The sequence below is a fragment of the Chlorocebus sabaeus genome, chromosome 14, assembly GCF_047675955.1.
Source record: "Chlorocebus sabaeus isolate Y175 chromosome 14, mChlSab1.0.hap1, whole genome shotgun sequence".
In the NCBI taxonomy this organism is placed as follows: domain Eukaryota; kingdom Metazoa; phylum Chordata; class Mammalia; order Primates; family Cercopithecidae; genus Chlorocebus; species Chlorocebus sabaeus.
Window position 1 is genome coordinate 65,067,121 of NC_132917.1, and position 60,948 is coordinate 65,128,068.

The following is a 60,948-nucleotide window of genomic DNA, read 5'->3' on the forward strand; positions in this document are numbered from 1 at the left end:
TTCCAGGCACACTGCCTTTGGGGGACTTGGCCATGGAATATATTCCTTTTTAATCTTTCATTAGAGATGTAAATTTATCACTGAACACACAAGTCTTCTGTTTGTCCTCTTTCCTTTCTTTTTTTTAATTTTTTTTTTTATTTTGAGAGAGAGTCTCACTGTGTCGCACAGGATGGAGTGCAGTGGTGTGAGCTCAGCTCACTGCAACCTCCACCTCCCAGGCTCAAGCGATTCTCGTGCCTCAGCCACCTAAGAAGCTGAGACCACAGGCCTGCACCACCATGCCTAGCTAATCTTTGTATTTTTAATAGAGACAGTGTTTTGACATGTTGGCCAGGGTGGTCTCGAGCTCCTGGGCTCAAGTGATACGCTCACCTCGACCTCCTAAAGTGCTGGGATTACAGGCATGAGCCGCCATATCTGATGTGTTCTCATTTTTTTTTTTTTTTTTTTCTTAAACGGGGGTCTTGATATATTGCTCAGGCAGGTCTTGAACTCCTGGGCTCAAGCCATCCTCCCGCCTCTGCCTCCCTAAGAGCTGGGATTACAGATATGAACCACCGCATCCAGACTGTTCTCTTTTCAATTGCAAAGTATTATATCAGATTTTAATCACAAAGTTGAGACTATAGCATATCTTATTTAGGTTAAAGATTTATAAATTCTGAATTTAATCACATTTTATACATCTTATCTAGATAGTACAAATGATTCTTAAGTTTAAACATTTGCAATTGCTGTGATCATTTACTTTTCTTTTGGTGATAACAGCTCATGTGGAGGTCAGAAGTTGACATTTTGATGTTAAATACTGTTGTCAAGCTTTTTTTTTCCCTTAAAATCATATGAAAAGATAAACTCAAATTTATTTAATTTTAAAACTAGGGGCACTGGACATTTATTGAAAAGTCAGCTACTAGAAGTCAAATTCTGAGAGCAATAAAAACGATACATCATTGTGTAATAGATCCTATAGGCATAAATTTTATCATCTACGCGTTATATTGCATATATGTTTATGTTTATGAGTAATAGACATTTAATTACACTGTAGACCTGTTATACAACTTACAATAAAACTTAAACAACAGGAGCATCATTGTTCACTTGTTGGACAGCACACTGGGTCAGCAGGCCTCAAGGACAAAAAAATTAAACTTGAAAACAAAAGCCTACAAGAATCAACAGTAAGTGGCTGAGTTTTGGTAAGAACATGTATTAAAATGTTGCAAAAGTTTGTAAACGTGCTGTTGATGAATTTAGAGTAGAGTGTCTTCCATATTTTATCCAGAAGCCCAAGGGAGCTCTAGGTTTAACATTTAACTGAACAGGATACACTATCATCTTGCAATTGATAGTGTGTAAGGTAATGGAGCCTTGACAAAAGGAGAGACCGAAAGCAAAAAGTCTGCCATTGTTTATTTAGTACGGAGTATTCCATCCACAACCTACCTACTTACCTACAAATACGTATGCATACACGCGTGCACGCACATACACACGCACGCGCACGCGTTAGAAAGTTAAATGGTTTAACAAGATTTATGAAGATGAGCATCAGACCCCTCCCTTATTCTTTTTACTCCTAATTTCTTATTCTCTCTACTCCTAATTTCTGCTCACATAAGGCAACAACTTTAACTCTTTTAGTTGTTTCTTCTGATATTTAACCCTCTATTTCTAAACATGCTTATTTGACTATTTCTTGATCTTTTTCAGTATAGACATCACCTATTAACCATCTACTGTGGAAGATCATTTAATTCTCTTAAGACACCTCCCTAACACACATTTCTTTTCCCCTTATCATCCTAACACCAATATATCATATTTGATTAGACCAGTATTCAATATTTACATTCATTCTGAGTCATACAGTCCATAAGATGACATTTCCTTGATATTACAATTTTATTTATTTATTTATTTATTTATGACATGGCATCTCACTCTGTCACCCAGACTGGAGTGCAGTGGTGGGATCCTGGCTCACTGCAACCTCTGCTTCCCAGGTTCAAGCGATTCTCCTGCCTCAGCCTCCTGAGTAGCTGGGATTACAGGTGTGCACCACCACGCCTGGCTAATTTTTGCATTTTTAGTAGAGACAGGGTTTCACCATCTTGGCTGGTCTGGAACTTCTGACCTCCACTGATCTGCCTGCTTCGGCCTCCCAATGTGTTAGAATTATAGGTGTGAGCCACTACACGCAGCCTACAGTTTTTAAATTTTTTCCTAGACTTAATTATTACCTCATTTTTTCTTTAGTTTTTATTTTTTTCTTTTCTTTTCTTTTTCTTTTTTTTTGAGATGGAGTTTCACTCTTGTTGCCTGAGCTTGAGTGCAGTGGTGCGATCTCCACTCACTGCAACCTCTGCCTCCTGGGTTCAAAAGATTCTCCTGCCTCGGCCTCCTGAGTAGCTGGGATTATAGGCACGTACCACCATGCTCAGGTAATTTTTTGTATTTTCTTTTTTAGTAGAAATAGGGTTTTACCATGTTTGCCAGGCTGGTCTTGAACTCCTGACGTCAGGTGATCCACCGGCCTCAGCCTCCCAAAGTGCTGAGATTATAGGCGTGAGCCACCATGCCCGGCCCTTAGTTTTTCTTTGTTCTTGCTACCACTAATTCATCACCAAACTACAAGTATGTATTTCTCAAAGTTTTAAAATACATCAGAAAATCTATTGTTTGTGTGTGTCAGAGTGAATGAGAGAGAGAGAGAGGTTGATTTCCTTCCTTGGGATTTTTGTTCCATCAGCATTCATGGAATTCTTGTCTCCCTCCTGTATTGGATCCCTGGCCTCCTAGTTCCTCTGATTTCATATTTCTTGAGTAACTCCCCCACTTCCCTTCAGTAACTACCTGAGGAAGAGAGCATATCTAGAAAATTGTTTCTAGGATCTTGAAAATAATGTTTTATTTTTCTCAAATAATTTTTTATCTCTGCTTTCTGCTCTTCCTTTCTAGAAATAATATTCTGATATTGGTCTGATGAGTCTAGGCTGTCATGCCTGTAATCCCAGCACATTGGGAGACCGAGGTGGAAGGATTACTTGAGGCCAGGAATTCAAAACTGCAGTGAGCTCTGATTGAGCCACTGCACTCCAGCCTGGCTGACAAATCAAGACTGTCTCTAAAGAAGGACAGAAAGAAAGAAAATAAATAAATAAATAAATAAATAAATAAAACAAAACCCAAAAAGCCCCACTGATTGGAAGCTGTGTGTTGAATGCTGAGTCTTGCTGACTAAGTGGGTTTCACTGTCAGCAGGGGTTTGACCGCTTTTATTAGGGGACCACCAGCTGTAAATATCTGTTAATGTTGCCTCTGAATAGCTTTTTTTTTTTTTTTTTCCTTTTTCTTTTTCACCAAAAGAGAAAGATGAACGAGGTAGGGTGGAAGTGGCAAATTGACTGCTGGCTTGTTGGGAAGGAGACTGGGTTTCTCACTCTTTGGATATAGACTTCTCATTACCTCCCTGTTTTTAATAAGGCTCTCATCCTCAGATATGCTTGTCCCTGAGAATAGACTGCCTTTTTCTTCAACTAATCTGAGAGTAAAACTGCTCTACTCCATTACAAAGGAGTGGGTCATTGGCTGCAAGGGCTGAAGGAGGTTATTTAAGCGTGCAACTGAGTTGGACATATTTTCAACCAGGTCCTTTTCGGAATTCTGCCTCACGAGCAGGCTTGCTTTTTTCCCTCCATTTCCACCTCAGGCATTAAGTTTTCAGGTTTCTAAAGTTTTCTTAGTTAATTATCATTCCTTCATCTGCTCTCTGGTTTATATTTGCTGATCTTCTTTTCTCTCTTTTCCATGTCTTTTTGTCTTCTTGTGGGCTTTGTTTTTTTCAAAAAACCCAAAACCTTAGCTATCATTTTGTTGGAATCAAGGAAAGAGTGGAGAAAATGTGTCATGCTTGACCAGATTTCATTATTTCTCAAAGTCTAGTTTTAAAACAAAACTTGCAAAGGTATGCCACTCTTACTGAACTAGAAGCTAATCTCACTGTGGTTTACAAAGTCCTCCATCTATCACTCTTCCCTTTACTTAGTATACTCTAGCCTCACGAGCCTTCTATTCCTTGAATGAACACACTAATTTTTTTTTCTTTCTCTCTTTCTTTTCTTCAAAGCAAAGATCACTAGTTGTGCCCCAATATCTATCCTCCCCTTTCTTGGAAATAAAACTCATAATTATTAGCTTGGCACATGGCTATCCAGAACAAAGACTACATTTTCCAGCCTCTCTGACAGGTAGATAGGACTAGCAAAGTTCTAGCCAGCGAGATGGAACTAGAAACACTGTAAGATATGGAGCTTACAGAAAGAGTCCTTAAAAGGAAGAAGCTTGCACTTCATCATCTCCACGTCCCAACCCCCATCCCTTCCTCTTTCTTACTGGCTGAGATGTAAAAATGATAACCGTAGCACAAACGACCATTACATATTATGAAGCAGAAGCTGTATGATGAAGATGGCAAAGCCACAAGGACAGAAGGCCAGATCCCTGTTACTGTGGAGTGTCATTCAGCCCTAGAATATTTACCTACCAACTTCATTCAGGTGGCAGAGAAATAAACATCCATGTTCTAAGCCACTGTTACCAGGGTCTTCTGTCGCTCACAGCTGAATCTAGCAATGATAAAAGGTTCAGGTTGTGTGCTACCTCCTAAGAGCGGTGTTCCCCACTCTAAGTCACTTTTAATTATTTTTCCTTATAGCACTTCTCATTATCTGAATTTATCACATTTTTTAAGTTTACTTGTTCAATATGTCTCTCCCAACAAGAATGTAAGCTTCATAAAGGCAAAACCCATGCCAAAGTCCTAGAATGGAGCCTGGCATACCGTGGGTGTTCTGTACATATTTGTTGACTAGTAACACCTGGTTAGATCAGAATCCTACTGGTGTTAGGAAGAAAGGGAGATTCTCTAAGCTCTCTCTGCATGGAATAGTTCCAGCCTCTCTGTGCAGATACCACACTTGCCTATCGCTTTTCTGATTACAAATTCAACCCTTCAAGTGTTTTAAAACCAGAAAATAAGGCTTCTGAAGAGATGGCTCACATCTGTTGGTTAATAAAAGGTATGGGCCAGGCGTGGTGGCTCACATCTGTAATCCCAGCACTTTGGGAGGCCAAGGACAGAGGATTGCTTGAGCTTAGGAGTTCAAGACCAGCCTGGCCAACATGGTGAAACCCCGTATCTACCAAAAAACAAAAAAAACCAAAAACACAACCAAAAATTAGCTGGACCTGGTGGTGCCTGCCTGTAGTCCCAGCTACTGGGGAGGCTGAAGTGGAAGGATTGTCTGAGCCTAGGAGGCAGAGGTTGCAGTGAGCCACGATTGCACCACTGCACTCCAGCCTGGGTGACAGAGCCAGACCCTGTCTGAAATAAACAAATGAATAAATAAATAAATAAATGGAATATCTTCCATTCTAAATTGATAAACCGGGATGATTATGGTTTATAATTGATTAGGATGCATAGTTTTGGAGGTAGGCAGACAAAACTATGAAGAGCAGTTTTACTGTTTATGGAAGTATGAACTTGACCAGTTACTTAAATTTGCTGAGCTTTAGTTTTCTCATTTGTTTAAAAAAAATTAAAAAACCAAAAACAAACAAACAAAAAAAACAGAGGGGAATAGTAACATCTGCATTTTAGGACCAATGGGAGTATCAAATGAGACAATCCATATAAGAGATTAAACAATTTTCTCAAGGAGATAGCTAAGAAGTAGGGGGTCCAGGTTTTAAATTCAAGTTTACGATATGATACTGGATTCTTAGCTCTTAGCCTCTATACTGTGCCAACACTAAAAAGGCCTCTGTGACTGTCCTTGTCAGTCTTTCAGCCTTACTGTGTTGAGTTAGATCATCACTTCAACTGGCTTAAACAGAATTTTTTTTCTCTCTAAAAATCTCAGCTTTATTTGGTGAAGCAAGACTCAGCATTTAGGACTTGGAGTTCGTTCAGCCACAGAATCAGAGTATTTGGTAGGAAAGATAACTTTTGGATTGGAAAAGTACTGACAAAATCAATGAACCGAATTCTAGTCCTAACAGTAGAGCAGCGTATCCCTGAGTGAACTGCTTTAATTTTCATCCCCAAACTTCTTTTCCTAAAATAATATTAACAGTTTTATTGAGATAGAATTAACATACCATATAATTCACTCATTTGAAGTGTATAATTCAATGGTAAAGTTGTGCAACCATCACTACAATCAATTTTAGAACATTTTCATTATTGTAAAATGAAATTTCATACCCGTTAGCAGTCACTCCTTATTTCTCTGCCACCTGCTCCCCCACCTCCCACCCAGTTCAAGCAACCACTAGTCTACTTTCTGTCTCTATAGATTTGCCTATTCTGGAAACTTAATATAAATGGAATCATACAATATGTGGCCTCTTGTGACCAGCTTCTTTCCCTCAGCACATGTTTTTGAGGTTCATCCATGTCGTGGCACGTATCGGTGCTTCATTCTCTTTTATGGCTAAAGATAGTCTATTATATGGCTATATGAGTCCCACACTTTATCCCCTCACCAGGTAATGGACATTTGGGTTGTTTCCACTTTTTGGTTATTATGATGAATGTTGCTATGAACCTTTGTGTACAAGTTTTCGTATGGACACATGTTTTCATTTCCCTTGGGTATATACCTAGTAGTAAAATTATTGAGTCGTATGGTAAATCTATGCTAAACCTTTTGGGGAACTGCCAGACTGCTTTCCAAAGTGGCTGCATCATTTTGCATTCCCACCAGCCACGCATGAGGGTTCCAGTTTCTCCACACCCTCATTAACATTTACTGTTCTTTTGATGATAGCCAACCTAGTGGGTATGAAATGTAATCTTGCTATTTTGATTTGCATTTATCTGATGGCTAATGATTCATGTACTTATCGGCCATTTTTATATCTTCTTTGGCCAAATGTCTGCTCAAATTGTTTGGCCCATTTTAAAATTTTGGTTGTTTCTTTGTTTTTTTTATTTTTAGAGTTGGGATCTCACTCTGTCACCCAGGCTGGAGTACAGCAGTGGTGTGATCATGGCTCACTGCACCCTCAAACTCCTGGGAACAAGTGATGCTCCCAACTTAGCCTCCCGAGTAGCTGGGATTACAGATGCCAGCCACTGTGCCTGGCTATTTTGTTTTGTTTTTTGGCTGTTTTTTTCACTGAGTTGTAAAAGTTCTTTGTATATTCTACATGCACGTCCCTTATAGGATATGACTTGCTAATATTTTCTACTTTTCTGTGAGTTGTCTTTTCACTGTCTTGATGGAGTCTTTTGTAGTGCACACATTTTAAATTTTGATGACGTCCAATTTATCTATTTTTTATTTTGCTGTTGTACCTTTGGTGTTATATCTAAAAATCTATTGCCTAATCTGAAGTCATAAACATTTATACCTATCCCTCCTAAGTTTATGATTTTACCTCTTATATTTTGGTCTTTGATCCATTTTGAGTTAGTGTCTGTAGATGATGTGAGGTGAGGGAGAGATAAAAGAATGAGGGGCCAGGTGCAGTGGCTGACACCTATAATCCTAGCACTTTGGGAAGCTGAGGCAGGAGGATCCCTTGAGGCCAAGAGTTTGAGACCAGCCTGACCAACATGGTGAAACCCCATTTCTACTAAAAATACAAAAATTAGCTGTATGTGGTGGCACACATCTGTAGTCCCAGCTACTTGGGAGGCTGAGGCAGGAAAACCACTGGAGCCCGGAGGTGGAGGTTGCAGTCAGCTGAGATCATGCTGCTGCACTCCAGTGTGGCCAAGACAGCGAGACTCAATCTCACATGCCTGTAATCCCAGCACTTTGGGAGGCCGAAGAGGGTGGATCACGAGGTCAGGAGATGGAGACCAGCCTGGCTAACACAGTGAAACCTGTCTCTACTAAAAACACAAAAAATTAGCTGGGCATGGTAGTGCATGCCTGTAATCCCAGCTACTCAGGAGCTGAGGCAGGAGAATCGCTTGAACCCAGGAAGTGGAGACTGCAGTGAGCCGAGATCATGCCACTGCACTCCAGCCTAGGTGACAGGACGAGACTCCATCTCAAAAAAAGAAAACGAATAAGGAATATCACAACTAAAATGTCTACTAAAATTATAGTTTATATTGTACATATGAAGTGCCTAGGAGTTCTTTTTTATTTTAAAAAATTATTAACTAAACAAGCTTCAAAACTATAATTCTTCTATTTGAAAGCAACTGGAATGGCTAATAAGGTCAAAACCTATAAGTTTTTGGAAATAAAAAGTTATGAGTTAGGCAAACTGCACTTAATCATGTTACCTGGTCCAATAAGGCAACAATTATTAATGGCTGCTAAAACTATTAAGTGACAGGTTCAGTGGGAATTCTGTGATAGATCATGTGATAACACCAGAACCCACTGAATAATTTTAACATCACTAAATGTGGGACATCCAGACATTACAGTCCTCCAAATGTGATGCAATGAGAAGTACATGCTGCTGCCTATGAATAATCTTGCCAAAATAATTGAACCTAAACCTAATCGAGCTTCTAGATCTAACTACTAGTTTATAAAAATATGGAGGCTAGAGGAACAAGAGCAATACAGTATGGATATAGTCAGTCAAATCCAGAATGTGAGAAATCCTACAGGCCAAATGACCTAGCCTTCAGCCAAAAAAAAAATGGCATACAAAAAGAGAGAGGCTAGGTGTGGTGGCTCATGCTTGTAATCCCAACATTTTGGGAGGCTGAGTGGGGAGATCACTTGAAGCCAGGAGTTAAGACCAGCCTGGGCAACACAGCAAGACCCCATCTCTCCAAAATAATTTTAAAAAATTAGCTGGGTATGGTGGTATATGCCTGTAGTCCCAGCTCTTTAGGAGGCTGAGGTGGGAGGATTGCTTGAGTCTAGTTTAAGGTTACGTGAGTTATGATCACGCCACTGCACTCCAGCCCAAGCAACAGAGAGAGACCCTGTCTTAAGAAGAGACAGACAGAGAGAGAAGAAAGTGTTATAAACTAAAATAGAAATATCAAGCAAATGCAATTTGTGAACCTTTTTAGAATATGATTGAAAAAAAAAAACTTTTTTCATTTCTCTTGGGTGTATACCTAGGAGTAAAATTACTGAGTCATATGGTAACTCTATGTTAAACCTTCTGGGGTACTGCCAGACTGCTTTCCAAAGTGGTTGCACCATTTTGTAAACTAAAATAGACATATCAGCCGGGAGCAGTGGCTCATGCCTATAATCCCAGCACTTTGGGAGGCCAAGGCTGGTGGATCACCTGAGGTCAAGAGTTCAAGACCAGCCTGGCCAACATGGTGAAAACCCATTTCTACTAAAAATACAGAAATTAGCTGAGTGTGGTGGCATGAGCCTGTACTCTCAGCTACTGGGGAGGCTGACACGGCAGAATCGCTTGAACCTGTGAGGTGGAGATTGCAGTGAGCCGAGATAGTACCACTGCACTCCAGCCTGGGTGACAGAGCAAGACACTATCTCAAAAATAAAATAAAATAAGGCCGGGCGCGGTGGCTCAAGCCTGTAATCCCAGGACTTTGGGAGGCCGAGACAGGCGGATCGCGAGGTCAGGAGATCGAGACCATCCTTAGTAACCCGTCTCTACTAAAAAATACAAAAAACTAGCCGGGCGAGGTGGTGGGCGCCTGTAGTCCCAGCTACTTGGGAGGCTGAGGCAGCAGAATGGCATAAACCCAGGAGGCGGAGCTTGCAGTGAGCTGAGATCCGGCCACTGCACTCCAGCCTGGGCGACAGAGCCAGACTCCGTCTCAAAAAAATAAAAATAAAAATAAAAAATAAAATAAAATAAGATCAAATAAAATAGACATATCAAACAAATGTAATTTGTGGACCTTGTTTAGAACATTTTTGAGACAATTAGGAAAAACTGGATATGGGTTGAATATTAGCCAATAAGAAATTACTGTTAATTTTGTCAGTCATAATAAAGGTACTGTAATTACTATCTTTTTTTTTTTTTGAGACAGAGTCTCACTCTGTCACCCAGACTGGAGTGCAGTGGCACGATCTCAGCTCACTGCGTCTGCCTCCTGGTTCAAGCGTTTCTCCTGCCTCAGCCTCCGGAGTAGCTGGGATTACAGGCACATGCCACCACACCCAGCTAATTTTTGTATTTTTAACAGAGATGGAGTTTCGCCATGTTGGCCAGGCTGGTCTCGTAACCCTGACCTTAGGTGACTTACCTGCCTTGGCCTCCCAAAGTGCTGGGATTACAGGGGTGAGCCATCGCACCTGGCAGGTACTGAAATTGTTTTAAAAGTATCTTTATCTGTAGAACTACCATATGATCCAGCAATCTCCACTGCTAGGTATACATCCCTAGAAAGGAATCAGTATATTGGTGAGATATCTGCACTCCCATGTTTACTGCAGCACTATTCACAATAGCCAAGAAACGGAATCAACTTAAGTGTCCATCAATGGATGAATGGATAAAGAAAATGCAGTACACATACACAATCAAGTACTATTTAGCCATAAAAGAATGAGATCCTGTCATGTGCAACAGCATAGATGGAACTGGAGGACATTATGCTAAGTGAAATGATCCAGGGATAGAAAGACAAATATTACATATTCTCACTCATATGTGGGAGGTAAAATAGTAGATCTCATGGAGATAGAGAATAGAATGGTCATTAGAAGAGGCCAGGAAGGGAAACCGGGGAGGGCAAAGACAAAGATAAACTGGTTAATTGTTAAAATACAGCTAGATAGAAGTTCTAGTTGAAAATACAATAGGGAAGTTATAATTGACAATATTTTATTGTATATTTCAAAATAGCTAGGAAAGAATAATTGTATTGTTCTTAGGCTAGGCACAGTGGCTCACACCTGTAATCCCAAGTCCAAGCGAGATGACAGAATCCCTCCAAAAAAGTCCTTCCTGGCCAGGCGCAGTGGCTTACACCTGTAATCCTAACACTTTGGGATTGGGAGGGAGGATCCCAGTGAGATGGGAGGATCACTTGAGACCAGAGTTGGAGACCAGCCTGGTTAACATAACGAGACTCCATCTCTCTCTCTTTCTCTCTCTCCCTCCCTCCCTCTTTCTCTTTTCTCTTCTCTTCTCCTTTTCCTTTCTTTTCCTTCCCTTTCCCTTTCCCTCCCTCCCTCCCTCCCTTCTTTCTCTTTTTTTTGAGACAGGGTTTCACTCTGTCACCCAGGCTGGAGTGCTGTGGCGTGATTTCGGCTCAATACAACCTCTGCCTCCCAGGCAAATCAGCTAATTTTTATATTTTTAATAGAGATGGGGTTTCACCCTGTGGCTAGACTGGTATTGAACTTCTGGCCTCAACTGATCCACCTGCCTTGGCCTCCCCAAGTGCTGGCATTACAGGCATGAGCCACTGTGCCCAGCCACCATCTCTATTTCTTTTAAATACAATAAAATAAAAAATAATAAAATTATAATAAAAAAGTCATTCCTGAGTAGGATGACTCAGGTTAGGAATGACTTAGGTTTTCATGATAGATCTGGAGTTTCCAAAACTCTGGCTAAACAGAGCTCAGGCTTTGAGGTCAGGCACATCTGTGTCTAATCCTGCTTCTGCTACATGATAGGTAAATTTGGGCAGGTAACTTAAAACCTTATTGGAGTTACAACATGAAATTTACACATCTCAAAATTTACCTATTACAAGTGTGCAGTTTGATGATTTTTAGCAAATTTTTATGGTTGTGTAATCATTACCAAAATCTAATTTAAGTATTCCATCAATCCATAAAGTTGTCCCATGACCATTTGCAGCCAAACCTGGCTTCGTTTCAGCCCCAGCAATCACTAATCTGCTTTCTGTATCTATAACTTTGCTTTTTCTGTATTTGTGATTTTCTTATGAAATCACACAGTATATGGTCTTTTTATCTGCTATAGTATTTTTAAATTTTTTTCTTTGAGATAGAGTCTTGTTCTGTCACCCAGGCTGGAGTACAGTGGCATGATCTCGGTTCACTGCAAGCTCTGCCTCCCGGGTTCACGCCATTCTCCTGCCTCAGCCTCCTGAGTAGCTGGGACTACAGGTGCCCACCACCACACCCGGCTAATTTTTTGTATTTTTAATAGAGATGCGGTTTCACCGTGTTAGCCAGGATGGTCTCGATCTCCTGACCTCATGATCTGCCCTCCTTGGCCTCCCAAAGTGCTGGGATTACAGGCATGAGCCACCGCGCCTGGCCTTTTTTTTTTTTTACTTTCATCCATGTTACAGCATGTATTGGTTTATTTTTATCACCGATATTCTATTGTGTGGCTATACTACATATTGTTTACTCATTCACAAACTGATAGACATTTGAATAGTTTCCACTTTTGCCTCTTATGAGTAATCCTGTAATGGACATTTAGGTACGAGTCCATGGACATGTTTTCATGTCTTTTAGGTATATACCTAGGAGTGAAATCGCTGGGTTATATGGTAATTTATGCTTAATTTTTTAAAACACTGTCAAACTGCTTTCCAAAGTGCCTGTACCATTTTACATTCTCACCAGGGATATAGGAGTGTTTTTTTCTCCATGTTCTTGCCAAACTTGTTTTCTACTTTTTTGTTTTTTTGTTTTGTTTGTTTTTGAGATGGAGTCTCACTCTGTCGCCCATGCTGGAGGGCAGTGGCACGATCTCGGCTCACTGCAATCTCTGCCTCCCAGGTTTAAGTGATTCTCCTGCCGGAGTCTCCCGAGTAGCAGGGATTACAGGCACCTGCCACCACGCCCAGCTAATTTTTGTATTTTTAGTAGAGACAGGGTTTCACCATGTTGGTCAGGCTGGTCTCGAACTCTTGACCTCAGGTGATCCATTCTCCTTGGCTTACCAAAGTGTTGGGATTACAAGCATGAGCCACCTAGCCCCGCCGAAACTTGTTTTCTATTTTTCTGATTATAGCCATTCTAGTGAGTATTAAGTGGTATCTTATTATGCTTTCAATTTGCATTTCTCTAATGATTAATGATGTTGAATATCTTTTTATGTGCTTACTTGCCATTCATAAATCTTCTTTGGTAAAATATCTATTCAAATGTTTTGCCCACTATTAGGTAATTTGTCTTCTGTGTTCTTTGCTCTGGATACAAATCTTTTGTTGAACATATGATTTGCAAATATTTTCTCCTAGTTCATGGTGGGTTTTTTTTTTTTTTTTTTTTTTTTTTTTTTTTTTTTTGAGATTGAGTTATGCTCTGTTGCCCAGGCTGGAGTACAGTGGCACGATTTCGGCTCACTGCAACCTTTGCCTCCTGGATTTAAGCAATTCTCCTGCCTCAGTCTCCTGAGTTGTTGGTATTACAGGTGCCCGCCACCACACCCAGCTAATTTTTGTATTTTTAGTAGAGATGGGGTTTCACCATGTTGGCCAGGCTGGTCTCAAACTCCTGACCTCAGGTGATCCACTTGCCTCAGTCTCCCAAAGTGCTGGGATTACAGGCGTGAGCCACTGTGCCTGTCCCTTTTGCTTTATTTTCTACTTTTTTTGTTGTTGCTTTTTGCCTAAGACAGACCAAGATTTTTTGTTTTTTTCTTTTTTTGAGATAGCATCTGGCTCTGTCATCCAGGCTGTTGTGTAGTGGCGGAATCTCAGCTCACTGCAAACTCCGCCTCCTGGGCCCAAACCATCTTCCCACCTCTGCCTCCCAAGTAGCTGGGACTACTACAGATAATTTTTGTATTTTTTGTAGAGATGGGGTTTCACCATCTGGCCCAGGCTGGTCTTGAACTCCTGAGCTCAAGCGATCCACCCACCTTGGCCTCCCAAACTGCTGGGATTACAGATGTGAGCCATTGTTCTGGTCTAGATTTTTTGTTTCAATACATGAACTAAAAGCTTTAAATTTCTATTATGTCAATTACCAATTTTTTCTTTTGTAGATCATGATTTTAGTGTCATATCTAAGCAAACTTTGCTTAATATCAAGATTTTCCTTTTTTTTCTGAAATTTATGGTTTTAGCTTTAATAGGCCCACGATCCACTTAAATCAACTTTTATGTGTGATGTGAGCTAAGAATCAAAGTTCTTTTTTTTCCCTCCCACATCATTCGTTAAAAAGATTACCCTTTCCCCATGGATTGTTTTAGCACCATTGTTGAAAATCAGTTCACCATAATGTAAAGGTTTATTTGTGGACTATCTGTTCAATTCCATTGATCGATATATGTGCCTCCATGCCAGTATTAGAATCTTCATTACTGTAGTTTTATAATAGGTTTTGAATTCAGTTGGTGGAAGTTCTCCATCTTTTTGTGTTTCAAAATCCCTTTATTCTGGTTCCTTTTCATTTCATATAAATCTCAGGACCAAACTTGACAATTTTTTTTTTTTTTTTTTTTTTTTGAGACGGAGTCTCGCTCTGTTGCTAGGCTGGAGTGCAGTGGGTTTCGCCATGTTGGCCAGGCTTGTCTCGAACTCTTGATCTCAAGTGATCTGTCCTCCTTGGCCTCCCTAAGTGCTGGGATTACAGGTGTGAGCCACCGCGCCTGGCCTCTTGTTCTTTCTTTAAAAATACAAATTAGCAATCCATTTAATTCCACAAAGGGGAAAAGTAAAAGAATACAGAAATGCTTGAGTTCAATTTGCTGAGACCAATAAAATGTACTTTCAAGAAAATTGCACAGCACTAGCATTGGAGGCCAAAAAAATAAGATACGGACTCTATATTCAAGGAATTTATAAACAGATAAATTTTTCTGCTGGCTGAGGTACTTCTCTGACTGTTAAAGCAGGCAAAGGGAAGAAATGTTCCTCTGAGACCTCGTCTAACCTCTCAAACTTCCAACTGCAACAATGGCAGCTTTATTTTTATTTTAATATTTATGTGTTGAGGGTTCCACATAAGATTAAATTTGAATAAAGCACTCTATGCCTTTAAAAAAGTTTGAAAATCACTGGTCTAATAAAAGAACAGTGAAAACTGGCAGGCAGCTATATTATAAAAAGAATACTGGATTGAGGGTTCATGATCCCTGTTTCATTCTAGTTGTTGAACATGTACAGCCATGTCGAAGGAAAAGTTCTAGTTCTCACCTCTCATTAAGGGTGGCATTTTAAAGGTGAATTTTAATGTCATTCATCTAATAAATATTTGTTGCATGTAATAAACACGTTATTCATATATTCATAGTAAAGTAATAGCGAGAAAGGAAGTAAGGAACATCCTGAGGATATCAGCCGTCATCAGAGATGTGACAAGGTGGGTCTCAGAGCACAAGTCTGCCAATTGATTAAAAAGGAAAAAAAATGAGGCATCGTAGATAGAATCATACGTTCAGAAGAACAGAATTAGAAATAGCTACCACTGAATGAACATTTCCTCTATGCATAGAATTTTATCCTCACCACACCTATGGAGATAGAACTTATTATCCCCATGCAGACAGGGGTATGCCAAAATCACAAAACTCGTGATTGGCAGCGCCACGTTTGAAACTGGGGTTGTCTGATTTCAAAGCCAAGGCTCTGGGTTCACAGAAGTACATGCACTGAAGAGGTGTGAAGCAACATGGGACTACTGGAAGAAGGAGGCGGTGGGCCACGAGGCTGGAAATGCAGGCACCTGCTCTCGTTCACTTGACCACAGAGCAACTTGGGCAAAGAAGGGGTGGGCTGACATTGGAGTATGGAACAAACGCATGATTTCAAATAAGCATGTGTGTATCCATCCCAGTTCTGTCCGCGGAAAAGGCCCAGAAGCAATGACACACCAAGCCCTGTGGAATGGTGGGGTCCACTAGGACCTCCAGGCTTGCTCCCCGCCCTACCCGCCGGTTTCTCCGCCACATTCCACTGCCGCAGTAGAATCAGTGTCCTTCACCTGCCTGCGTCTTCTGCACTTCGTTAAGCGGCGCCCTTAGCTCCTGTGACACTTTAGGGAGAAAGCCGCAGCACCCGCGATGTTGGCCGCCATTAACGCCCGGCAAAGCGCCGGGAACTAGCAGCAGCAAAGAACCCGGCTGGGTAGCTACCAGGACAGGCAAGCCGGAAGCGGAGCTGCGGGAGGGACCTCGACGCTCCTCCATCTTTAATTGGAGTTCACCGCTGCCAGTCGCGCTGCCCGCCCGTCCCACCCTTTTCGTGCAGACATTCAGCTAAATGACGGGCGGAGCCGGGCGGCGACTTCCGGTCGGGGGAGAAAAGTTGGGCCGAAGGAGGGGCCGGGAAGACGAAGGAGGAAGAAGAGAAAACGGCCGGGCGGCGGCGGCTGTAGGTTGTGCGGCGGCAGCGGCTCTCCCCTGGGCGGACGATGGACAGCCAGGGCAGGAAGGTGGTGGTGTGCGACAACGGCACCGGGGTAAGCGCCGGGCGAGGAGGCCTTGGCGGCCACAGACGCGGTCGGGGACGAGCAGCGGGCGCGTGGGCCCTCGGCCTCCTGGGCTGCACCTCCCGGCCCTCTGGGCGAAGAGGCGCGGGGCGGTGCCTCTTACCTCCGCGGGCGTGGGAGCGAGCCGGTCTTACCCTGGTCTCCCCTGAGCCTGCCGCCCATTTAGCCTGCCACCCCCGCAGCCTTCCGGGTTGGGGCGGCTGGCGAGACCGGCACTGGACGCAGAGCCTACTGGCCGCCCGGCAGCGACCGGCTTCGCGCTCAGTTGGGGGCAATTGGGCTATAGCGGACGGAGGGGTAAAAGGCTCGGTTTGTGTGTTCCGAGAAGGGCTCTTTTCCCCAGGGCCGCCGGTGTGTAAAACGGAGAAAGACCTAGAGGCCTTCCTCTTCCTGTATAGTTGAGGATATACCGAACGAGAAGCAGGAAGCGGGTTTACTTTAAAGAAAAAAAAAAAAAGGGAAGTGCTGTCATGGAGTGTGGACCTCAGTCCTTTCGCTGTGTTTGTTGGGCTTTTAGTTTTTTTCGAGGGAAGGGGTCCATATTGGCAGCGCATCGTTCACTTTTTGTTCTGCATACTGGTGATTTGGCCCAGGTGCAGGCCCACCGAGACCAGCATGTTCCATTGGGTGGTTTTGGGTGACCTAGGACCCCACAAGACTGTTAATTCCACTGGCCTTAGGGGAAGTTAATTAGTGTTGGTTATCCTACCCCCAGGCCCTTTTTCACCTTTCGTTTCAGAATCCAGGTAATGTTAATCTTTAAGATTCAAAAATTGTAAAATCTGACTAAGGCACTGATTTATAAACTATTTGAAAATTGTTTCTGTAATCCCAGCACTTTGGGAGGCCCAGGCGGGCGGATCACCTGATGTTAGGAGTTCGAGACCAGCCTGGTCAACGTGGTGAAACCCAGGTCTACTAAAAATACAAGAACTAGCCGGGCGTGGTGGCGCATGCCTGTAATCCCAGCTACTTGGGAGGCTGAGGCAGGAGAATCGCTTGAAGCCAGTAAGCGGCGGTGAGCCGAGATTGCGCCACTGCACTCCAGCCTGGGCGATAAGAGTGAAACTCCGTCTCAATTAAAAAAAAAAAAAAAAGTTGTTTCATTCAAATCTCTGTCTTGCTAGATTTTAAAAAAATGTATTTCGGGTAGCAAAGTCAGCAAATTAGAAGATGGAAATACTACTTATTCTGGATGACGACTTTAGTGATTTCTAACCATTTTGATGTTGCAACATTTTGTGACTTTTCTCTCCTCCCTCCCATACATATGATATATGAATTAAAGTACGTTTTACTTGAACAAAACACTTTGGAATCTGAATTGTTGAGGGGGAAAAAGCTGGTATTTACTGCCATAATACTGCCTATGATTAGATTTGTTACAGAATTTTACAAGCAATAATTATGTTAGCTTCATCTGAACTGTGTTAAAAATGGACTAGAGTAAAAAGAGTGTTAACATACAATGAGGCCAGATGCAGTGGCTCATGCCTTTAATCCCAGCACTTTGGGAGGTCGAGGCGGGCGGATCACCTGAGGTCAGGAGTTCGAGACCAGCCTGGCCAACGTGGTGAAACCCCGTGTCTACTAAAAATGCAAAAATTAGCCAGGCATGTTGGTGGGTGCCTGTAATCCCAGTAATCCCAGTAATCCCAGCTACTCGGGAGGCTGAGGCAGGAGAATCACTTGAACCCGTTAGGCAGAGGTTGCAATGAGCCAAGATGGTGCCACTTCAGCCTGGGCGACAGAGCAAGACTCCTCTCAAAAACAAACAAAACATATTAATGGGGCGGTTTTTAAGAATGTAATACTTTTAAAAAGGCAGATCCATTGCTATGGAAACATGTCTAAGATTTATTAAGTTGAAAAAGGTTTCAAAATGATTCAGTTTAAGTATATGTTCCTTATTAAAGATGTATGTCCACAAACCTGTATCTGCATATAAAGTTTTTGGAGGGATACATAAGAAATGTTCATAATGGTTACCTGTGAGACAAAGGATAAGGGAGTGAGGGAAGATGGGGAGGACTTCATGACCTTTCTGAATTATTGGAAAAATGTTCTTTATTTGAACAAAGCATGTATTATTAAACTATATTTAAATTAACCATAAACACATGTTACATGTGCAGTTAAAATTCAGTTAAAGGTGCTTTTTAAAAAATTATTAGCCTGGTTTCCACTGTAGTCTCAAATTGGCCCCTAAATAAATTCAAAACTTTAAAAATTGAATTTAAAATTTTTTGTTTTGTAATTGTGTCAGATACTCTTTTTAGAAAGTCAAGCCAGTTATATTTTAATGAATTCTTCCTCTTTTAGGGGTTTGAGGCAATGAGCCCTGTATTTGTAGTATATATGAGTTTTTAAATATTAAATTAGAATGGGAATGTTAACTGTAAGCTGAGTTTTGTTGGTTTTTTTTTTGACACAGGATCTTGCTCTATTGCCCAGGCTGGAGAGCAGTGGCGTGATCTCGGCTCTCTGCAACCTCTGCCTCCTGGGCTCCAGTGATTCTGCTTCAGCCTCCCGAGTAGCTGGGACTACAGGCTTGTGCCACCACACCCAGCTAATTTTTTATTTTGTAGAGACTGGTTCTCCCTATGTTACCCAGGCTAGTCTTAAACTCCTGGGCTTAAGAGATCTGCCTACCTCGGCCTCCTAAAGTGCCAGGATTACAGGCTTGAGCCACTGCACCCTGCTGTCAGAAGCTAATGTTATGTTACTATTCCATTAGTTAGCTAACATTGGAAAGCTGATTTTAGGCTGGGCATGGTGGCTCATTCCTGTAATCCCAGCACTTTGGGAGGCCAAGGCAGGAGGATCACTTGAGGTCAGGAGTTTGAGACCAGCCTGGCTATCATGGTGAAACCCTGTGTCTACTAAAAATACAAAAATTAGCTGGGCATGGTGGCTGTTGCCTGTAATCCCAGCTACTTGGGAGGCTGAGGCAGAATTGCTTGAACCTGGGAGGCGGAGGTTGCAGTGAGCCAAGATTGCGCCACTGCACTCCAGCCTGGGCAACAGAGTGAGACTCTCACACACAAAAAAAGAAAGCTGATTGTAATATGTTATTGGTTAGTCTGGTGTCTAATCCATATTTTTAAGATCCTTTTCCTTAAGACAAATGATCGGTTCCTGTCATATAAATGAAAAAAGTGAGAACAAAATTTATTTGTTCTTATGCTTCTAGTTATTTTAAAATTTTATTCAGATTTTCTGTGGACCTGATTGGTTTCAAATGAAGAAACAGTGCTGATAAAATACATGAATCATGTAACAGGAATGCTGTAATAGTTCTGAGTATGTAGAGGACTAGGAACCACTTAAATTGTGTATTCTGTTTCTTACCATTTGTAGACGTGAATAGTCATCTTGATTTTATTCAGATACCTGAAGTTATAATGATTGCTTTATAATTAAATATTAAAGAGGATATTCAGATGTAATTTTGAAAAATTTATGGAAATAGTTGTTACCCTAAGGGGTTTTCATTTGCTCCTTACATGCCTTAGGTTTTAAATCGTAGGTTTTAAAATTGTAGGCTGGGCCAGGTGCGGTGGCTCAAGCGTGTAATCCCAGCACCTTGGGAGGCCGAGATGGGCGGATCACGAGGTCAGGAGATCGAGACCATCCTGGCTAACACGGTGAAACCCCGTCTCTACTAAAAGATACAAAAAACTAGCCTGGCGAGACTCGGGAGGCTGAGGCAGGAGAATGGCGTAAACCCGGGAGGTGGAGCTTGCAGTGAGCTGAGATCCGGCCACTGCACTCCAGCCTGGGCGACAGAGCGAGACTCCGTCTCAGAAAATAAATAAATAAATGAATAAATAAATAAATAAATAAATAAATAAATAAAATTGTAGGCTGGCTGGTGTGGTTCCTCATGCCTGTATTTCCAGCATTTTGGGAGGCCGAGGTGAGAGGATTTCTTGAGGCCAAGAGTTTGAGACCAGCCTGGGTTAATACAACAAGACCCCATAGCTAGTAAAAAATAAAAATAAACTTACAGGCTTTTTGAAAAGTTGGTGATTTTTTTAACCCCTCCGGCAGACCCAAATTAAGTATTCTAGGACAGGAGTGTCCAGTCTTTTGGCTTCCCTGGGCCACACTGAAAGAAGAATTGTCTTGGGCCACACGTAAAATACACTAACAATAGCTGATGAACTGAAAAAATTGCCAAAAAAATGTTTTAAGAAAGTTTATGAAATTGTGTTGGGTCTCATGCAGCCCTTGGGCCATGGGTTGGACAAGCTTGCCTGGAAACAAGTGTGTCCTTACGATCATGAGCCCGATGTTGGTCCTGCTCGATTTTCTATCTCCCAGCTTGACCAGTGTCTCAGCAGGATTGCCCAGAGGAGGAAAACTCATTTGATCCAATAATTTATGTGGTTTTTAACCATTCAAACCTCCTTCTGAAATCAAGCCACTTGGGCGATAGGTGAAAATCTGGAGGTCTGTGAAACTCTAGGTTTAGGTCCTCTTCATGAGCTAGGCCCAGGCCCCTGGTGTTGTGTGTCTTGTTACCGGACTAGGGTGATTTCATCAGCAGTGAGTTAGATCACCAACAAAATGAAGGTTTTCCTAGTGCTTGCTATGTTGCTCGCATAGTGCTTAATAAGGTCCAGTCGTACAGAGAAGCTTATAGTGCTAGAATAACCGCATTCGCATATATGTAATTGACATTTGTAGCTGATTGTGGCCTGCTTTATCAGGCTTATGCTACTTTATATGTTGAATTTAGGAGTGTTTGAAACAGAAACAAACCAAAATCAAATTTGATTTCATCTTGCAAAATGCTTTGGAATAAGTAGAATAAATCTTTTGGTGGCCTAAGATCAGAACTGTCACTGTGCAGTTAACGTACTAAGTAACATCAGTACCATGAGATAAAATTAGTAAGGGGAAAATAAATATTAAATAAGCCCAAATGGGGCTTTATAAATCCCAGGTTGTTATTTTTTTTTTTTGAAGAGAAAAAATGTACTTTTAGAGCAGATGCAGATAGAATTTTTCATTTTTGCTTGAAAGAATATTATACTGTTCATATTCTTAACCATTTGATGACTCAGTGGGAAGTAAGGGAACTAGTTTAAACCACACTGATATGAAGAGGAAACTATATATGGTAAAATCTATTTCTTAAACACAGCCTTACTGCACACAATGAAAGAACAAAGTCACCAAGTCTTAAAATGATTGACATGGGGGAGGAATTTCAAGGATTAAGACGATACCAATGATACCAAATGATAGTTTAGAAAATAATGTTTTCTTTGTATTGTATCACATCATGGTTTAGTGTTTTTTTTTTTTTTTTTTTTTTTAAGACAGAGTGTCGCCGTGTTGCCCAGGCTGGAGTGCAGTGGCGTGATCTTGTCTTACTGCAGCCTCCATCTCCCAGGTTCAAGCAGTTCTTCTGCCTCAGCCTCCCCAGTAGCTGGGATCACAAGATGCTGGGATTATAGATGTGAGCGCTGCGCCCGGCCTTGATTTTTTAAAAATACTAATTATTATTATTTGCAGAAGTAATCAGATTGTCAGTTTTATATTATTGAAAAGTTGGGGTCAGGCACTGTGGCTGATGCCTATAATCCCAGCACTTTTGGAGGTAAAGGTGGGAGGATTGGTTGAGGCTGGGAGTTCAAGACCAGCCTGAGCAACAGTGAGACCCCTGTCTCTACAAAAAATAATATAACTTTAAAATTATAATTTTTATTTTTTCTTTACTGCTTCTTGCAGAGCAGGGCTACCCTATAGGCAGTGTGCCCAGAGTAGCCAGTATAATTTTTTTTTAAAATTATTTTATTTTATTATTGTTTTTGAGGCAGAGTCTCACTGTGCCGCCTAGGCTGGAGTGCATTCATATAATCTCGGCTCACTGCAACCTCCACCTCCCGGGTTCAAGCAATTCTTCTGCCTCAGCCTCCTGAGTAGCTGGGATTATAGGTATGCACCACCACGCACGGCCAATTTTATAGTTTTAGTAGAGATGGGGTTTCACCATATTGGCCAAGCTGGTTTCGAATTCTTGACCTCAAGGGATCCACCTGCCTCGGCCTCCCAAACTCCCAAAGTGCTGGGATTACAGGCGTGAGCACCCACACTCAGCCATTTTTTTTTTCCCCAGACAGGATCTCACTCTTGCCTACGCTGGAGTGCAGTGGTACAATCATGGATCAACATAGCCTCGACCTCCCCGGGCTCAGGTGATCCTTCCACCTCAGCCTCCCGAGTTTCTGGGGCTACAGGTGTGTGTCACTATGCCTGGCTAATTTTTGTATTTTTTGTAGAAATGGGGTTTTGCTGTGTAGTTTCAGGCTGGTCTCAAACTCCTGGGCCCAAGTTATCCACCCACTTTGGCTTCCTAAAGTGCTGGGATTACAGGTGTGAGCCACCACTCCCAGCCAATTATTTTAGTTCTTGTTATTATAAGTGTTAATGCTTTCACACTTGAAGTAATGTGAAATAGTGCAATTTTTGCTATCTTGATGGATTAAGGTAAAAAAAAAAAAAAATGACCTGGGCATGGTGGGATACACCTGTAGTCCCAGCTATTCAGAATCACTTGAACCTGGGGGGTGAAGGTTGCAACGAACTGAGATGGAGCCACTGCACTCCAGCCTGAGCGACAGAGTGAGACTCTTGTCTCAAAAAAATAATAATAAAAATAAAAACTTATTTGGGCCTGGTGGCATATACCTGTACTCCCAGCTACTTGGGAGGCTAAGGCGGGAGCATCACTTGAGCCCAGGAGTTAGAGGCCACAGTGAGCTGCACTTGTGCCACTGCGCTCCAGCCTAGGCAACATACAAGACCCAAACTCTAAATTTTAAATATTTTTTAAATTAAAAAAATATTAAAAGCTTGATTCTCTCTTAGGTTTTACTGTAGTTAAATCCCCTAGAATATCAGTTTCTTATGTATAAAATGGAAGTTTTATCACTATCAATGATATGTTCTCCTTGGAGCAGTACACTGAAAATGAAATTATGTTACCTGGTATTACTAAATACATTTATCTAAATATAAAAATGTGAATAGCTAGCCAGGCATGGTGACTCAACTCCTGCAATCTCAGCACTTTGTGAGGCCAAGGTGGGCAGATAACCTGAGGTCAGGAGTTAGAGACCAACCTGGCCAATATGGTGAAACCCTGTCTCTACTAAAAACGCAAAAATTAGCTGGCGTGGTGGTGGGTGCCTGTAATCCCAGCTACTTGGGAGGCTAAGGCAGAAGAATTGCTTGGACCCGGGAGTCTGAGGTTGCAGTGAGCTGAGATCACGCCCCTGCACTCCAGCCTGGACAACAAGAGTGAAACTCCGTCTAAAAATAAACAAATAGCCAAAAATGCCTAATAAATGTTTATTTTCATAGTATCATGATACTAGTTTAAATGATACTTAGTTTTCCCATTTTGGAAAATGACATTGTCTAAGCGATTTGCCCAAAATTAATGAAAGTCTGCTTCAGAATTGAAGCTTTAGCACATTTCTCTTTTTAAAAATACTTAGCATTTGACTGGGCATGGTGGCTCAACGCCTGTAATCCCAGCACTTTGGGACGCCTAGGCGGGCGGATCACCCAAGGTTGGGAGTTTGAGACCAGCCTGACCAACATGGAGAAACCCCGTCTCTACTGAAAATACAAAATTAGCTGGGTTTGGTGGCGCATGCCTGTAATCCCAGCTACTTGGGAGGCTGAGGCAGGAGAATCACTTGAACTCAGGAGGCGGAGGTTGCAGTGAACCCAGATCATGCCATTGCACTTCAGCCTGGGCAGCAAGAGTGAAACTCCACCTCAAAACAAAAACAAAAACAACTTAGCATTTGTTCAGCGAATTTGTCCATCCCACAGATACTTCTGGAGTGAGTACTGTGCCAGGATCTCTGTTAGGTATCGGATTCCAGCACGAACTGCTCAGCTTAGCTCCCTGCTCTTATGAGGCTTTTGCTCTAGTGAGGGGACTTAGGCACTAATTTAGCAGTAAATAAACATGAACCCTGGAAGTAGTCAATGCCATGAAAGAAGTAAAGTGGAGAGGTTGCAATAGATTGAGTGGCTACTTTGGGTGGACTGAAAGCACCAAAAGTTTAAAATGTTATATAAATGCAAAGTGATATTTTTCAAATGCTGTCTTAAAATATAGTAAATACCCTGATGCTAACCCACTTTTATTTTACTGTTTCATTCCAGTTTGTGAAGTGTGGATATGCAGGCTCTAACTTTCCAGAACACATCTTCCCAGCTTTGGTTGGAAGACCTATTATCAGATCAACCACCAAAGTGGGAAACATTGAAATCAAGGTAATGTTTTATTTATTGATAAATGATAATCAAGACATGTGAGGTGTTCTTATAAAAGTAGTTTAACAGTTCTTTTAAGTAGTTTTAAAATATGTTGCCATAAAAAGCAAAGGGGAGGGCAGAAGGTCTCATATTTTAAATTTATATCAACACCTGAACAGGTGCACAAAAATTGAAGTTAATTTCATCTGATTTTGTTTATGTATGGCTTGATGCCATTACTCGTTGGAGTAAAATACTTAAGTGTATTACATTAATGTGAAACACTGTGTTAGTGACTTAAGTCCTATTATGTAATATGATTTTTAAAAGAAATCGGCCTGGTATTTTTATGTCTTTCAATTCCATATATTTGTCGTTGTATGTGAGTGTCTCTTTGGCACCTTAGACTTTTTCTTTTCATGTTTTTATGGCCTGATCCCTCTACTTTTTTATGTAGCCATTTAGGAAAACACAGGGTGTAACTCTCATTGATTCCTCTTTTCATTAATACAACTTATTTCCATAATGTGCAGAAGGAAGTCATGCAAGCCTTTATTTGGCCTTGCATTATATATTTTACCATGTAGAGGAAGGAAAGTTTTCACTGCCTACTCGCTGTATTTAACATGAAAGACTACATGAAAAGATGGTAGATTTTTCTCCCATATTAAAGGGATCAGAAATCAAGTAGGAGTTAGAATATTTGAGAAGAAAGAACAGTCAGAGGACAGTGGTCACCAATTGGCTTTAAGTTCTTCAGTTGACTGAGGGATCAAGTTACACAGAATGCAGTAGAATTTAGGGTTTTTTTTAGTGAATTATTTGTGAACACGCTAGCATTGTTGGTCCTATCTGGATAGTCTTTAGCAAGCCTTCAGTGTAAGGTTATGAGTCATTTGAAATATGCATTAGAGTATATCTCTTTGGGACATTTGTTTGATGTAGGAAGTTGGTTATAGATGGTAGAGATTTGCATGTAGCTTTCTGCTTTTGGGATAGAGAGTTGAGTTACACAATGAATAAAAATACAAGCTGAAACTTGGGTTCTGTGTTAGTTTTTTTTTAAAAGAGTTAAAGTAGTGAGTTATTCTGGCCTCTCCTGTTAACAAAAAAAATAAAATGGGACACTCAAGTTTTTCCTTTTTAAGGAGCTTTTGGAATATTTGTGGGATTCCTTATTTGCTTATTGTGAACTCCTTTCATTCTGAATGAATTCTATCTTAAATGAACTTTGACTTGAAATTAGCTAATAATAGTGATAAGGATAAATGTTTAATGAAGTTGAAGGCTATACTTTTTATTCAGTGTCAGGTTTTTAAAGAATGTCTATATACTGAGGGGCAATGAAATTTTTGAGGTGTGAAGAAATACCTTGTATAGCCATTTTTATTTTCCAACATAGGCACAAATAACTACACATCTCTTCATGCCCACGTTCTTCGTTTTTAAGGCCAAGTGATAAAAATCAAATTTGTTAATATGCTAATAAAACATTTTTGCCAAGGAATTCCCTAGCAGTATTTGCTTGTATGGTTTGTCATTCTGTATTCTATTGGCTCAATTCTGTTCACTCTGTGCAATCTTGTAAGCCTATCAAGTTAAATTGTTCTTCCAGTAGAAAACAGCAAAAGATAGCTATGTCAAATAAATTTAACTTGAACATTAGAGCTTGGAAAAACAGCCCTGAGCTATCTGACTCTATGCCTACTCAGCTAGACCTTTGCTGTTATCATTTATTTTTCTTAATTAAAGTTCTTAAATTCAGTAATGAATTAAAGAAGCTTACTTTTTGGAATTCCTGTGCTTAGTATTTTGACTTATACTTTTTGTGTCTTGTTAGTTAAAATGTGGTAGACTAAAAAATGGAAATTTAAATCGTTTAATGAGTTAATTTGCATTCAGGAATAACTGTCCTTGTTAATTTGGCCCTAATTATTAACTCCATTAAATATAGTAGTACTGCATCTGACCTCAACCTAATTGTCTCTATTGCTTGTATGTTTAAACATTTCAGTGAGGATTTTATTTAGGCCTTTTCTGACTCTTACTTCTACCTTCTCTCTCTTCACCTTTCTTGACCCGTTGAAGTAGAATAACAAAAAGATGGTAAGTGAGGTTACACACATGCTCTGTTTGTTTTCCACTTTTGCTTGATGGGACAGTAGTTGTTGTTTTGTGTCCCTTTAGTAGTGGGGAGGGGGGGTTATTCCATATTTTTATTTTAAATACTTTGATTTTTAACCTTTTTCATTGCTTCAATTTGATAGCAACTAATTAAGTCCTATACTTTCCTGATTGCGTACAATGGACCAAACAAGAACTAATTACTAACATAGTTTTGAATTGTTTTCCTTGTTTTTCTTGTAGATGAATGTTATAGTTAAAATGGAATGTGTTGTGCATATTAGAAACAAAATGACTTTATTTGGATATGTGTGATCCAGAAAATTCAAGTGAAGTTGTTGCATTTGAATAAATTCACTTTATTGACCAGTGTTAAATTGAACATTGACTGTTATAGCCTGTATATATATTTGCATCTAGTATGGTATCAGATGTGTACTTAATAAACGGAGTAAAATTTTAATATGTAAAGGAACCATAGATAGAAAAAAGAGAATTCTTTCCATATCATCCTTACTGATGAGCAGATTTCATAAGGTTATCTGAGGATAAATAAGAAAAAGGTAAAGCTTTTCTATAAACCACAGATTTCCCCCCCCCCCAAATAAATAACATTGTGCAGTGCCTTTTTCTTTTCAACTAAAAGCTTGCTGGGCTTATCTCAGACATTTAACTCTTTCATTGTATTTTTCTGTGATAGTGTAAGTGCTTCTGTAGTAGACACTTTTCAGGTTTGTTTTTAATATTGTTTGTAAGAATCTCTGACAAAAATCAGGCACTTCTAATACGATATATTTTAACTAGTAATAGTAACTTTGTGAAGTTTTCTTTTCAATAAACAAAACCATTTAAAAGAGGAAATTTATCCTAAATAAAAGATCATATATTTGTGTTAATATTCTAATGAGATTAAGAAAATGGTGTGCTTGCTGGGCACAGTGGCTCGCACCTGTAATCCCAGCACTTTGGGAGGCCCAGGCGGGTGGATCACAAGGTCAGGAGTTCAAAACGGGGTTTCACCATCTCTACTAAAAATACAAAAATTAGCCAGGTGTGGTGGCGCGTGCCTGTAATTCCAGCTACTCAGGAGGCTGAGGCAGGAGAATCGCTTGAACCCAGGAGGCAGAGGTTGCGGTGAGCTGAGATCGCACCGCTGCACTCCAGCCTGGGCAACAGAGTGAGATTCCATCTCAAAAAAAGAAAAGGAAAGGGTGTGCTTGTAGAGAACAGTGTAGTCTTATTTTAACAGAAGTTTTTGACCTAGTGAGATGGTTCATGCCTCTAATCCCAGCACTTTGGCAGGACTAGGAGGAAGGATACCTTGAGCCCAGAAGTTCAAGACCAGCCTAGGCAACATGGCAAGACCCTGTCTCTACAGAAAGTTTTTAAAAAAGTAACCAGGCATAGTAATATGTGCCTCCCTAGCTACTTGGGAGGTTAAGGCAGGAGTATCGCTTGAGCCCAGAAGTTTGAGGCTGCAGTGGGTGATGACAGGGCCACTGCACTCCAGCCTGGGCGACAGAGCAAGACCCTGCCTCTATTAGTTAATTGAACAATCAAACAAACAAATGTTTTCAGTGGAGTTTTCTTCTAGGGATTTAATTGTGCTTTTGAACTTGAGTTTACTTGTGTTCTAATATGAGGTGACATTGTTCAAAATGATTCTTGGCAAATATAATCCCTACTACCCACTTTTCATGAAGTATAAATACCTTTGAAACAGCATCTCAGTTACTGTGATTTTTTTCATTCTTTCAGATAGGTGATGTTCAGTGGTGGGGCAGGTGGTTAATACCTAAGGTCTGATCTCATCACTTATAACTTGGTTCTGAGTGATGAAGGCAAGTTATATAACACTTAGTAGGATTTTTTGTTTAAAATTTTAGATATGAAAATTTTTTAATTGGATAGCTTGAATAGTCAAACTTTGTACTTCTTAAATAAGTTAATACTCCGTTTTAAATGTCCTGTTTGTTCTAAGGAAGGCAAGGATATTCATTTCTAAACATTTCTTTCAGTTAATCCTTTATAGTATGTGTGGTCCTAGAAGTCGATACATGAGGCATTTATTTAGAGTTGGCATTGGGTCATGTAAATGTAAGCCCCTATTCGTACGTTAAATGAAAAGTAAATTTCTGTTGAAATCAGATCAGACTTATTTCACATTGGTTGAAATAATACTGATTATATTACCTAACTGTCTAATCTGTTATATTGTACAACACAAAAAAGGACATAGAGGAAAGTTAGTAACAAAAATAGTATATATAATTACAGGTATAGATTTCACTCCTAACATTTTATTAAGCAGTATTAAGAAAACATAGCAATACTGAAATGATTTTACAATGAAACTTGTATATCCATCACCTAGATTCTGACATTAATATATATCATATTGATTTATTACATATCTGTTCGTCTATTCATTCATCAGTGCATCTTGTTTTTTAATGGATTTCAAAGTAAGTTGCAGATACCAGTATACTTCAACATGTGCATGTTATTAACTAGAATTCACAAATACAGATTTTCTGTTTTGCATATTCCTCATAGAAGAATCTAAACAGTTGGTTGGGCGTGGTTAGTCATGCCTGTAATCCTAGCACTTTGGGAGGCTGAGGTGGGCTGATCTCCTGAGCCCAGGAGTTCAAGACCAGCCTGGGAAACATGGTGAAACCCCTAAAAATACAAGAATTAGCTGGGCATGTAACCTGTAGTCCCAGCTACGTGGGAGGCTGAGGTGGGAGGATCACCTGAGCCTGCGGAAGTTGAGTCTGTGGTGAGCCATAATGGCACCACTGCACTTCAGCTTGGGTGACAGAGTAAGACCCAATCTAAAAAAAAAAAAAAAAAGAGTCTAAACATTTAATATTTCAGAACTTTGAGTAATAAGTTAGTAAGTTATGTTAAATTAACTTCATCAGAAATTGCAACAGACATTTTTACTGAACATTTCTAGCATCTGTTTTTAACTTTGTTGTAGTTTTTGATGTTGCTTTTAGTGGATTTTCCAGAGATCTGTTTGTTTTTTTGTTAGAGTCCTCACCTTGGTTTCATTTCTGATCTTTTTTTTTTTTAAAAAACATGTATTTTTAAGCCTTCATTTTAAAACATCTCATGTTGGCCAGGCGCGGTGACTCATGCCTGTAATCCCAACACTTTGGGAGGCCGAGATGGGTGAATCACTTGAGGTCAGGAGTTTGAGACCAGCCTGGCCAACATGGTGAAACCCCATCTCTACTAAAAATACAAAAATTAGCCAGGCATGGTGGCAGGTGCCTGTAATCCCAGCTACTTGAGAGGCTGAGGCAGGAGAATCGCTTGGACCTGGGAGGAGGAGGTTGTAGTGAGCTGAGATCATGCCACTGCACTCTAGCCTAGGCAATAGAGCGAGACTCAGTCTCAGAAAAATAATCTTCTGTTAATTTTGCTGCTGCTTTTTTTTTGTCTCTCCATAATTAAAACTTAATGTATCGTAGCAAGTATATCTGCTTCTGATACTAGTTGTGTTTTATTGAATTTATCAACATGTGTAGAAATTAATATTATTTAACATGTTGACTAGATGTTTTCTAAAAATAAATCTAAATGCTAGGACGTCCTTAGCCTTATTATGTATACAAAATGTGACTTTCAAATGTGGATCATCTTAAGTATGCTCTCATTGGAGACAAGACTTGTGAGTATTATGCTTCATGTGTGATGGTGTAGTTTTCCAATATTGTACTTTAAACTTGAAAATGTTGCTCAGGAGATGATTTTAAAGGATAGGTTGTTTGCCTATATCTTAATTTTTTATAACTCTACAGATTTTCATTCACCTTGGTGAGGCATATGTAAAAACAGTTTAAATTCTAATTCAGGCATATGTAGATAGAAGTTTGTGCCATTTATAAGTTAGTTGGTGTATGTATGCATTATTATAGAGTAATAAAGAATCATTTTATTTTTTGCTTCTTTCACTATGCTTTATAGTACTTACATTTATCATTTTGATATTTAGTGCAAAGAATTGTGCTGCATGCATTGAGCATTTTTCTACAAGTTTTTTCCCCCTGATGTACTATTTCACATATCACAGGCCTTATTTTTTGAACAATTGAGCAAAAGAAACAGATGAAACCTCATACAAAACCCTCCAAAATATGAAAATGTGGGGTTTATTTGTGCTAATGCTCTTCTTTTGGAAACATTTGTGTTAAAGGTAAGGTCCATTTATTGATTTAAACCACATTGTACATAAAAATATATTATCCATGATTAAACTTTCTAAGACATTGTTCTTGATAGAAAAGATTTTCTAACTTGTGGAATAAAAAGCTTTATTTTGCAAGTGCCAGAAAGATTAAAATTAATTATTCCCCAGTTTTCTTAAAATATGCAAAACTTTGATGTACAGCTTTGACATAATTTTCTAGGATCTTATGGTTGGAGATGAGGCAAGTGAATTACGATCAATGTTAGAAGTTAACTACCCTATGGAAAATGGCATAGTACGAAATTGGGATGACATGAAACACCTGTGGGACTACACATTTGGACCAGAGAAACTTAATATAGATACCAGAAATTGTAAAATCTTACTCACAGAACCTCCTATGAACCCAACCAAAAACAGAGAGAAGATTGTAGAGGTGAGTTTTTATGCAGGATATGCATATGTGTATTTCTGTGATATTATGTTAAATCAAAAAAAAATTTTTTTTTTACTGTTGCTGTGGATAAAGAGAATAAAAATAATTGTTTTCCTTCAGATCTTACTAAGTATCTACTATATGCTAGTTGTTATTCTAAATAGGAAAGAAGGATAGATCAGTAAACAAAAAATCCTACGCCATGGAGTGTCTATATTCTAACAGAAAAACAGGCCAAAAAAATTTAAGTTTTTAGTGAGTTAAGTTAATTAAGTTTTTATGGAGGAGCCAGCAGAAGGAGATTGAAAAGGCTAATACAATAAGCAGTTACAGAGTTAATTAAATGGTTTGTTAGAAGGTAAGCGATCCAGTTGACCCTTGAGCAATGCAGGGGTTAGGGGCACCAACCCTCCCTACTCTTGTGCAAACTTAACTGCCCCAAAAAATACTTCTAATAGCCTACTGTTGACCAGAAGCCTTACTGATAACATACTATGTATTATATACTATATTCTTATAATAAAGTAAGTTAGAGGAAATGCTATTAAGAAGATCATAAGGAAGAGAAAACACATTTGCTATACCTTAAATGGATGTCGATCATCATAAAGATCTTCATCCTCATTGTCTTCACGCTGACAAAGAGGAGGGGTTGGTCTTGCTGTCTTGGGTGGCAGAGACAGAAGAGGTGGAGGAGGTGGAAGGGGAGGCAGGAAGGATTTATTGACAAAAATTGTATATAAGTGGACCTGTGTGGTTCAATCTTCTTGTTATTCAAGGGTCAACTGTAGATGCTAAAGGCAAAATAAATCAGGTTAAGGGGGAGTGGGAGGTTGTAATTGTACGTAGGTTGTGAGAAGGTGATGTTTAAACAGACAGGGGAAGTGAGTTAGCCAGGATATATAGGAAAAGGGTGTTCCAGATAAAAGGAGTAGCCAGTGTAAAGGTCTTAAGTTAGGAACAAGCCTGGCATATTAAAGAATAAGCAAGGAAGCCAGTGTGGTTGAGGCGAGAGCCACAGAAGATGAGGTCGGATAAGTAATATTGGTGCTTTGTGGGCTCTAATTAGGAATTGGGCTTTTACTCTGGGTGAAATATGAGGCTGTTACAGGAAAGGGAGATGCTCAGATTTAGATTTCTCTGTTGTGTTGTGAGTATCCCACAGGGAGGCAAAGATAGAAGTTAGAACAGTTGGAGACTTTGTCAGTCATTTAAGCAAAAGATAATGATTGTTAGGATTGGAGTAGTAGTAGTAGTAGAAATAGAAATTACCAGATTATAGGTCTATTTTGAAGGTAGGGCCAAAGAATTTTCTAATGCATTTGATATGGGTAATAGAGAATAAGGAGTCAGAGATGACTCCAAAGGTTTTGGCTTGACTGGAGGATGGAGTTACCATCAACTGAATTTTACCATCAATTTTTCTGGAGAAAAACTGAGAAAAGTAGAGCAGGGTTTGGAGGGGAATGAGCAAGAATTCAACTGTGGACATGTTGAGTTTGTAGGTCCTTATTAGACATCCAAGCAGAAATGTCAAAACAGGTAGTTATATATATGAGATCAAGTTCAAGAGAAAAGACTGGGCTGGAGATACAAACTTGAGAGTCATCCGGATATAAATGATACGGTTCAACAAAGAAGAGAGGGTAGACAGTGTTGAAAAGGCCAAGGACCAGAGAGATAGGAGGAGCCAGCAGAAGGAGATTGAAAACGCTAATGAGGCTGGGCGAGTTGGCTCCCAGCACTTTGGAAGGCCAAGGCGGGTGGATCTCTTGAGACCGGGAATTTGAGACCAGCCTGGCCAACATGGTAAAACCCCATCCTACTAAAAATACAAAATTAGCTGGGCATGGTGGCGCACACCTGTAATCCCAGCTACTCAGGAGGCGGAGGCAGGAGAATTGCTTGAACCCAGGAGGGTGGAGGTTGCAGTGAGCTGAGATCACCCCACTGCACTCTGGCCTGAGCAACAGAGTGAGACTCTGTCTCAAAAAAAAAAGAAACAGAAAAAAAAAATGCTAATGAAATAATGAAATAAGCAGTTACAGAGGAAAGAGAGAGCAAGAGAGCTATGGTCCTCACAGTTTAAATAAGTAAGTTTTCAAGGTTCTTTTGTTTTTGTATATATGAGGTAGAAATGTAATAACTTCTGTAGCTTTCCAGTTACTATTTAATGTAAATGTTTTGTTTATGAATGTTTAAATGTTGATGGATATTTTGAAAGGGTTTAGAAGAAAATGTTGTTAGACAGTATTTTTAAAGCCTGTATTAAAACTCAATTTTTGTATTAAGTGTTTTGAAAATCTAAGATCATTTTTAAAGAATCCGTATGATTTCTTATGGCTTACATTTTAATATTCTTATTTGTTTGAGTACAAATATGTCTGTGACTGATAGTGTCCTACCTTAATCTCATTAACATGCTTTCAAGTTGGTATGTGCATATATATGATCATTCTTCCATTTTCATCCCTGTGGAGGTGGAATAAAGGATGATGGAATAAAATGCTATTCAGACTATCTAATTGTTTAATTGATGAGTATGTGTTTCAGAGTTGTAGAATTTAAATTCTATGTAATTTTCATTGTAAAATTTCTAAATATTTAGATATTCAGAGTGATAGGCAACCCTACCAGTCAAGGAGTGCTCAGTCTAGATCACCAAAAAAAATCATGCAGGATATTCCCAGACAACCTGGGCTACAGAGAATGAACATGTGTGTGACCAGTGAGGGCACCAAGGAAACAACTCCTCCTTCCAGGATAGTTCATTAGGAGGATGTAATTACAGTCTTGATTCAAGTAGGAACTGGGCTTAGCAGCTAAGCCATTTCTGTATTTTCCAGCAATCAGGAAATAACCCTTTGCCATGCCATTTTACTGTTGTTCTTTCTTTCTTTCTTTCTCTCTCCCTCTCTCTCTCTCTCTCTCTCTTCTTTCTTTCTTTCTCTCTCTCTTTCTTTTCTTTCTTTTCTTTCTTTCTTTCTTTCTTTCTTTCTTTCTTTCTTTCTTTCTTTCTTTCTTTCTTTCTTTCTTTCTTTCCTTCCTTCCTTCCTTCCTTCCTTCCTTCCTTCCTTCCTTCCTTCCTTCCTTCCTTCCTTCCTTCCTTCCTTCCTTCCTTCCTTCTTTCCTTCTTCTTTCCTTCTTCTTTCCTTCTTTCCTTCTTTCCTTCTTTCTTTCTTCTTTCGCTGCTCAGAGTAGATAGAGCTACACTCTTGGCCTAGATTGAGGGAGGGGGTGTGAAGCTCTGTAAAGCAATTTCTGTATTTTGTCTTTGAATTAAAAGATATTTCCCTGGCTAGACGTGGTGGCTGACACCTGTAATCCCAACACTTTGGGAGGCCGAGGCAGGTGGATCATGAGGTCAGGAGTTCGAGACCAGCCTGGCCAACATACTGAAACCCTGTCTCTACTAAAAATACAAAAATTAGCCAGGCATGGTGGTGCGTGCCTGTATTCCCAGCTGCTCGGGAGGCTGAGGCAGGAGAATTGCTTGAACCCAGGAGGTGGAGGTTGCAGTGAGCCGAGGTTGCACCACTGTACTCCAGCTTGGGCAACAGAGTGAGGTTTCATCTCAGAAAAAAAAAAGATATTTCCCTTAAGGGACATCAATTAAGAAAGTCTTGTTCAATACAGAGAGCTTTCTTTCACACTAATTAGTCATTAACTAATACACTAAGAAATCTTTGCTTTGTCGCACTTATGAAATACTTGGAGACTTGGTATGTATCCAGAAGTCTGTCTTCAGACTTGGAGCTCTGTAGCAGCAGGACTTTAATAAGAAACAAGAGGAGCTGATGAAAATGGAAGACTATTTCAGGTCCATTTTGATTCTATTTTGGGCAATTAATTCCACTTTGTGACCATGAAGAAAACATATATTTATTATGTAAATTTCTAAATACCAGTTTTTTTTCTTTCTGTCCACATTTACAGGTAATGTTTGAAACTTACCAGTTTTCTGGTGTATATGTAGCCATCCAGGCAGTTCTGACTTTGTACGCTCAAGGTAGGTGAAGCTTAACTGTTAGAAAAAATCACTTCATCACACATTTATTACGTACATTTTATGTCAGAGAATATGGTTTCTCAATAAGTTATAAGCCCCAGAAAAGTACATTATTTATATACCACACTTTGGAATATTTTCAGTTTCTAAAATTTGTCAAATAAGATTTTATGTACATTTTTATTTGCTTTGCTAAATATGGATTTAAGGTTAAAAAAAGGCTTAAAACTTTTTTTTTTTTAAATAGGATGTTCCCTCTTTTAAGCTATTTTAATTTTTTTTTTTTTTTTTTTTTTGGTGACAGATTTTTGCTCTTGTTACCCAGGCTGGAGTGCAATAGTGCAATCTCAGCTCACTGCAACCTCCACCTCCTGGGTTCAAGCGATTTTCCTGCTTCAGCCTCCTCCTGAGTAGTTGGGATTACAGGCATGTGCCACCACACCCGGCTAATTTTGTATTTTTAGTAGAGACGGGGTTTCTCCATATTGGGCAGGCTGGTCTCAAACTCCCGATCTCACGTGATCCGCCTGCCTCAGCCTCCTGAAGTGTAGGAATTACATGCATGAGTCACCGTGCCCGGCATAGCTATTTTTTTATGCATGGAATTTGTCCTCAAAATTGACTCGAGTTAAATAAAAAGCACAGAGATTCAAAAAAGTAGCATAAAATCATGCCTGTCAAATATATAGTAGATTAAAAAGGAGAAGGTAAACATTTGGGAGTGCATGTCTATCTTTTGAGGTGGGTTTAATGGAGGGGACTACTTATATTCTGTTGATATTTCCATTAGCAGCTGCCTCCCTCGTTATTGGAAATAAAATATTGGCCATGTCGGGAGAGCTCTTTTTTTTGTTTTATGGTCTTATAAATTCAACAGGAACTTATTGAGAATGTCTGGGCCTGTCAGATATGTGCCAAGGAGTCTTTTAGGCACTTAATGGGATAATCCAGTGGGAAAAAGGTGTGGCACTGGAAATGGGTCAAGTGTGTTTGGAGAAAGGCCAGTGTGTGACCTGATGGAAGTGGTAGAAAATAAGGTGAGGTGGGTAGGAAGGGCTCTTTGGGAAATAAAATGTAAATTCTTGCTTTAGTCAGTGTTACTGGGAGTGTTTTTGAATTGATGATGGTGTGGATTCCTCTTTTTTTTTTTTTTTTTTTCTTTTTTGCAATGGAAAGCCTCTTCTTTAGAAGAGTATAATATTCAAGGTCAGTATATGAGTTTTATTTATGAGGCTTATTGCATCAACAATTATATCAACTTAAAATGTTATCAACTTAAAAAGGAGGTAGTTTTAGGCTGGGCGCGGTGGCTCACACCTGTAATCCCAGCACTTTGGGAGGCCAAGGTGGGCGGATCACAAAGTCAGGAGATTGAGACTAAAATGGTGAAACCCTGTCTCTACTAAAAATACAAAAAATTAGCCAGGCATGGTGGTGGCGGGTGCCTGTAGTCCCAGCTACTCAGGAGACTGAGGCAGGAGAATGACATGAATCCGGAAGGTGGAGCTTGCAGTGAGCCAAGATCGTGCCTCTGCACTCCAGTCTGGACGACAGAGTGAGACTCCGTCTCACCAAAAAAAAAAAAAGGTAGTTTTAATAAATGTTTCCCAAGACAAATTATTGTAATTAAATACTATAATACATGCAAAATTTTATAAGAAAAAGGGAGACAGTCTATTAGGGATGAGAACCAAATAACATAATACTGACATGTTATAGACAATTGCATATTTTGGTTTAAAATAACTTTTTAAATTAAAAAATGTAAGTTTTTAGGCCGGGCGCGGTGGCTCGCGCCTGTAATCCCAGCACTTTGGGAGGCCGAGGTAGGCAGATCACAAGGTCAGGAGATCGAGATCATCCTGACTAATACGGTGAAACCCTGTCTCTACTAAAAAAAATACAAAAAATTAGCCGGGCGTGGTGGCAGGTGCCTGTAATCCCAGCTACTAGGGAGGCTGAGGCAGGAGAATTGCTTGAACCCAGGAGGTGGAAGTTTCAGTGAGCCAAGATCGCGCCATTGCACTCCGGCCTGGGTGACAGAGTGAGAAAATAAAATAAATAAATAAATAAATAAAATTTAAAAAAAGTTTCTTTGACTAGGTATGGTGTCTCATGCCTGTAATCCCAGCACTTTGAGAAGCCAAGGCGGGCAAATTGCTGGATCTCTGGAGTTTGGGACCAGCCTGGGCAACATAGTGAGATCCCTGTCTCTACAAAAAATAAAATTATCTGGGTGTGGTGGCACATCCCTATAGTCGCAGCCACTTGAGAGGCTGAGGTGAGAGGATCACTTGAGCCCAGGAGGTTGAGGAAACATGGGAAACAAAGCAGCTTCTTTGCTGTTCTTTTATTATGAGGTTTAACTGACATTGCCTTTTATTATAAGGTTTCCAGTGAATAATCAAAGTGATGCTTTGGGTAGTCACGTTTAATTTTTCTCAGATTTCTAGTTGTCTAGTATCCATAGGCATTTTTCCAGAACACACCGTATATGTTATTTGTAGTATATTCAAAACTATCTAAGTTGAAAAAAATGAAGAATTGTACAGAGCTTTAAGAACATGTTCTGCTGGGTATGGTGGCTCATACCTGCAACCCCAACAGTTTGGGAGGCCAAGGCAGACAGATCACTTGAGGCCAGGAGTTTGAGACCAGGTTGGGCAACATGGTGAAACCCTGTCTCTACAAAAAAATACAAAAATTAGCCAGGCATGATGGAGGCGCATGTTTGTAGTCCCAGCTACTCAGGAGGCTAAGGTGGGAGGTATGACTGGAACCCAGGAAATGAAAGTTGCAGTGAGCCTAGATTGAGCCACTGGTACTCCTCCAGCCTTGGTGACAGAGCCAGATCCTGTCTCAAAAAAAAAAAAAAAAAAAGTCCTGTTTTTCAGTCCTCGGTCTCGGGGTCTGTTTCTTCTCATCTCCTTGGACAGCACATAATAGTAGACCAGAAGTCTGAAAAGAGAACACTCGCTTTAATACTTATGCATTAGAAAAACCTGCAAAGTAAATAATAAATTCTGGCTTCTAGTTGGTTACGTTTCTATTTTGGCTTCCGTACTGTATTTGGAACTTGCTGGCTTTGATTTTTCTGATATGACTTTTTATTTAACCCCTCCTGGCTTTTATGCAGGTTTATTAACTGGTGTAGTGGTAGACTCTGGAGATGGTGTGACTCACATTTGCCCAGTATATGAAGGCTTTTCTCTCCCTCATCTTACCAGGAGACTGGATATTGCTGGCAGGGATATAACTAGATATCTTATCAAGGTAAGTGAAAGGAAAATATCATGGAAATTAAATTTTGTAATGTGTTTACCATCTTAACACAGAATTGAATATATCATTTTAGGATTCCAGTAAATCTGTACCACTAGAGAAATTACCCAATTATCTCCCTTATTTATATAAAAATCCATATAAGTTTTATACACATGAAGAAAAAAAGATACATAAAAACAAGAAAAAAAGATGTACAAACATGATCTCTGTATACTAATGAGAGTACATTATATCATTACCTAATTATATTTGTTATTCCTGAGGAATGAGTAGACAGATATTTCAAGGATGGAAGAGACCCGTATCTTGAAACTTTCTTGGTCAGCTCAGGCAGCCTTTTCTGCCATAAAACCTTTCTTTGAGCAGATATGTTTTAAGCCATATTCTTGATTGGGTTGCCTACACTTGTCCTTTCCCACAAAATACAGTGATAGCAAATTAATGATATTTGAGAAAAACAGCCCAAATACACCAGACTTTAATGTTTAGTAGTTTTCATGGAATATATCCAGTTTTTAATATTTACTATTTTAGTTTACTTGTGAATATAACTAGTTATAATTTTCTTTAAAACATTGCTGGAGAAGGTACATAAGGCATCTACTTGCTAACATATATCATTTTGAATATTAAAATAAAATTTAGAAAATTGTTTATACCAGAATTCTGTAATTAGTCTGTCCTCTCCAGGACAGTGGTTCTCACCAGGGAACAGTGCTGTCCCCTGGGGGATATTAGCAATTTCTGGATGCATTTTTGGTTGTCTGAGCTGGGCAGGAATGCTGCTGAACATTCTATAATGAATAGGGCTGGCTGCACCACAAACAGTGTATAGTCTGTCAGTGGTGCTACTGTTAAGAAACCCTGTCTCTGCATTAAATTGGGTTGCACTGTCTTTACCTTGACATTGGGTTCCTTCAGTGTCATTTAAAGTAATCCTCCTCATGAGGGGAGATTAAATTAATGAGAATTATAATACTCTTATTTTAGGCCAAAATTCAAAGGGTAACCAACAGAATTTCTGGGGTTGTCTTTAGAACACAGACTCAAATATTAGAGGATATATTTTTTTATTTGTAAAGTCTAGTAATGTTTTTTCTCTCAGTGGGTTTTTAAAAAAATAGTAATATTTTCTAGCATTTAAGAAACATAACAATAGAGATTATACCTTTGAGTACCCCAATAATTCCCTTATCATTTGTTAAACAAATGTTATTGGCCTTCTAATATATGCCAGACGCAGTACTAGAAGCTAAAGATAAAACTTTTAAAGACTTGGGGGCATTTCATAAATATGGCATTAATTGTATGAGCAAACTGCAGGCTGCAGGAGTCCAGCACTAAAATAGTATTTATTAATATACTTTTTATTGTTTATCAAAACATTAGTACTCATGTAGAGCTTTTCAAAAACTGACTTTTCTAGTCATTTTACTGACTTATTTATGAATTGTTAATTATTTTACCCTCTCTAAATCCTTTTATGGGGGGTAAACTCCTACTTCTGAAATAGTAGGCGCTGAGAATCCATTGCCCATTCTGTTATTGATGTGACATATTTAATGAGCATTAATAGCTTTTGCCGAGTAGAACTCATTCAGATCTATTATGAACTTATTGCTATTGTTTTGTACCAGCTGCTTCTGTTGCGAGGATACGCCTTCAACCACTCTGCTGATTTTGAAACGGTTCGCATGATTAAAGAAAAACTGTGTTACGTGGGATATAATATTGAGCAAGAGCAGAAACTGGCCTTAGAAACCACAGTACTAGTTGAATCTTATACAGTAAGTGTTTCCAGTGTGTAATATATATATATATGTTTTAAAGTGGGCAGCCATGGTTATTGGTGTCAGCTTAAGGAGGTTTTCTTAAGAGTCAGTATTTTTGTCTTGGGTTGTTGCAATATGTATATGTGTGACTTTTAATATCTCTTTCTACATTAAGATGCTATTTAATTATTTTAGGGCACCATATAATGCAAATTAAGGCAAGAATCATAAATTACTCTCTACACTAGGATATAATTAGATGCGAGATGTTATTTTGAGATTCTAGTATTTGGCATAGCATTTCTCAACATATGTTTCACAGAACTTTATTTCCCTGAGATGTTAATAAGCATTTCACAAAAATTAAAAAGAATTACATTGTCAAATAAGTTTGGGAAATCACTGTAGAACTCAAGAGCCTTTGGTATGCTAATATATACACAATTAATATAGTATGCGTGTTTCTCAGACTTACACTCTAGGACTTTTCAGAATTTCATGGGATTAGTGGTCTAAGAAACGTACTTTGGAAATAGTCATTCTGGGGCATTGCTTTACTAATTCAGTAGGTGGCAGCCTTTCCTGACTTAATATTTTTTAATGAGGTGTTAAATGTTAACTTGAAATTGTAACTAATGAGATTTAGGACCTAGTTATAGTTTATAATACCAGAGGAGTTGACTAGTTATTACTAAAATGAAACAGTAATAGGCAATAAAGGCAAGTATTTTAAAACCATATGATGCATACTAGCTCTACATATTCACAAATATGTGCAAAATAGTCATTTTAAAAATAATTATAAAAAATTTGTTGTTGGCTGGGTGCAGTGGCTCATGCCTGTAAATCCCAGCACTTTGGGAGGCTGAGGAGGGTGGATCACCTGAGGTCAGGAGTTGGAGACCAGCCTGGCCAACATGGCGTAAACCCCATCTACTAAAAATGCAAAAAATTAGCTGAGCAAGGTAGTGGGCACCTGTAATCTCAGCTACTCAGCAGGCTGAGGCAGAATTGCTTCAACCCAGGAGGCGGAGGTTGCAGTGAGCTGAGATCATGCCACTGCACTCCAACCTGGGTGACAGAGCAAGACTCCATGTTGGGAAAAAAAAAAAATGAGTTGTTAAGATAGTGACCCAAATATTCAGTAAACCCATTTTAAATTTTTTTTAAATTTATTTTTTATTACACTTTAAGTTCTGAGATACATGTGCAGAAAATGCAAGTTTGTTACATAGGTATACATGTGCTATGGTGGTTTGCTGCACCCATCAACCCGTCATCTGCATTAGATATTTCTCCTAATGCTATCCCTCCCCTTGCCCCCCAACCCACGACAGGCCCCATGTGTGATGTTCCCCTTCCAGTGCCCATATGTTCTCATTGTTCAACTCCCACTTATGAGTGAGAACATTTGGTGTTTGGTTTTCTGTTCCTGTGTTAATTTGCTGAGAATGATGGTTTCCAGCTTCACCCATGTCCCTGTAAAGGACATGAACTCATTCTTTTTTTATGGCTGCATGGTATTCCACGGTGTATATGTGCCACGTTTTCTTTATCCACTGTAACATTGATGGGCATTTGGGTTGGTTCCAAGTCTTTACTGTTGTGAATGGTGCTGCAATAAACATATGTATGCATGTGTCTTTATAGTAGCATGATTTATAATCCTTTGGGTATATAACCAGTAATGGGATCGCTGGGTCAAATGGTATTTCTAGTTCTGGATTCTTGAGGAATCACCACACTGTCTTCCACAGTGGTTGAACTAATTTACACTCCCACCAACAGTGTAAAAGCGTTCCTATTTCTCTACATCCTCTCTGGCATCTGTTGTTCCCTGACTTTTTAAGGATCACCATTCTAACTGGCATGAGATTTTGTGGTTTTGATTTATATTTCTCTAATGACCGGTGATGACTAGATTTTTTTCATGTTTATTGGCCACATAAATGTCTTCTTTTGAAAAGTATCTGTTCATATCCTTTGCCCACTTTTTGATGGGGTTATTTGTCTTTTTCTTGTAAATTTGTTTAAGTTCCTTGTAAGGGCCGGGCGCCGTGGCTCAAGCCTGTAATCCCAGCACTTTGGGAGGCCGAGACGGGCGGATCACGAGGTCAGGAGATCGAGACCATCCTAGCTAACTCGGTGAAACCCCGTCTCTACCAAAAAATACAAAAAACTAGCCGGGTGAGGTGGCAGGCGCCTGTAGTCCCAGCTACTCGGGAGGCTGAGGCAGGAGAATGGCGTAAACCCGGGAGGCGGAGCTTGCAGTGAGCTGAGATCCGGCCACTGCACTCCAGCCTGGGCGACAAAGCAAGACTCCGTCTCAAAAAAAAAAAAAAAAAAAAAAGTTCCTTGTAGATTCTGGATATTAACCCTTTGTCAGATGGATAGACTGCAAAAAATTTTCCCATTCTGTAGGTTGCCTGTTCACTCTGATGATAGTTTCTTTTGCTGTGCAAGAAGCTCTTTAGTTTAATTAGATCCCATTTGTCTATTTCGGCTTTTGTTGCAATTGCTTTTGGTGTTTTAGTCATGAAGTCTTTGCCCATGCCTGTGTCCTGAATGGTATTGTCTAGGTTTTCTGCTAGGAGTAAACCCATTTTGTAACTTAATCATCTCCAGATTTGCTCTGGAGATTCCTTCCTGAAGTCTTCTTGATAGTTTCTCTAGTTGTCTAATTTTCCATCTACCTGATTAGTTTGGAAGAAAGTGGCTGGCACAGGGCAAAAGATAAGCAAACTAGAAATGTAAAACGTGTTTTATTTCTTCCTTCTCTCTTTTCTCAAAGCATTTGAGGTAGACTACAAAAATATATACAAATAGGCTGGGTGTAGTGGCTCACACCTGTAATCCCAGCATTTTGGGAGGCTGAGATAGGAGGATCACTTGAGGCCAGGAGTTCATGACCAGCCTGGGCAATATAACAAGAAGACCCTGTCTCTACAAAAAATACAAAAATTTGCCAGGCGTAGTGGCACATGCATGTAGTCCTAGCTAGTTGAGAGGCTGAGGTGGGAAGATTGCTTGAGCCCAGGAGTTCAAGGCTGAAGTTTTGAGGCAGAGCTAGGATTGCACCACTGCACTCCGGCCTGGGTGAAGGAGCGAGACCCTGTCTCAAAAAAACAAAGCAAAAACCCATATATATATTTACATATATATATATATTTACATATATACACACACACGTATACACAAGTATAAAGTAATAAGCTGGTGAGTAAGTATAGGGAGGCATGAGTGGACAAATACAGAACAGGGTAAGATTTGGTGCAAAGAAATGGGATGCCTACAGTTTAACAGTTCATTAAGGTGGTTAGAAAACTTGACCCCATGTTGGCCAGCAGCCACAGCATGGAAAGAAGCCACACTATCAGGCTTCGAGTGCTTAAGGAAGGAGGTTTTGCTAGTAAGATCTGCTGTGCGAAGTTTTTCCAAATATTTTGGATGATTTCATGTGAACCCACCTGACGGAGGTGGCTTTTTTAAGGTTATAAGTTTTGGTAACCTTTTTTTTCTTTCTCTTTTGAGATAGGGTTTCCTCACTCTGTTGCCCAGGCTACAGTGCAGTGGCATGATCTCGGCTCACTTCAGTCTCAATCTCCCAGAGTTAGGTGATCCTCCCACCTTAGCCTCCTAGGTAGCTGGGACCAGAATCAGTCAGTTTTGGAATCTAAACAATCATTGTAATTGGCCAGGCGTGGTGGCTCATCCCTGTAATCCCAGTACTTTGGGAGGCCGAGATGGGAGGATCATTCGAGCCCAGGAGTTCAAAAACAGCCTAAGTAACAAAGCAAGACCCCATCTCTACAAAAAATAAACAAAATGAGCCAGACATAGTAGTGTGCACCTGTAGTGCCAGCTACTTGGGAGGCTGAGGTGGGAAGATCACTTGAATCTGGGAGATTGAGGCTGCAGTGAGCCATGATCACACCACTGCCATCTAGCCTGGACAACAGAGCAAGACCCTATCTCAAAAAATATATATATATATATATAGTAGGGCCAGGCATGGTGGCTCATGCCTGTAATCCCAGCACTTTTGGAAGGCCAAACTGGGCAGATCACTTGAGGCCAGGAGCTCGAGATCAGCCTGGCCAACATGCAGAAACTGTCTCTACTAAAAATACAAAAACTAGCCAGGCGTGGTGGCACATGCCTGCAATCTCAGCTACTTGGGTGGCTGAGGTATAAGAATCATTTGAACCCGGTAGGCAGAGGTTGCACTGAGGCAAGATCAAGCCACTGCACTCCAGTCTGGGTGACAGAGCGAGACTCTGTCTCAAAAAAAAAAAAAGTAATTATATTATAAATGTACTGTTAGACTTGTTAATGTAAAATTAATTCTAGTATCTTGTATAGAAATGTGTCACATGCCAGCATACATGGGCATGCTTATTACTTAGGACAATCCAGTGAATTGTGAGGTGTTATGAGAGGAAGTTTCTACTTAACATTTCTCATTTAATTAAATATGAACATGATGTGTGACTGACAAGGTATTTTTGTACAAAGTCATAATATGATACCTGATTTGTTTAAATCTTATTTGCTTAAATTGAAATTATATTTATCAGTTATTTAAAATTTATTAGGACCTAGTAGGATACAACAGAATTGCCTAATAAAAATAGTCCAGATCAGTGTTCTGTAAACTTCTTTGATCATAAAACATATTTTGGATTAAATGATTTGATAGAAGTGGCACACATGTTATAAAGTATTTTGATGGCAAAATAATAGTTTCACAGAGTAATTATTTGGTGAAATAAAATTATTTAAAATGTTTGATGTAGCTGGGTGCAGTGGTTGATGCCTGTAATCCCAACACCTTGGGAGGCCGAGGCGGGCAGATCACCTGAGGCCAGGAGTTCAATACCTGGTCAACATGATGGAACCCCGTCTTTACTAAAAATATAAAAATATGCTGGCGTGGTGGCACATGCCTGTAATCCCAGCAACTCAGGAGGCTGAGGCAGGAGAATTGCTTGAACCTAGGAGACAGAGGTTGGAGTGAGCCGAGATTGTGCCATTGTGCTCCAGCCTGGGTGACAAGAGTGAAACTCCATCACAGTCAGTCAGTCAGTGTTTAACATGTCTATTCTACATAGCAGAAATATCCATAAAATCACAAATATGTTAAAATTACAAAACTGCAGTAACACATAGCAGCAGTAATCAAAATACAGTGGTTGGTCAGTGATGGCTGTTTCAGCTTTGCTGCAAATGTCATGCACTCATGCATCAGTGATTTCTCCAAGAAATTCCTCATATTTGGGGGCATGGCATATCACTTTTAAAAGCAAAACAGAATGTGATGATAAGAACAGTTACCTGAATCTATTTAATTTACCTTTTTTCCCCCAAAATATTTTTTAGGAAAAGTTATTGTTGGTAATGATTTTGGTTACAGAACAGATGTATTTGTAAGTACTAGTGTTCTGGAGAACACTGGGAAATTTTAATCTTTTCTGATTAGTACCTGATTATTCTTGGTTTCTAGCTCCCAGATGGACGTATCATCAAAGTTGGGGGAGAGAGATTTGAAGCACCAGAAGCTTTATTTCAGCCTCACTTGATCAATGTTGAAGGAGTTGGTGTTGCTGAATTGCTTTTTAACACAATTCAGGCGGCTGACATTGATACCAGGTATATTAGAAATGGTGATTTCAAAGTTATTTATCAGAAAAATAATAAAAAAAATTTTAAAGTTATTTATCAGAAATAGGTGGAATTAAATAGAATGACTAAGTTGTTTATAAACTTACTTGAAATAATTTCAGACTTATGGAAAAGTTGCAAGAAAATGCAGAAATCTTATCTATATCCTTTATATTTACCATTTTACTAATTATAATGTTCTGCATGTTTGTTTTTTCATTCTGTTTTTTTTCTGAACCGTTTGAGAGTAGATAAAATGCATCAATTCTTTACCAGTTGGTGTTTCCTAAGGATAAAGATACTCTCTTACATAGTCATACTGATTTCAGATCCTTTGGAGATATACCCAGTAGTGGAATTGCTGTATCATATGGTAGTTCTATTTTTAACTTTTTGAGGAACCTCCATACTGTTTTCTGTAATAGCTGTACTAATTCACACTCCCACCAGCAGTGTACAAGGGTTTCCTTTTCTCCACATCCTCGCCAGTATTTGTTACCTTTTCTCTTTTTTGGTAATAGCCATTCTAACAGCTGTGAAGTGATATATCTCATTGGGGTTTAATTTGCATTTACTTCCCTGACGATTAGGGATGCTTAGCATTTTTTCCATTTGTATGTGTTTTGAGAAATGTTTATTCAGGTCATTTGCCCGTTTATTAATTGGGTTATTTGTTTTCTTGCTATTGTGTCATTTGAGATTTGAGTTTCTTATATATTTGGGATATTAACTCCTTATCAGATGTCTGGTTTGCAAGTATATTCTCACATTCTATAGGTTGTATCTTCACTTTGTTGATTAATTCCTTTGCTGTGCAGAAACTTCTTTTGTTGTTGTTATTGGTTTGTTTTTTGTTTTTTTTTTTGAGATGGAATGTCACTCTCTCACCCAGGCTGGAGTGTAGTGGTGCAATCTTGGCTCACTGCAACCTCTGCCTCCTGTTTTCAAGTGATTCTCGTGCCTCAGCCTCCCAAGTAGCTGGGATTACAGGCATACACCACCATGCCCAGCTTTTTTTTTTTTTTTTGTATTTTCTAGTAGAGATGGGGTTTTGCCATATTGACCAGGCTGGTCTCGAACTCCTGGCCTCAAGTGATCCACCCCCCCGCCCCAGCCTACCAAAGTGCTGAGAGAAACTTCTTAGTTTGATGTAAATGCATGTATTTTTGTTAGATATTGCCAAATTTCCCTCTCTGGCAGTTGTATCATTTATCCTTTCCACCAGTCTGATGAGTGAGACATTATTTCAGTGTAATTTTACTTTTTATTTCTCTTATTAAGAGTGAAGTCAAGCCAGGTGTGGTGGCTTCTGGCTGTAATTGCAGCACTTTGGGAGGCTGAGCAGGAGGTGTGCTTAAGCCCAGGAGTTTAAGACCAGCCTGGGCAACATATGGACATCCTGTCTTTACATAAATTTTTTTCAAAAAGATTAGCCAGGTATGGTGGTGGTGTACTCCTGTAGTCCTAGCTACTCAGAAGGCTGAAGTGGGAGGATCGCTTGAGCCTGAGAGGTAGAGGCTGCAGTGAGCCACGATTGTGCCACTGCACTGCAGCCTGGGTGACAGAGACCCTATCTCTCCCCACCGCCACAAAAAAAAGTTACTATAAAAATTTTATATATATATATATATATATATATATATAAAAACATATTTTTATATATTTAAGGGACCTTTTTTTTTTTATAGAGTCTTGCTCTGTCGCCAGGCTGGAGTGCAGTGGTGCAATCTCAGCTCACTGCAACCTCCACCTCCTGGGTTAAAGCGATTCTCTTGCCTCAGCCTCCCAAGTAGCTGGGACTACAGGTGCGTGCCACCACGCCCAGCTAATTTTTGTATTTTTAGTAGAGATGGGGTTTCACCATGTTGGCCAGGATGGTCTCTGATCTCTTGACCTCGTGATCCGTCCGCCTCGGCCTCCCAAAGTGCTGGGATTACAGGCGTGAGCCACCGCGCCCAGCCTTAAGGGACATTTTTGATTTTTTTTTTTTTTTTTGGCAAATCGTTCGTGGCTTTTTTTGTCTGTAGATTTTGGAGTTTTGGGTTTTTTGTTTTTGTTTTTTTTCCAGTTTTGAAAAGTTTTCTTTTAGCTTTCTGATGTCTTTTACAGATATTTCCTCTGTTTGCCGTTTGTCTATTGCTCTTAGTGTTTTGGCCATGCAAAAGTTTGTTTTTATTTAGTCATATAAGAAGATTTATAGTCATATTTTATTACAGCTAGAGCTGAGTCATCGTTAGAAATCCCTTCTCTACACTCAGGTTATAGAGGAATTCACCCAGAAGCATTTTGTACAGCAAGCATTTATTTGTTTGTGTAACCCTGAAGCCACATAATTAATTTTGATGGGATGGCTTTGGAGCCAGGATAGTAATAGAAATTAATAAAAATAGCAGTTGACTTATAACAAGCTATAAACCTTGTGGAAGATGATCAGAAATCGAATCTAGCCTTCATAATTGTGGTAAATTCTCATGATAGGGATTAGATTATTTTGTCCTTTGATTTGATGTTCATTCACAGCAAAATTGTATTTAAAAGTATATGCTGGCCAGGCGCGGTGGCTCACGCCTGTAATCCCAGCACTTTGGGAGGCTGAGGCGGGCGAATCACGAGGTCAGTAGTTCGAGACCATCCTGGCCAACATGGTGAAACCTGTCTCTACTAAAAATACAAGAAATTGGCTGGGTGTAGCGGCGGGCATCTGTAATCCCAGCTACTCGGGAGGCTGAGGCAGGAGAATTGTTTGAACCCAGGAGGCAGAGGTTGCAGTGAGCCGAGATTACGCCACTGCTCTCCAACCTGGGCGACAAAGTGAGACTCTGTATATTTAAAAAAAAAAAAAAAAAAAGTACATGCCTGTTGTTGCTGATTAGGGCTTCGACGTTCCCAAAGCGTGGAGTCAGATTCAGTACCTTCTCCACAGTTGGCATTGCAAAGTGGAACAACTCAAATTTTGTTTTGTGTGTTCTGCATGTTGAAAATGTACATGCAAATGCTTATGTGTACTTACCACGTGAATCTGTATTTCAACTGCTTAGTTTATGCAACATTCACTGGGCTTGCTTTGGCAATTAAATACAAAAACAATGCTTTGTTGGAATTGCAGTAGCTTTAGCCATTGAGAACCTGGAAGCCAGGTTGAATAAGGCCAAAATGGGTGCAAATCAGCTCCCAAACTTTGTATTATTCCTCAGACCCTCACTCAGATTCTGTTACTTTTACTACATATGCAGTCTTTTTAGATTGGATTATCTGATATCATAGACAACAATATATTTAAGGAAAAAAGAGGGTACTGCTATAAGAAGCATACACATCAGTCTAGCCAAAAATAACGGCAGACAGCCTTTAAGCAAAGGAACAAAAAAGAGAAAACTACAAAAGATAAATAAAAAATTAAAAAGCAGGAATTCTGGATTAAAGTAGAATAGGGCTAATTATAGTAAATTACCACATTTCAGTGGCTTTAGGGAAGCATGTGACAACATAGTCCAAGTACTAGAAGTTTGTAATGTAAATCTTGGTCATTATTAGAAGTCTCAGTTACATTCACAAAAAAAAATGTATTATATACTTTTAGAAGTATTTTATTTTCATCAAAATTATAAAAAGATTTTATATGTAAAGAGGGGTCATTACTTCACAATAGTAATAACAGCAAATATTCAGCCCTGTGATTTACATGTTGAATTTTATTTAATTCTCCCAGCAACCCCATGGGGCTGACATAAGTAACAGTAACCCTGAGATACCATTTCCCTAACCTAAAACTCCAAATGAATAACCATTGTGTCTTTCTAGATCTGAATTCTACAAACACATTGTGCTTTCTGGAGGGTCTACTATGTATCCTGGCCTGCCATCACGGTTGGAACGAGAACTTAAACAGCTTTACTTAGAACGAGTTTTGAAGGGTGATGTGGAAAAACTTTCTGTAAGTATTAGTAAATCAACTATTATTAACATTCTTTTAAAAGACTGTACAGTAGTTTGTGAATCTTGACAACCACCAGAGGGGGCAAGACGTCTTCCAAAACAAATTCCTACTGCAGTCAGGTGCAGCCTGGAAATGATAGGAAGAGGGAAATAGTTCAAGATAAGCTCTGGTCACCTCTGTAGTCAATGGACGGAGGCAGTGAGGTCAAGGCCAAAAGTTCTGGTTCATCTGTAACAACTAGCACAGACTCTGAGGCGCCTCTATGTGCAAAAGAAGAACCTGCTGTACTATGGGAGAATAAATGCCCCACTTGAGTTTTGTTCTTTTTTTTGTTTTGTTTTTAAACTTATTTTGGATATGCAATCAGCCTTTAGCACTTCTCTTGGGCTGTCTCATATTTCTGACTTTGTTTGTTACATATGTTGTCTTCTCTCCTCCGTCAGATTGTAAAACATCATGCTTCAAATTTTTTTGCATCCTGGTAACTGTCATAGCTCTTGAAACAGACTTTAATTGGTAGTTGTTGGTATGTACAGTAGAAAGAAAATTTTTAACTAGTAATAGTTGATGTTTCTTTGGCATGGGTTTGTGTGTTTTTTCCACCAAACTCTGGACTATGTGAAGTATACAGCATGTGCTGTATACTCAACCGAGAGTTATCTAATCCTCAGTTAATCTCTGAGCTTTGTCTCACTGACTTTGATCAACTATTTTAGATAATGAGATTATGTATTAGAGTACTGTATGTTACATCTTTCATATATGACTCAAATTGTTGAAATTAAATTGAGTATGGGCTCACATACATTAAACAGATTAACAGACTCGAAAGGAGCCATGCTGTCTAAATATTTACTTCACTCATTTTTCTGATTTTATTGAGTTTTAGATATAATTTATAATTGATCTCAGGTGATCATTTATTCAGCAAACATTTCTGGAACTCCTGGGTGTCAGACATAGGTCTAGGTGCTGGGGACAAACAAAACAATGAAAACAGAATCCCTACTTTTAGTCTAAATAATGTGTTAGTGGTAATAAGTGATATGAAGAAAAGTAAGGTGAAGAGCTGGAAACTGTTAGTGGTTGGAGAGGTTGTGTGCTCCTTCATAAACTGTGATCAGGAAAGGCCTTCTGGGTGAAGTGACTTTTGATCAGAGACCTAAGTTGAGCGTGAGAGGAGTGAGCCATGCAGCTGTCTAGGGGAAGAATCTTACAGGCAGGAACAATGCAAAAGCCCCAGGTTGGTGGGAATGTGCCAGTGTGGCTGGAGCAGAGTGAGCAAGGGAGGAGGACAGGTGGGATATGAGGTCAGAAGGGTAGCAGGAGGGCAGGTCTTGTTAAGCCGTGGTAAAGGGTTTGGCTTGACTCCTGGTGAAATGGAAAGTCTTGGGTGCCAGGGCGGTTTAACCAGAGAAATGATAGTCTGGTGTGTTGAATAGACTCTTGGGGGAAGAGGGAACAAAGGTGGGCATAGACCAGTTAGGAGGCACTGAGAGGAGGGAAGGGATGGTAGAGTTTTAGACTAGAGGAGAAGGTTGCAATGGTTGTTTTGGAAAATGGAAGAGAGAATAGAGAAATGTAATAGGATTACTATGCAGCAGCAAGCTCAGTTGAGGTTGGTGATACATTGAAGCAAGATGTTTTGTATCTTTCCTATCTTTTTCAGCTGCTTGAGAGCAGGTGCATGAGTTCAAGGAGGGAGTGGTAGATGGAATAATCTGATAGAATGAGTTTCATTGGAGCTGTGGAATTTTAGGGATGAGCAAGATAGAAAGCAGCAATGAAGAGCAAGAACTCATTATTACCAAACCTCCAGGGTTAAGGTAGTGTGTGAGAGAGAAACTGTAAGCAGTTGAGATATTTACAGAAGCAGCGTCTTCAGGGGCTAAGTTTCCCTTAGAGCAGAGGTGGGCATTTATAGCCCTTATGCCAAAACTGTTTTGTTTTTTTTGTTTTGTTTTAAGTTTTATTGGAACACAGCCAAGCCCATTTGTTTACATAATGTTACCTGTTGTCACTTACTGTCTTTGGGCACCTTCTAGCTACATGTGGGGTTGGGTACTTGTCACGCCTGCAAAGCCTCAAGTATCTGGCCCTTTCCAAAAAAATTTGCTGACCCCCACCTAAGAGCAAGAAAGCTAAAGGAACAATTAAAATAGTCTCAGAATTGGTAAATAAACTGATGTTTTTCTTTATCTTGGAAACCCTTACAGTTCTCAGAACCCTTACAGTTCATTTATGTGACATAAATATACAAATGATTTGGAATGACATAGTTACATTGGGTGTTTTTTGCAGGATTGTGACACTGTAAATGAAAAACTTGCTATGTCATTTTAAGATCTCTTTCAGTGTTGACCAACCATAAAGATAAGGAGGGTGTGTCCTTCCTAGATACTTAATAGTAACTACAGAGTATAAAACTTTTCCCAGTTGTCTTTAATTTTGGTTACTGTGTTCATTTTCTCATAACATCCCCATGATTTGTTTTGACCATATTTGGCCTTGTTTATTTTAAGAACATTTCATTTGATTTTGAGACAATAGAAAGTAAGCTTTGCTTAAAAGAAAATAACTTCAGTTTTACTCAGTTGCACTGGACTAGAATCATAACAGTATTAGACCTTTAAGAAGTCATGCAAGTCCTCTTATCCAGACTTTGTTTGATAGCAAAGTGACTTTCCCAAGTGGTCATCTGCCAGGGGATGGGAAATTTGCGCTAATTATATCTCTGATGTTTGGTCTCTCAGTAGGGTGTTAAGTCATGTAATTTACTGATCAAATTAGGACACTCAAGAATGAAAAGGGGTGGTGTTAATGATGGGACACCACGTGTAAATCAGGACTGTTCCAAGCATGCTGGGATAGATGTGTGGTCTCCTAAACATGAGCTTTGGGCAAATTACTAAGTGTTCCTGTACCTCAGGTACCAAATCCTACCGTTCTACTTATATCACAGGACTGTCGCAAGGTTGAGCGAGAGCATATATTTAAAAGTCATTTTCATAAAGCAGAAAGCACTGTGCACATGTACCATTTTATTCTCCTTTCTTTCTCCTTTAGAAATTTAAGATCCGCATTGAAGACCCACCCCGCAGAAAGCACATGGTATTCCTGGGTGGTGCAGTTCTAGCGGATATCATGAAAGACAAAGACAACTTTTGGATGACCCGACAAGAGTACCAAGAAAAGGGTGTCCGTGTGCTGGAGAAACTTGGTGTGACTGTTCGATAAACTCCAAAGCTTGTTCCCATCAGACCCGTAATGCTTTCTTTTTTCCTTTATTGCCAATCTTTGAACTCATTCAACTCCAGGACATGGAAGAGGCCTCTCTGCCCTTTGACTGGAAAGGTCAAGTTTTATTCTGGTGTCTTGGGGAAGCTTTGTTAAATTTTTGTTAATGTGGGTAAATCTGAGTTTAATTCAACTGCTTCCCTACATAGACTAGAGGGCTCAGGATCCTGTCTGCTGCTTTGTTTCTTCTAAGTAGGCATTTAGATCATTCCTGTAGGCTTCCTGTTTTCACTTTACTGCTCTAATGCTGCTAGTCGTAGTCTTTAGCACACTAGGTGGTATGCCTTTATTAGCATAAGAAAAAAACTTCAGGAGCTTTTACATATTACTGGGATGGGGGGTGGTTCGGGATGGGTGGGCAGCTGCTGAACCCTTTAGGGCATTTCCTCTGTAATGTGGCGCTTTCAGCTGTACTGCTGCAGCTTTAAGTACCTTAAAGCTTCTCCTGTGAACATCTTAGGGAAATGTTAGGTTCAGAACTAAAGTGTTTTGGGTGGGTTTTGTTGGGGGGGGAGGGGTAACAGTGGGTGGTCTTCTGATTTTTATTTTTGAGGTTTTCTCGCTGGAGTACATAGAGGAACTTTATTTACAGTACTTTGATTTGGCAGGTTTTCTTCTACTTGTGCTCTGCCTGGAGCTGTTTCCATATGATATAAAAAGCAAGTGTAGTATTCCATTACTATGTGGCTTAGGGATTTATTTATTTTTAAAAATCAACCATGTTAGCTGGGACTAGACTCCCTACAGTCCTTCAATGGAAAAGTAACATTTAAAAATCCTTTTGGTAATTCAAATTACAGATTTAAAAGTGCTTAAGATCTGGTGTTTTGTTAATGCTTCTGTTTATTCCAGAAGCATTAAAGTAACCCATTGCCAAGTATCATTCTTGCAAATTATTCTTTTATGTAACTGACCAGTGCTTAATAAAACAAGCAGGTTATATTAATTACTGGCAGAAGGTTATAATTGGTGGTTTAAAAATAACATTGAAATACGGGACTTGTTGCCAATTGGGTAATTTTCATTAGTTGTTTTGTTTGTTTGTTTTGATTTGAAACCTGGAAGTACAGTAAAATTTGACTGTTTAAAATGTTAGCCAAAAAAAAAATCAAGATTTAAATTTTTTATTTGCACTGAAAAACTAATCATAACTGTTAATTCTCAGCCATCTTTGAAGCTTGAAAGAAGAGTCTTTGGTATTTTGTAAACGTTAGCAGACTTTCCTGCCAGTGTCAGAAAATCCTATTTATGAATCCTGTTGGTATTCCTTGGTATCTGAAAAAAATATCAAATAGTACCCATACATGAGTTCTAAGTTTGAAAAATAAAAAGAAATTGCATCACACTAATTACAAAATACAAGTTCTAGAAAAAAATATTTTTCTTCATTTTAAAACGTTTTTAACTAATAATGGCTTTGAAAGAAGAGGCTTAATTTAGAGGTGACTAAAATCAAAAGAAATTATTGACTTGAGGGTCTCTGTTTTGTAAGAATACATAATTAGCTTAAATAAGCAGCAAAAGGTTAGTTTTAATTATGTAACTTCTGTTAATATTAAGTGTTTTTTGTCTGTTTTACCTCAATTTGAACAGATAAGTTTGCTTGCATGCTGGACATGCCTCAGAACACATGAATAGCCCGTACCAGATCTTGGGAACATGGATCTTAGAGCCACTTTGGAATAAGTTCTTATATAAATACCCCCAGCCTTTTGAGAATGGGGCTTGTTAAAGGACGCGTATGTAGGGCCAGTACCTACTGGCAGTTGGGTTCAGGAAAATAGGATTGACTTGGCCTTGGGTCCCTTGGTCCATTATAAAATCTGGGAGTAGAAAACAACAAAAAATGGAATGGACTCTTAAAATAATGAAAGAGCATTGAGCATTTGTCTCTTGAATGTAGAATTTGTTTTTGATTTCAGAATTCTGCTGGTAAACATGTCAGTTAAAATGGTATATTATGTGTATGTATTATAATTTAGAAATCCCATTTTTTAATGTTACTATTCCAAGGTGACATAATACATTTACATTTGGGATTTGGGTGGACTATTATATTTAACTGGAGTTGTTGGCAAGTGTGAATCCCTCAGGAAAAAAAAAATCTGTTTTAAAAAGCAATCTGATTCTTGGCTCTTGAAACTATTGTTACTTAAATCTCCAATAATTAAAAATTTAAAATTTTTAAATCAGAATCATCAATACTTTGACCTTTGAGAAGGATTTCTTAGAAATACATTTAGTAATGTTCCCAAGACGTCAGTCTTACATTTAAACTTTTTTCTTTAAAACATAGTATTGGTTGTTAACTTTTACACAGTTCTGAGTACTGTTAATATCTGGAAAGTATCTTGAGATATCAGTGGAAAGCTGAACAGTCTAAATTTAACATGAAATACTTCTTTTTGATTCAGAAAATAAAATCAGATTTTTTCAAAGTCAGTTTGAATTTTGTCATTTCTTTCTAATAGTTTTTTCTCATTTCATTTTCTTTTATTCGTATTTTTATTTTTGTTAATGCAAGATGAATTGACAGCTTTATGCTCGTTGTTAGGACAAGTTCATGTCAGTGTTCTATTATTGACAAAACAACTCATTATTTCTGTTATGATTTTATAAATAAGAAAATAGAAGAGCGATTTATAGCTACATCAGAGACTGTTTTCTTCCAACAGACCGTTTTGTCTCCCAAAAGATGTAAGGTGGCTTTCACAGAATTAGAAATGCTAAAAAGACCAAGGTGTCACATGCCCCCTGTCAAGGACATATTAACTCACCTGCAGACTTTTAGGCATATTTAACAAAATAAAAGAAGGATGAAAATACGTTTAACTGACTTTTTCTTGTTTTATACTATCCTTGAGGATGACGGCTGGAGATGAGAGAGTATTTTTGCCTTTCCTTCTTCACGGACTCGTATGTGCAAACCTCATTGCCCGCTTCAGGGCCAGAGTCCTTCCAGACATTGCAAGGTTGTCTCTGGTGTTTCATCAAGTTTCTTCTGAGTTGCAGAAGAAGAATGTGATGCTATCTCTATATGTAATGGAGGAAGAAAATACCAGGCACTGCATAGTGCCCTTGATGGAATGAATGTCTCTCAATGCCCTTCATTTTTTTCTTCCACCCACAAACTTTGACCATTATACAATTGAGTGAGTTTATTAACTGTATTTAGAACCATCAAAGAGGGTAGCCAACTAAAGTGAAGCAGAAACTCGAGGATTGATCTAAACTTAATTTTTTTTTTTTTTTTTTTTTTTTTGGAGATGGAGTTTCACTCTTGTTGCCTGGTTAGAGTTCAGTGGTGCGATCTCGGCTTACCACAATGGCACAATCTCGGCTCACCGCAGCCTCCGCCTCCCAGGTTCAAGTGATTCTCCTGCCTCAGCCTCCCAAGTAACTGAGATTACAGGCATGTGCCACCAGCCTGGCTAATTTTGTATTTTTAGTAGAGACAGGGTTTCTCCATGTTGGTCAGGCTGGTCTCGAACTCCCAACCTCAGGTGATCTGTCCGCCCCGGCCTCCCAAAGTGCTGGGATTACAGGCGTGAGCCACTGCACCTGGCTAAGCTCAGTATTTAACATGCTGTCTAACCTTGGACTAATTGGCCAACCACACACAATACTGGGATACTTTTTTCCTCTGGCTCAAAAATCCCTGACCTCTTTGAAGGCTGAAAAATGCTACATCAGAGGTAAGTAGAGGAGGTGAGGGGTAGTACCTGGGAAAGCATGTTTGCATGTGTGAATATAACTAAAAGGCTAAAATTAGTGACTTTAACCATTATATTGGAAGTAACTTGTAGTCACAGAATAGAAATAAACTTGATTTATGGGGGGTGAAAATAAGGCAGCTGTTACATGAATTTCAAGTGGTGTTCACATAACATTTTAAAAACATTTTAAAGCATCTTTCTCTGTATTGTTTAACATTTGAAATTAGGAAGAAATAAGCTATTGAACCATAGTTACTTTTGTTCAGATTATCTAGACTGGCAGTCTTGTTGCCTATTATAAGTATCTCAGTTTGCGTTATCTGCAGATGTAAAATATCTGAGTAGGGGGAATTCAAATGATTTATCTCTTCCTTTTGGCAGAATGGAGTTCCTGTCGGTTTCATATCTACCCCCTCAACTCCTCCCACCCACCAGAGGAAAAAGGAAAGACTGGAAAAGACTTTGCATATAATTTTCCATGAAACATTTGACATAGGAATAGAATAATTAGAGAATGTTGAGTAGATTTTCGTGGACCAGTTGAAAGGTTTGGGTTTGGCAAGTGCAGAAAGGGATCACAAAGGTATTACAGAGGGATTCTTATGCCCAGGGTGACCTTTAAGAACGGTGCCCTTTGCCATTCACAGCAAGTGGAGCTTTTGCCTGATGAACGCTTTAAACAGTCGGTGAAAAGAAAACTCCAGTGAGTAACATATTTGCTCTTCCTTAAACATGGGTTTGAAAAAGAGGGCCTCAACTCTTGAGGATAAGGATTCTTAAAATTACACTTTTTGTGCATAAAAGTGTAATTATGGCCAGGCACGGTGGCTCACGCCTGTAATCCCAGCACTTTGGGAGGCTGAGGCCGGCCGATCACCTGAGGTCGGAGTTCGAGACCAGCCTGACCAACATGGAGAAACACTGCCTCTATTAAAAAATACAAAATTAGCTGGGTGTGGTGGTGCATGCCTGTACTCCCAGCTCCTTGGTAGGCTGACGCAGGAGAATCGCTTGAACCCGGGAGGCAGAGGTTGTTGTGAGCGGAAATCACGCCCTTGCACTCCAGCCTGGGCAACAAGAGCGAATCTCGTCTCAAAAAACAAAAAATATCATAAAAGTGTGAACGCAAATGCATTAATATCAAAGGTTTTAAGTAGTTAGGGAAATTCTGCCGGGTGTGGTGCCTCACACCTGTAATCCCAGCACTTTGGGAGGCCAAAGAGGGTGGATCATGAAGTCAGGGGTTCAAGACCAGCTGGCCAACATAGTGAAACCCCATCTCTATTAAAAATATAAAAATTGGCTGGGCGCGGTGGCTCACGCCTGTAATCCCAGCACTTTGGGAGGCCGAGGTGGGCGGATCACGAGGTCAGGGGATCGAGGCCATCCTGGCGAACACGGTGAAACCCCGTCTCTACTAAAAATACAAAAAAATTAGCCGAGCGTGGTAGGGGGCGCCTGTAGTCCCAGCTTCTCGGGAGGCTGAGGCGGAGAATGGCGTGAACCCGGGAGGCAGCAGAGTTTGCAGTGAGCAAAGATCGCGCCACTGCACTCCAGCCTGGGCGACAGAGCAAGACTCCGTCTCAAAAATAATAATAATAATAATTAGGCTGAGCACAGTGGCTCACATCTGTAATCCCAGCACTTTGGGAGGCCGAGGTGGGTGGATCACGAGGTCAGGAGATTGAGACCATCCTGGCTAACACGGTGAAACCCCGTCTCTACTAAAAACAATAAATTAACCGGGTGTGGTGGTGGGTGCCTGTAGTCCCAGCTACTCGGGAGGCCAAGGCAGGAGAATGGCGTGAACCTGAGAGGCGGAGCTTGCAGTGAGCCGAGATCGCAACACTGCACTCCAGCCTGGGCGACGGAGCAAGACTCCATCTCAAAAAAAAAAAAAAAAAAAAAAAAAAAAAATTAGAGAAATTCTAAAATTAAAGTCTGCTACAATATTAATTGGATCATTTTAAATTAATACGTTTATGTGAGTGCCTTGATGTTCTGTAGGGGTTGGGATTTTTTTCGAGGTGTCTATACACAAGAAAATTAAGAGATCTGTTTTACTTTAGGAAACCAAATCTTGCTGGGCATGGTGGCTCATGCCTGTAATCCCAACACTTTGGGAGGCCGCGGCAGGTGGATCACTTGAGGTCAGGAGTTTGAGACCAGCCTGGCCAACATCACAAAACCCGTCTCTACTAAAAATACAAAAAGTTAGGCCTGGTGGCGCATACCTGTAATCCCAGCTACTCAAGAGGCTGAGGCAGGAGAATTGCTTGAACCCAGGAGGCAAAGGCTGCAGTGAGCCGAGATCACGCCACTGCACTCCAGCCTAGTGACGGAGCGAGACTCCGTCTCAAAAATAATAATAATAATAAAATATAAAAATCTAAGGGTTTCCTGAGTTGTCAATTTTTATATTTTCATATTTTCATGTTTACATATGTATATATTCTTATATTTTTATGTTTTGTGACAACTTAGTGTTTGAAGACTAAGAAATTTGGGCCTTAACTGAGACTCAATTGTTAAATTGATAATACACAGTTGACCTCTTTATTGGAAACCTACAATTTACCTCCAAATGTGGGAGGTTTTTTTCCCTAATTTAGATTTACATTTGAAAACTTCTGGCATTTTTTTTTAAGAGCTATTAGGAAGGAGTGGAACCTAAACTATGATGAGAATTTAAAGGACCTTGATTCAAAGAATCAATTAAGGAGACTGTCCTCTTTGGTTTGCTTTTACTTAGTAGTTTAGTGGAATTCAAGCAGATAATATTCAACTTCTTAAGTTCCCTGCTTACACAATTTGAAATTCTAAAGGAGTCTCTAAAATGAAAACATCCCACAGGAAGTGATATAGCTAAATTATGATTATCCGTATTTTTAAAACAAATTACTTTTTCAAATGTCTTTTTCGGTATGGGGTCAGAATCACATGTTCCTTTTGTTAAAAATGCAGGCTCTTAGGCTGGGCGTGGTGGCTCATTCCTGTAATCCCAGCATTTTGGGAGGCCAAGGGGGGGCGGGAATCACCTGAGGTCAGGAGTTCGAGACCAGCCTGATCAACAGGGCAAAACCCCGTCTCTACTAACAGTACAAAAATTAGCCGGGCATGGTGGCAGGCGCCTGTAATCCCAACTACTCCTACTTAGGAGGCTGAGGCAGGAGAATGGCTTGAACCCAGGAGGCGGAGGTTGTAGTGAACTGAGATCAGCCACTGCACTCCAGCCTGGGCAACAGAGCAAGACTCTGTCTCAAATAAAAAAAGAAAACCAAACAAAAAAAAACAGGCTTCCTTGAGCCCCACTCTGGACCACCGAATCAAGCCTCAGGGTTTGCTTGTTTTCCGACTCTTCCCCCACAACTCCCACACTCCTGTTGTAGGGGCTAAGAGGACAATCAGGCTTCAAAGTATGAACCACTCTCCTGGGCCCACACCTGCAGTGCCCTTCTTTCCTCCTCTTCCTGGGGAAAACTAGAGCTTTTAGCAGATGGGTTCAGAAGTGACACAGGAAGCAGCCCTGGGAAGCCGGAACCACTTAGAGACCAACTGTTTAGGCAGTATGCTGACCTCTGCTCCACCTCCCCCAAATGGATCTTCAGTTCAAATGGATGATAAACACCTTTCATTAAAAAGGCAAATTCTGGGATGGTTAAAGCACCGTCAGTCATTTACACATCCATTTGTATTAAAAGGAAGTCCAGAGACTCACACTGACGCCTAGGGTAGATTAGCGGCTCTTTGTGATTTAAGTGAAAGGAAGGTCTGTAACTTTGGCCTAAGGAGTGCATTGGAAAAGTGCATAGGTTCCTGAGGAAATTCAGTTTTTAGAGCAAGCTCACCTTGGTAGATGAGA

The 60,948-nt window shown here is 39.7% G+C and overlaps 1 protein-coding gene and 1 long non-coding RNA gene across 2 annotated transcripts; one reads left to right on the top strand and one right to left on the bottom strand.

Moving 5' to 3' along the window:
• Nucleotides 1–14,138: 14,138 nt before the first annotated feature.
• LOC140713335 (uncharacterized) lies at nucleotides 14,139–15,974 on the bottom strand. The gene is made up of 2 exons (XR_012095334.1): nucleotides 15,853–15,974; nucleotides 14,139–14,535 (listed from the first exon to the last, which is right to left on the bottom strand). It is a non-coding gene; the product is annotated as an uncharacterized lncRNA (long non-coding RNA).
• A 183-nt stretch (nucleotides 15,975–16,157) lies between these two features.
• On the top strand, nucleotides 16,158–55,812 carry ACTR2 (actin related protein 2). The gene is made up of 9 exons (XM_007970431.3): nucleotides 16,158–16,329; nucleotides 24,556–24,666; nucleotides 31,194–31,409; nucleotides 35,346–35,418; nucleotides 38,555–38,691; nucleotides 40,341–40,490; nucleotides 45,979–46,124; nucleotides 49,938–50,070; nucleotides 53,140–55,812. The coding sequence occupies exons 1-9, from the start codon at nucleotides 16,282–16,284 to the stop codon at nucleotides 53,308–53,310; spliced, it is 1,185 nt and encodes a 394-aa protein (XP_007968622.1). The 5' UTR covers nucleotides 16,158–16,281; the 3' UTR covers nucleotides 53,311–55,812.
• The last annotated feature ends 5,136 nt before the right edge of the window (nucleotides 55,813–60,948 follow it).

What these genes read in the sequence shown, in the direction of transcription:
- ACTR2 (XM_007970431.3), top strand. Translation starts at nt 16,282, where the DNA reads ATGGACAGCCAGGGCAGGAAGGTGGTGGTGTGCGACAACGGCACCGGG. An exon ending in ACAGAGAGAAGATTGTAGAG is followed by an intron (nt 31,410 to 35,345) that starts GTGAGTTTTTAT and finishes CCACATTTACAG; the next exon opens with GTAATGTTTGAAACTTACCA. An exon ending in TAACTAGATATCTTATCAAG is followed by an intron (nt 38,692 to 40,340) that starts GTAAGTGAAAGG and finishes GTTTTGTACCAG; the next exon opens with CTGCTTCTGTTGCGAGGATA.